Source organism: Botryllus schlosseri, chromosome 3 (genome assembly GCF_051294905.1).
Source record: "Botryllus schlosseri isolate E-star chromosome 3, Bs_hap1, whole genome shotgun sequence".
NCBI classification, from domain to species: Eukaryota; Metazoa; Chordata; class Ascidiacea; order Stolidobranchia; family Styelidae; genus Botryllus; species Botryllus schlosseri.
This window is the reverse complement of record NC_137238.1, coordinates 25379161-25440108: the sequence shown is the minus strand read 5'-3', so window position 1 is coordinate 25440108 and position 60948 is coordinate 25379161. Positions and strand designations below refer to the sequence as shown.

The 60948-nt window shown below is 39.5% G+C and overlaps 2 protein-coding genes and 1 long non-coding RNA gene across 4 annotated transcripts; all 3 read right to left on the bottom strand.

The window, feature by feature from the left end:
* Positions 1 to 1681: 1681 nt before the first annotated feature.
* On the bottom strand, positions 1682 to 28532 carry LOC145436190 (uncharacterized). Its single transcript, XM_080313537.1, has 2 exons — positions 27987 to 28532; positions 1682 to 4070 (listed from the first exon to the last, which is right to left on the bottom strand). Exons 1-2 carry the CDS (start codon positions 28024 to 28026, stop codon positions 2800 to 2802), a joined length of 1311 nt encoding a protein of 436 aa, XP_080169663.1. The 5' UTR covers positions 28027 to 28532; the 3' UTR covers positions 1682 to 2799.
* Positions 28533 to 37721: 9189 nt separating this feature from the next.
* Positions 37722 to 39403, bottom strand: LOC145436189 (uncharacterized). Its single transcript, XR_013914207.1, has 2 exons — positions 38363 to 39403; positions 37722 to 37878 (listed from the first exon to the last, which is right to left on the bottom strand). It is a non-coding gene; the product is annotated as an uncharacterized LOC145436189 (long non-coding RNA).
* A 1135-nt stretch (positions 39404 to 40538) lies between these two features.
* Positions 40539 to 49567, bottom strand: LOC145435314 (uncharacterized). Of its 2 annotated transcripts, XR_013913803.1 has the most exons (4): positions 47305 to 47334; positions 46395 to 46467; positions 46292 to 46321; positions 40539 to 41994 (listed from the first exon to the last, which is right to left on the bottom strand). XR_013913803.1 is itself a non-coding variant. In XM_080312612.1 (3 exons), the coding sequence occupies exons 1-3, from the start codon at positions 49070 to 49072 to the stop codon at positions 41768 to 41770; spliced, it is 486 nt and encodes a 161-aa protein (XP_080168738.1). In that variant the 5' UTR covers positions 49073 to 49567; the 3' UTR covers positions 40539 to 41767. The 2 variants fall into 2 exon arrangements, 1 of the variants encoding a protein (XP_080168738.1); XM_080312612.1 differs by lacking the exons at positions 46292 to 46321; positions 46395 to 46467; positions 47305 to 47334 and adding exons at positions 47947 to 47976; positions 48844 to 49567.
* Positions 49568 to 60948: the final 11381 nt, after the last annotated feature.

Genomic DNA, 60948 nt, shown 5'->3' with positions numbered 1-60948 from the left:
GACTTTGAATCTTATCCGGCAACACGGGTATTGGTTGATAAATGGATCGTCTCGGGTGACGCATGTAATTGGTTGTTGTGTTACATGTCGCAAGTTGCGACGGCCCCTTGAGAGCTAGAAAATGGCGCCTATGCCAGTAGATAGGTTTGATACTGAAGCGCCATTCACCTACGTTGCGTGCGATGTATTTGGTATATACTATGTGAAGGAGAAGCGATCTACTCTGAAGCGTTATTGTGTTGTGTTTACATGTTTGTCTTCTCGTGCTATCCATTTGAAATCGTTGAATGCTATGACCACTGATTCCTTCATCAATGCCCTACGCAGAATGTTGGCCCGTAGAGGTCCTATGAAGCAACTGAGATGTGACTGTGGCACAAATTTTGTCGGTGCTAGTAATGAGCTGAAAAAAGCTGCTTTGAAATTGAACCAAACTAAAGTGAAAAACTTCTTGTTGAATGAGCATTGCGATTTTATTGAATTCAACTTTGCCGTTCCCCATGCTAGTCACATGTCAGGAGCAGTCGAAAGACAAATCCGAACCGTGAAGGCGGCTCTTAATCCCTTGTTGCTGAAATTTGGTCATATCTTGTGTGATGAGTCTTACCGTACATTTCTTGCCGAAGTTGAGAATATTGTAAATTCAAGACCGTTGTGTGTGCAAAATTTGAATGACCCATCAGCTCCAATCCCATTGTCCCCTCAGCATATTCTCACATTGAAGTCCAAGGTTTTGTTGCCTCCACCAGGAGTATTTCAAAAATGTGATATATATTTGGTAAAAAGATGGCGCAGGGTCCAGTACCTCGCCAATGAGTTTTGGAGTAAATGGAAACGTGGGTATTTGAGCTCACTGCAAAATCGAAGTAAATGGAATGATGTCAAACGGGATTTCAAACCCGGCGATATTGTTTTAATTTCTGACCCTAATCAGCCCCGGAATTTTTGGAAACTTGGCCGAGTTGAGGTTGTCACGCCAAGTGGTGATGGGCACATTCGGAAAGCAACTGTGTTAGTTGCGACAACGGAGCTGGATGCAAAAAGTAGACGCACTGCTTCTTCCACTTATGTTGACCGCCCCATTCACAAGTTGGTGCTTTTGATATCAGACGATTCTTGATTGTCTGTTTTGCTGTGTGATACGTGTGAATCTCGTTATTTTTTGTTGTTGTTGTTATCGTTATTTGTTTTCGTCCATTTGAGACCATTTGGATCTCTCGTACTCTATGTGTTATCATTGTAGCCCGATACCCCGACGTGGAGCCACACTGTTTACGAAAATAGTTGTAAAGACATTTTGTGTTGCACAAAAATGTCCTTGAGGGGGAGTGTAAACGCCTGTCATACGCGAAAGCATAAGTAGGCCGCACGCAAACCAAAACCGTGACGGCACACACGGGCACAGGCAATCTGCGAGGCACGTGTTCTCAGAACCCGCATATTGAGGTCGGCGCGTTCGCGCTCCAGTCGTAAGATAGACAATTGGCTCCATTTCGCTTCATTTATTCTTTCTATTTCTTATTGAACCGCAGTATCATTTGAACCTGGTAAATCTACAAGTTTCTGACCACTAATTACTACTATTTGGCTGTTCTGTGCTAGTAAAGAAAGCTCCTTGGATCTGCGTGTGTGATCAGGATTGCAAGAGTATACTCAGAGCGGTCATTAGTCAGTGACATAGAAACGGATATCGTCCAACTGAAAATTTAGCAACGAGCTTGTAACAGTCCAAACCAATCTTAGTTGTAATTGTTCTCTGTGCCATTGCTAAGCATACATGTTTAGTTCACATGTCTAACATCACACTATATTGCTAGTTGATATGAGCAGATGTGTCCCCTTCCCGAATAAGTCTTTCAGGTTCTTATTCGATCCTTAACTAAATCAGCCAAATTACTGTTATAGGCAAAACAAATAGGGTTGGGATAATTGAGTATCTAGGGATTCTATCCAGAAACCGAGTATTATGCGTCTAGTCGAGACGAGAGTTCGAGTGAATCCTGTAATGACGTCATAACACTCCGGAAAGTTAAAATAATAAATCTTTTTTGCAGACGCAAGGAAAAGAGTGCCAGTTACACGTCATTGAAATTAATTTTGTATTCCTTGACCCCACTTATTACATATCGCATTGTGACTATGCAGTGGATCGTTCTGCGATTCACAGAAATGTCGTCTCAACGAGCAAGAGTAGCATTTTACAACGTATATTCTGAATGTCGGGTTACTAAGAATTGATATTTCGCTGTTCCCGCCGCTGGGAGAAAGTATCGAAACTATATACTTCGAGTCAAGAGTATCTGTATTTTTGTTACTCTAGTCTAGACCGACTTAATGACACGATTCGAATCATTACAATTATTAAATGGCCTTCTCGCATTTGACTCCTCTAATTTTTATGCCCTGTATAAACTATAAGACCGAAACAAGTATATCGATACAGTCAAGAAAGGCGGAACAGAGAAATCGCCGCATGAGGAATCGAAGTGGCCACGTAAGAGAGGATCAGTAAAGCGAATTGATGTCCACATATTGTAATGAGAAAGCTCCAGTGATCACTGAAAGTATGAGTTTCAAATATCTACAGCCACACCTATACCTATATACATAGCCTAATTATGAATAAATATAACATTGCCAATCCATACAAAACTCTACATGGGTAATTTTAGGTATAAACTCAAGATACAAATCAGTCAAGTCCAGACGGTTTCTGTACATATGATGGGAGCTCAGGAATCTCAGGAATGAATTCATGAAAAATAAATATTACGGGAGAACAATTTCGTCATCGGACTTTCAGTTTGCCATTTCTCTTGTCCCAGCGGTCATTGCAGTGCTAGTATTTTTATTGTGGATTGTTGCCGTACCTCTGTTAGCCATCCCTGTCGTATTCATACTGTTCAGGTATACAGTGGAATGAGGACCAATATGAATTGACTTATTCATCTCTTCATTATCTTGATTTTGATTAAGATTTAACGTCTGATTGTCATTATGACTTGAACTGCCCTTGCGTTTTTCGTTTCCCGTTCCGGTATGTCTGGACTGTTCAACACCCTCGCCGTCAGTGTTTGCAGAATTAGGATCGATGTTAGATGGGACATTGGATTTGGTGGGAGTATTTGAATTCGCTCCCCGATCTTCGACTGCAGTAGGCACGCTTTTTTGATCTGTGCTAGGTATGTCACGTGGCTTCCAGTAATAGAAGAAGTTACATTCACGCGTCGGCTCGTCATCTCTGTAGAGTTGAAATGCCATGCTGACTTCTGCCTTTTTTTCGTTACTTACAACTGTGACGGTGTCTACGCGACTACCTTCTGCTTCGACTACTTCTACCAATGGATGTTTAAACTCGCAAGGATAAAGTGTAAAGGTATCTTGATAGGTATTACAAGATAGTGCACTTCGTAGTGAATGCGAAGTCTTGCAGGAGAAAATGTCGCAGTTATGTTCAGTGACTACATCCATGAATCTTTTATTAGTAATTTTCCGATACTTGCTTCTAGGTTCCATGTTATCCAACATCGTGGTAACTTCGTTGTTGAATGCATCCTTTAATTTTTTGAGGCATCTCTTTCTGGCTGTCTGATCATGCAACGTCGTGGTAACTGCAAGCATGCTTCCGCATGAATAAATGCTAGGCATCAAAAGATAATCAATAGCATCTGAAATCTTTGCAGTGCCTGCAATTTTACTAAAATGATCGATTTTGAATTCGATATATCCTGACGTTCCAAGAGGGGAGCTGTGAACCAGTTCCCAGTCATTTTTATCCCTGTTGTAGCGTAACACGTCAACAATCGAACTTTCCTCGTTATCATCCGGAACGCACCATGTTGCCAATTTAACGGCGGCTGGGACTCTCAAGTCCGGTGCTTCGATGTGGAGAATAGGGGTGATCCCGACTCTGCCCTGAGGCCACGCCGCATCATCTATGTCTGCTCTTATGGATACCCGTTGCACTTGATCGAAACAGCCCGCTGGAAACGCAATGGAGCTTCCGTCAATTTCAATTGTTTTTCCTTCAGGTCCGATATCATCTGTGACTTCATCGTGAATGTTACAGTCTGAAAGTATGTTCATATGTATAAAAATTGGTCTATCGACTCTATTCCGCCAATTGGAACTGGGAGTAACTAGGAATGGGAAATGATTTACCGGAAAGTGATGTTTTCCCTATCTACGCCCTACACTATACTGCAGAAATAGGCGAAATACGCAATTTTGATTGTGTCAAAAGTCACTACGAGCTGCATGTGGTGCCAAGTGCACGTTTTAATTAAGGTAATAATTTCTTTGTAGCCTAACACATAAATCAATGCAAAATTTTACATGATGAAGTAACAACCAATTAAGGACGCATTTAAAAGAAACATGTTTAAAACATGTTACCTGGTAAAAAACATGTTTTTATAGTTTTTTCCAGCTATGGCATCACGAATATATAATTGTGACGTCACATTGGATTGACTCTGACAATCGAAAATATAGTGTTCCCGTTGACTGCAGCCAGCGGGAAGATACTGACAACGAAATTATGATAGTGCAGAGCCAAATGCTGATTGAACACTTACAAACGAAACCTTGCTTGTTCTACTGCATCATAACTGAGGCAGTACAAAAAGTACTTGGAGTCACCATTAACCGCGAAGACGCCGACATACTCAAAATTGTTGCTACTTGTTTACGCACAAGTGAAGTCGAACCAATAAGTTTAAATTAAACGACACGGGTCTAGTAATAATGCAATGGAATTGCGGATCTATCTACCGAAAGTTACCAGAACCTAAACTTTATATTTTGCGTTAGCGAGATATGATCACGATACAGGGAACACACCTTATAGAAAAATCCCAGCCAGAAATAAAGGCCCGCGAAGCAATTCTAGGTAGATTGAAAAATTCCTCTATTTCCCAGCATATTTGTAACAAATGTTGAGATTTTTTGCAGAAAATACTTCGATTTTAATAGCCCGACGCCGGACTACAACGCTGGGGTTTCGCTTCAATTACCACTAGCACCAACATGTCAGATAAATTGACATCAAATTTCAAGAAGTTAGCTATTCACAGAAGCGAAAACGCCAATGCGGAACCGCTATATGTAGTATTAATGATCATTAGTCGTGATGTACTGTAATGATTGCAGACTGTCTACCTGTTTCGCGTACTGAAAAACGTTCTCCATCTATGTTGCTGTTGTCTTAACTGTTGGTATTGCGAGTATCGTAGTCAAGGTATTAGTTCATTTAAACCGAAGTGATAAACTGCATACGAATATTGTTTCGTACCGAAAACAAACTGTAGTAAGCAAATGTTATACGATCCCGTAAAATTTATATCTTCCGTCACTTTGCCCACAATTTAGACGGAGACTTCCTACGGAATGCACACATCTTAACGGTCTAGCCCAGACCGGACAATTTATTCGGCGTCTGACGATTGCTACCTTCATATTGAGCAGAGTGTAAAACGGGTTTTTTATAATTGTTACCGATATTACCCCATGAAGATGCTATACAGCAGTAGCCAAATCCTCAATAGCACGGATTTGGTTTTAAAGATATAATAAACAGATCAAGTCAAGATGTGTTCCGTATACTTGCTGATTTTTTTTACATAATCAAGGGTGTATTCTTTACATCCATTTCATAGATATTCAGTGGAACCATTCAGCGGAAAGCTGAATATTTCGAGCCAACATTTGTAACAAAGCAAGTGAAATTTTGGAGATTTGCAAGGTGCGTGCTCGTTTATAGTAGGGTTACCATATTTACGTGACACAAGTTCCGGACGCTCTTTAGCGCCACTAGTGAATTTCAAGATGAGGTATTAGACCCTTGTCAGTTACTATGACGTCAAACCAGCGAAGCGGCGTGGTGGTCACGATCCGGTTCAGGAATAGGTGATTGTGTGTTGTAAGTTGTAACCACGGCCGCAGTCACATTTTTTCAGCCTCCTCTCGCACAAATTAACACTAATTTTGAGCCCACCGTAGGGTAATCGATGCAACTTCTGGTGGCTTACTACATCAGGGTTGCCATACGTCCGGAATTTCCCGGACATGTCCAGAATTTCACTGTTCAAACTAGCGTCCAAGAGGAATTTCTAAACTATGCCAAATGTCCGTAATTTTGAAGGCTTGACGTAGGCTCATAATTCTTTCGTAAATTAACATGAAAACATTATTTTTGGGAATATTTATGCTGATGCATGATATTTTTCTTCGCGCTGCGCGCGATTTAGTATCACATTTATTGACTTTAATGGACTATCGCCCTCGAATAAAGTGCAATAAAATATAAATAAAAAAACCATTATTTACTGGAATGAGCCTAATTGTAATCGCAATTATAGGAGAACGGTTTATTCTAAGACATCGTTAAGGCCGTTTAAATGCTTTATTCAATGATATATAGTGGCTCCAAACTTGGCAGTCGTTTGCCTATATTCTGGGGTTTGCGAATATGTTGAACGTAATCAGCTTCCAAATTAGCCCGTGAGTAATTCTGAGCAAAGGTGTTGACTTCTTTTAGTATTCAGCTTGTCAAATTTTGATCCGGGCATGGAACATTTTCAAATTGGAGATGGAGTTGGGACCATAAAAGGTTGGAACCCATTGGACGTGGGGTGTTTGTGTCGCTCCGTGGAGCGCATCGGCATAAGGCTGATAAACAATCTTAGCGGTGGGACATGAACATGACTTAATGTCTAACGATGTACAATCACGATCACTGAATTTTCGAACTCATCATCCTCCACCAGCTCTACCGCTAACACTGATCATGTGGGTGGAGAGTAGGCCTAGTAACTATATAGTAATATACGACCAAATGCATATAGAAACCAGATTCATATAGTAACCCCCTCCCCCAAAAGTTGCATCGATTACCCTATGGTGGACTCGAAATCATTGTTCATTTGGGTGGGTAGGGGCTGAAAAATGTGGTTTCGGTCCCGGTTACACAACACACAGCCACATAATCCTGAAACGTATCGTGACCACCTCTGGTCGAAGAGCATAGCTTTGCTACTGTGACGTCACAACTCATTTTGTAATCCTCTAGTGGGCGCTAAAGAGTGTATGGAATTTGTGTCACAGAAATATGGTAACCCTATACTACATGCATCTGGTCGTTAAATGATTTGATTGAATTATGTCAATAATATTGGTTCTTCCATGTAGTACTATATAATTTTTATCCTCTCTCCGCCTACATGATCAGAGTTAGTGGCTGAGCTGGTGGAGGATGATGACTTCGAAAATGCAAGAAGCATAACTGTACATCGTTAAGTCATGATCATGTCACACTGATAATATTATTTATCAGCCTAATGCCGGTGCGCGCTGCACCACTGAGCTATATAAACACCGCGCATCCGGTGGTTTCCAACATTTTATGGTCGTGACTCCATTTCCAATTTGCCGTGGCCCAGGTCCAAATTTGATAAGCTGATTACTAATTAAACGTCGGCAAATTTGCCTAGACTAACTCACGGCCAATTTTGGAAGCTGATTATGTTCAAAATCTTCGCGAACCCCAGAATAAAGGCAAATTACCACCTGGGCTAGAACCACTATATCTTAGAATAAAGCATCCTAGACCTACTCTATGAATATACCGTATCTTGTGATTGCGATTATAATCAGACTTATTTCTATAAATGACTGTTATTTTTATTTATTTTTGATCGCAATTTTTGCAAGGGTGGTAGTCCCCATATTAAAACCAACACACATGATACTAAATCGCGCAGAGCGCAAAATAAAATTTTATGTAACATAAATCTGCCCAAAAATAGTATTGTCCATTATATTGATTTACAAAAAATTATGAGCTTACTTCAAGCCTTCAAAATTCCAGACATTTTGGCATATTTTAGAAATTACTTCCGGACGCCTTTTCAACAATGAAATTCCGGACATGTCCGGGAAATTTCGGACGTATGGCAACCCTATTTAGGAGTTTATTTTTCTATGCTGCCAGCGCCACGCATAGAGCGTTCTCAAGTTGAAACGCAACGAATTTCAACCAAACGTGCTATAATTACGTAAAAAAAATTAATTATATAGAAAAAGGCTCACAGTACAGAACCTAACAAGGTTCGTTTGTGAAGATGGACCTCTTAATTTCCGAGTTTCACACACAGAACGTGAACGTGAACCTCACCGTCACATCATCCCTAATAAGTACGCGGTAAATGTATACACTCTGTAATGCGGCCTGCGAAGTGCTTCATTTTCTCATATCCGGTCCGCCAACTAGAGAAGTTACCCGCCCCTGCCTTAAACGGTAGACGCCGGCCCTTCGTTGGGTTCACGGACCACAATTTAAAAATTTATCGTTATACACTATTTTTATATTTTCATGCAGACATATTTCAATAGTTATTGGCATTCCTATATAATTTTTTTTACAAAAATCGATAATGGTACAGAAGCTGAATAATGGTATTTACTTGTCATCACTACTTGCTAACCAATTCGACCTATAACACCGGCAACGGGGTGTTTGGTAACTTTGGTCTGAAAATTGTTTCAGACTAACTTTTGAACGCTGAATTAAAAATAACTTCAGTTTTTTCACACCAAGCTGTGCTTTTGAGTTAGGCAACCAAAACTAACATAAAAGTACCACTTATAATAGTTAGTGCTTGTTGCATAAAATTTTCCAAGAACCACCTGCAAACGAAAGTTGATCATTAGTCTTCAAATAGTCATCTGTTCTGCACTGTTTTGTTGAACTGACATTGCATATGCTTTTGCGGAATAAATAAAGTGCGAGCAAAGATTTATCCTAAAAACTCTTGTCTCATTTGAATCATCAGCAATAGTCAACTAACATTTAAAAACTTTAATCTACTATGGTATCTTTCCCTATCACCTTCGGATATTGCGGGAAACTTTCTCCTTGGTAATCGAAGACTAGATCAATGTTTTCACTGTGTCCAAACCAATCTCATCACAAGATTTTCAAATAATAACAAATCATTGAGATTGACACTAAAACGGTAGTCCTTGATGAACAAACACACCCGCCATAATGTAAGTAATGACAGGCTATAGTCCGGTAGAATTTGGTCTAGAAATGGGTCAACCTAGAAATTTTTTTTATAAAGATGTACTATATACTGTTGGAAAGATAATTTCAACAGCTTTACAATGATAGGTTTTGTCACTTTTTTTACCTTGGGGAAAAAATTTATGACCAAAAACGTGCCAAGGGTTAAAAATTGAAGTTAGTGAAAAAATTAATGTAAAAATATGAGCAAAAGGCTAAAAACTATTGAATTATCAACAGAAAAGCAGAATATAGATGCAAAAGGAATAAATGAAGACAAAAATAGAATTATATACCTGTTTCGGGGAATAAGAGTGATAGAGGAATATGAGTGAGGGGGGGGGGGGGTTGGCGCAAGTGGAGTTGTCGTTGTTCGTAATAACTCCATTATGTTATAGTTTACTTACTATGGTTTGTTCCATTTACCTTGCTTGTTTTTTAAATAGTGCTCAGTCAAAAAGAAACAGCAATTTGTGTTAAGTGTAGAAAAGGCTATCGGACCGGGGATTCACTGTGTCATGTTGGAGCTTATTTCTGCGAGAGTCATAGTACTACACATCCTTTAGACTATGGTTGCATTTAAAACAAAAATCAATTGAAAAAAAAACATGTTTAAAACAAGGCCCTAATTGAAAACATTTTTTTTATTGTTTTTTGTTTTTGTTTTTAAGCCACGACGTCACGAAAATTCAATTGTGACGTCATAACGGATTGAAATTCACCGTTGAAAATATAAGATAAAAATAGCCTCTTTGACAAAATATATGTACTGCAACTGTTGAACCGACTATTTTGAGGGTTCCAACCATCCCAGAACGATATGCGTCGGCTAAATTGGGTGGTAATTGTCCTCATACATCATGTTTTTGTTAAGTCTAGACAATTATGGTACATTCGTGTGTTGAGCGCCGTCGAGATAGGACGTCTTATCGTGATCTCGTATAGTGACTCGCCTAATTAACGATTAGCCGCGCAGTTGACAGTCGCGTAGCAGTAGGCTTATATCAGCTGAAGCGTTCTGTAGCTCTGTATACAATAGTTGCATCGCATATTTGTGATATAAAACAGTCAAGTTATGTCAGGTAGTGGCGGGGCGCAGAAGCGCTCCGCAGATTCGGATCTTCCTGGGCCTTCCTCGAAGGAGGTAGCGACAGGGAATTCTGCAAGATTTGGTATTGATGAGTCGGTGATTATAAAAGGGGTAAAAAAGCGCATTCGGCAATACAATCCATTGACTATCAATAAATCGTTATACGCAGTTCTAGGTGGTAATTACAAGGATGTGAAAGTCCTTCCTTCAGGGGATATCTGTGTTAAATGTGCGAATAGTGATCAAGTTGCTAAGTTATTGTCATGCACCGATCTCGGATCGAGTACAAATCCGATAGAGGTGCGAACGGAATTATACAATACCAGACCAGTAGAAGTGAAGGGAGTTATTACAAACGTGCCACTAGAAATGTCGGATGAGGAGATATTGCATTCGTTGACAAACCAACATGTTACGTTCGCGCGTAGATTCTCCTATCGCGCTGATGGGGAAACCATACGGGGTAAATCAGTGCTTTTGTGCTTCTCGTCGACAATCCTGCCAGCCGTGGTTAAGATAGGATTCTTACGATTTAGGCCTCGCGTATACAATCAACCGCCCACCAGGTGCTATAATTGCAATCGCTTCGGTCATAAATCGAAGCATTGTCGAAGCGCGCAGCGTTGCTCTAAATGCGGAAACCGCCACACCCACGACAAGTGTGACAGTGTTGTTCTCCACTGCGTTAACTGCGGCAATTCTCACTCTGCTCGATACACTGGTTGTCCAAGGTATCAACAGGAAATTAGGATTCAGAAAATAATGGCGAACACCAAGGTAGACTATTGGACTGCGCGGAATACGCTGCAAAACGAAGTTAGTGATCCGGTAGTACCACCTCTCAGTGAATTCCCACCATTGCCGAAACCGAACGCTACTTCGTTTAGAATTGCGGACATTCCTCCAGAAGTGTCGAATAAAAACGCCCTACCAGATGAAAACCAGTATCGCCGAAGCGTATCTCAGCAACAGAGCTCAATAGTGCAGAAGACAGGGGATCATATCACTATCCCTATTTCTGGCTTCTTTAATTTCATTGCCGAAGTCATGAAAAACACCCTAACAAGCTTTATAGAAAAAAAACGAATCGACATTGAAGCAATCATAGAAAAATCAGCAGGGGAGAATCTTGGTATCTCAGTGACAAATAATCACGCATTCAATCGTAGTAACGGCAACCAAGTTAACCAACTCAATGCCATGATGACGACTCCTGAAGTCGATATCGGAGGTGCGATCGATCTGACCTTTAGTGGAGAAAATAAGATGGATAATTTGGAGTGTCTAGAGTCACATAACAGTCAACAAACGAGCGAGCCAACAATCGGAAATATGCCCAACTACTCGAATATCACGAATATGACTGAGGGTGGAGGTCCACCCCTCGGGAAAGACGTACAAGAGGTCATAAAAAAGTCGGGTAGGAACAAAGGACGTTCTTCACAATAATGCAATGGAATTGCCGCGGCATATATAGAAAGATCAATGAGCTGAAACATTTTTTGGAAGAATTAGCGGAGGAGCCGCAGATAATAGCACTACAAGAGTCACACTTGGTGTCCCGTTACAAGCCGAAAATCCGTGGATATAAGCTCATTCGAAAAGACCGAGACATATATGGGGGTGGGGTCTGCTTATTTATCAAGGAAAGGTTACAATACGAGGAAATTGAACTGACCGGATTGGACCCGATAGAAGCACAGCTTATCAAGGTTGAAGGGATGAACATCATGAACATTTACGCTCCACCAAATCGATCACTTTCCAAGGCCACTCTAGAAGCATGCATGAACTCTTTGGATTCGAAATCCATTATTGTAGGCGATTTCAATGCGCATCATCCATTATGGGGTAGCAACAGTACAAACAGATATGGACGGAACCTTTATGAAGTGATCGACAGCAATGATTTTGTGATTACCAACGTCACGGCAGGCACACGCATCAACATCGCGTCGGATTTTGGTGCCACATCTCTGTTAGACTTATGCATTGTATCAAAGGACATCGCGCTCAAAATAGAAACCACGGTCACAGACCACTTACTAGGAAGCGATCACTTTGTCATATTCAACACGATCAATATCCCAATCGCTATACCAGAATATCACTTTCGCTCATGGTCATTCCACAAAGCGGATTGGGACAGGTATAGGCGAATTGCTGAACACAAATTAATGTCAGGACTTCAAAAGGGTGATAATAATATTGAACATGCGGTCCAAGCAATCATACAAGCGGCACGAGCATGCATTCCTGTATCAAAACCACACAGTAAGAGCTGTGTTCCTTGGTGGAACGAATCCTGCTCCAGAGCAGTTCGTCGCAAACGAGCGGCGTTTCTGAAAATGAAACTATCATTTCATATTGATTCAGTGATCGCGTTCAAGAAGCAGCGTGCAGAAACAAGAAAAACAATTCTAGCTGCCAAAAAATCACACTGGGAAAATTTCTGTTTATCGCTGAATAGCAATTCGAAATTAACAAAGGTTTGGCGAACAGTACGATCAATGATGGGGACCCGTACATGGAACGTCATAAATAGCCTCAAGTCCCAAGGCATTAATTTAACAGACAACGCCGATAAAGCAAACGCGCTTGCTGGACAATTTGCGTCGGTCAGTAGCGACCAAAATCTAGATTTGCAGTTCAGGGTCAGACGACAAGAGTTGAAAAACGAATACATTGTGCCAATTATGCATGCAGAAAATACAACAGACGACGGCATTAATAAGCCTTTCACCATGAATGAGCTGGAAAGAGCATTAAATCGAGGAAAAAGTACAGCTCCAGGACCCGATGAAATTTGCTATCAGATGATAAGAAATCTTAACCAACGCAGTCGAAATTGTCTGTTGTCAATCTTCAATAGATATTGGAAAGATGGGCATTGCCCGGATCACTGGCGGCACGCAATAATCATCCCATTGCTAAAAGAGGGCAAAGCCAGGTCCGACCCAGCGTCATATCGACCCATATCGTTAACGAACACCACGTGCAAAGTAATGGAGAGAATGATAGCGAATCGCCTGAATTGGTTTCTGGAGAGCAAAGACCTGATTACTCCTGTGCAAAGTGGTTTCCGGGCTCGAAGATCGACAACAGACTGCATCATGACTCTTCATGATGAAATATACAAAGGAATTTGGAACAAACGCTCAACAATAGCAGTGTTTCTTGACTTCCAGAAAGCGTATGACTTGGTATGGCGAGAAGGTGTGATCTATAAGCTTCACAAGCTTGGAATATCTGGCAACATCCTGAAATGGATATATTCATTTATCAGCAATCGCACTTTCCAAGTACGCGTAGGACAAAGTCTATCCGATACATACACTCTAGAAAATGGCACTCCCCAGGGTAGTGTGCTAAGTCCGACTTTATTTAGCGTCATGATTAATGATCTCCCCACAGCAGTGAACAGCACAATGAATCTGTTTGCCGACGACGCATGTTTGTGGGAAACAGGACTGAACATAACCGCATCGGCGAAAAATATCCAAAAATCCTTGGATGACGTGCTCAAGTGGACAACGAAATGGGGACTCCGTGTCAATGTGCAAAAATCAGCTGTAGTCATATTCTCCAAGCGTAGGAACCTACCACAAGTAAACCTTCAGATAGGAGGTACACCACTTTCAATCAATAAAAAACATAAATATCTTGGAATCATCTTTGATTCGCGCCTATCCTACCGACTTCACAAGGATGCGGTCGTGGAGAAATGTATTCAAAGGATGAACATTCTGAGGTTATTAAGCGGGACATCATGGGGTGCGAGCAAACCCTGCCTTCTAGCTGTATATAGAGCACTCATTAGATCCGTCATTGAGTATGGCTGTGAAGCTTATTTATTTTCGCCACTCTATATCATACAAGCAATACAGAAAATTCAGAACGCAGCTCTGAGAATCTGCTGTGGGGCTATGATGAGCACGCCAGTCTACGCCTTGCAGCATTCCTGCGGTGAACCACCAATTCACATAAGACAGCTTCAAGCGTGTTATAAGTATCGCAGTATTATTATGGCAACTCCAAACCACCCCTGCATATCACTAACTCGAGAATCTTGGCACGAATTCTATTCCGAATCGCATCAGTTTATTACGTTTCATATGAAAACCAGATCCGCGTCTATCCAAAATATTATTTTACAGTCGAGGAAACCGAGTACAGTGCCGCCTTGGGTGAATGAACAGCTTGCCGTCGATCTGAAATTGACGCGTATCACCTGCGGGGCACACCATCCTGAATACATACGTCAGGAATGTGAACATTACATTGCGACGCGCTATCGTACCTATACGAAAGTATACACCGACGGTTCGAAAACAAATACGCGCGGTGGTGCAGCATTTTGGGTCGAAGAACTTCAATATTCTCATTGGGCCACGCGTAACGCCAAACAATCAATATTTTCCTCGGAATTATATGCAATTATGTTAAGTTTAAATTGGGCGAGCAACGCATGTTTGCCGTCCAAACAGTTAGCGATATTCTCCGACAGTCAAAGCGCATTGATGTCCATAAAAAATAATGGCAATTCGAATAGTTTAACGGAAACTATTATCTTACTCTGCAGAGACCTGGCAACAAAGGGAGTACAAGTGACGTTCATTTGGATTCCCGCTCACACAGGAATACGTGGCAATGAAAGGGCAGACGAACTCGCAAAATTCGCCTCTAGCACACCTGGATCCCACGACGAAAACGAAATCATTATGTCACTTGCCGAAATGAAGTCACACACCAATGGAATATGTATTGAGAAGTGGATGTCGGAATTGAACGACATCGAGCAAGACTCTTCGTACCTACGTTTACACGCACCATTCTCGTGCATTCCCCGTCCACGAAATTTGTCGCGGAGGGAATCATCCATTATATTGCGACTACAAACTGGACACTGCAAATTGAACTATCACCTCCATCGCATGAGTTGTCATGACAGTGGTCTCTGCGAAACGTGCAGCGTACCAGAAACTGTCGAACATTTCCTACTAACGTGTCCTCGATACTATCACCAGAGACAATATTTAAAAAATGTAGCTGAACAGAACAGTGTTAGCTTTAACTTGGACTGTCTGTTGACTGATCCGTGTATGGTTAATCCAGTCATAGAATTTGTTGTACTGTGTAGACGTATATGATTCAACTATTAGCTCCCCCAGGCCTGGTGCACAAGACCTTAGTAGTCGAGCACCATAAAACCCCTTATACATACATACATACATACAATTATGGTATAATTTTACAACTTGAAAAAGTACAATTTTTTTTGAAAGCTTTTGTTTAAAATATGTTTTAACAAAGTGTTTTAAAACACCGTTTGTTTTAAATGCAGTCCTACTTTGGACACTATAATTGGTCATGCTTTGAGACTGGATTGTGAAACGCTGATCGCGACTTATCAGAAAATTAGGAAAATGGCCATATTACGTACATCCACACATCATGCCGTAATTTGTTGAGAAACCATGCGAAATCCAAGAAACGTTTGTGGTGGCTTTATTGAAAATTGGTATTTCTTAACTGGAAAATAATTTTTCTCTGAGAAATGTTCTTTGACCTGTGGTGTTCAGATTGCCACGGTCAAGGTTTTCTCGCAGGCGACCTATTGGCACACTTTTTGGAGTACCGTATTGGCAAATACTTCGTATGTTTTCGTGCATCGCGGCGTGGTAATGGCCAATGCCGAAATGCCTATTTTTATTTTCTATAAATTATGCTTTTTTCGTGGGGGAAGGGTACTCAATATTCAAAAATTTGGCAACATGAAAACGTGTCCAGCGCGAAAAAAATTGAAATGAGTTGCATAAATTGTCAATAAGTGATGTAGGTCTATAAATAATTTATGTTCATTCACCAACATAATTTCGGGCCCTTTTGAGCTTGGGACCCCCGATTGGACGATTTGGGGTGCGGCAGTCACTATCCTGGTTAGAGGTCAAAGTCCGGTCGCTGTTTTCTAGTTGTGATTTTACTATTGGAAATATTTTGCGCTTCAATCCCATAATATATATATATGTATTGCATGTGGTATATTAGGGTTAAATCAAGGTTGTTATAACAGCCATCGGGGAAGGGTTCACACCATGTGCTTTGAATCAGATGTACGCAATTCGAATTCCCATCTGTGATTGGCAATACGGGAAATAATTTGTATTGGATTTTGTTTTAGTGCTTTGTGTGCCTAGTAAATCAGCTGGGAATGTCATGGAGATATCTCCCCACCTTGGATTTGGTACTGCACCCAGTAATTAATTCTAACACGAGTGTACTCCAAAGAAAGGTCCGCTCCGCAACGATGTTGGATGTATATGATTTCATAAATGTGGTAGTTTTAACAACAGCCCCGAAAGCACGGTAACTGAATATATTTTCGAATATTCTACCAATGGGTATTGTGTCATTACAAACATTTTGCGTTGGCTGACAAGATACATGTTGCGATTTCGTATATAGCCACCTCCGACTAAATGTCGAAAATATGCGACCACCCTCCCCCCACCAAATATACCCACTTAGTTATTTCTGCCACATGAAGCAGTTTTCACGTGTCTTAGAAATTACCACTTATACTGTTAATTGAGCAGAATATATAGGAAGTTACTTGAGTAGCAACGCCAATCACTTCTACAAACCCTAGTTCAGTGGTTCTCAGCCGAGGGTCGGGATCCGCGAAGCCTCTAAACTTACAAAATAGTTGATTACCTAATTTATATTTTTCAAATTAGGAAAATCACGTGGCAGTTTTGCTTCATTTCAGTGGAACTCACATCATCAGGGTGGCCGTCTGAGATGGAATATCCTGCGGTGTGGACTCATTTTAGTTGCTAGATTGCCAATAGCCCACTGATACAAATATTTGACTGTATAGAGGTGTTTTGTCGGGCATTGCGTAAAAAATAAAAGGTTGGATTAGTAAAGTAAATCACGCAGACTTCAAAATGTTCGCAAAAATCCGTTTTCTTCTGTGATATAGGCCTATATAACCATTTCCCTAATAACTGAAAGATGAGCTGCTAGATATAAATTAACAGGCTTGAAGTTATATATGTTCAATAAAAAAATTTTTTGTGAATTTTGGCGTCATCATTGTTGCGACCATACCAAAATGTGTCACCAGTAGCGTTATGCCTTATTATTGCATTTGCCACCATCTTTCTTTGTCTAAATGGATTTTCAGCACTCGTTGATATCAAATCGAAGGCGCAGAAAAGACACGACCACGTATTGCAGTTGCAGCTTTGAAATAATAAAAGTTAACCCAATTTCTACATAAATAGAATGCTGGGGGTCCGTGACGGTCCAAAAGGGGTCTGCGATTACAAAAAGTTTAAGAACCACTGCTCAAGTTCATAGTAAAATATTACGGCAAATCAGAAACCGCCAAAAATGTTAAGCTTTTTGTGAAAAGAACTGGCGTTTAATATTGCAAAACACAAACACAAAGCCTCGACACCCAATCAAAAACATCTCTTCCTCTGTTCCATGCGTATCCTTGTCGTCTGACCCAACATAAAACATAACATTTCAAAGCCCACACATATGATCCAACCGAGCTTGTGTTATTCCATTCCATGTTTCAGTATTTATCACGAAGACTAGGTGTGCAATTGTCATTTCTTGACCTCCCATCAGAATTGTCGATATAGAGGTAAGAAATAGCAATCGTCCAAACGTACCACAAACAAATTTATTTCGGGAGGTGCACACGGTATTTGTTTATGAAGCGTATCATTTTCCTCTGCTGTTTGCGTATGTATTTGAAGGCTCAGATTTCAAAGGGATTTACAATATTTAAATCGAAATATGAAATAGCGCTAAATCTCGCAATTCGCGAAGAAAATTTCAAGTATGTATGAAATCTCTCTAATATTCGGGAGTTATTTCGATCTGCATGTCGACGGCCGTATAAATTTACTCTTACGGCTCTAAATTAGTCAGTCCTGCTTCAGACTATTTGTCAACTTTACCTTGACAATTTTTGTTCTTTTCCGGTAAAACTATATGCCGAACTTGAAAATTTCTTGTAAATTACTTGAATATTGCTACTTTCACTTCTACATACATGCTAAAATTGACAAATGAAATAATAACCATAACCGGGCGCCAATTTCGGTTACCACCGTTATATGAGGTGGAACGTTCATGGGGACTGTGCATAGTACCGCCGACGTTAATTACACTAATCGAGGCACCTTGGAAATCAATTTGGTTGCTTTGAGAGCTCAGATTGAAATCTTCCTCAACTTTGATGTCTTTGTCTCTCTCAGCCGTTGTCGAGGAGCTGTCATCTAAACGATAGTCGAATAGAAGATAACTTTCAAATAATCGCTCAGCACTTTACAGTTCTGGGAAACGAACAGATCATCATTAAAACTGGGTATCATGATTCGATTACTCGAATCTGAATCGAATTTCAATTACAATGACTCGAGTCAAGTACTCAAAACTCACTGACCATACAATATGCACCGATTCCGTGATAAGCCTTATCCGGGGGGTGTTCAACCTTATGCTATTTACGGTCAAATTTCGATTGCATATGTCGAATACGACCGCATTCCAGTGGAGAGTCGTCCTGGCCCATCTGGAGGACAAATACCAGTATTTTAGGTTTCACCTCGGAGAGAGCTTGTAGTGTTCCGTGCCTTCAGGGTTTTCATGAATTATATCTTGCGCATATAAAAGTCTCTTACAGTAAAAGCTGAACACCTTCACAGAATTACTATATATGCGCTCAAATCGTATTATTGTTAGGAAAAGTGACCAGAATTCGTCTCACAGTCTCGCGGAACGCGAATTTTTTTTCAACCTTGTGAATGAATTTCATCGTTAATATTGGTAGCTTCACATATGTTACAGTCAAATATTTATCAATTCCAAGCCATATTTACTGCTGGAGCTGATGTAGAGTCGAGAGTTTTGGTTGAAAAATTATTGATGAATGCATTCCCAAAATTTGGTAATCACATTGCTGTATGTTGTTTTTCTTGACCTCGCACAAGGATTGTCAGCATAGCCAGAATATATTGGAATCGCTTAGACGTACTAGAAATACCGTCATTCATGAGACGGAATAGGTATTTCTTTGTGGAGCGCATCACTTTGTTACGCATCTCGCATTTGTAGATTGGTACATAAATTTCGAGGACACTATTACATTAAAACGAATAATCCAAGTCACCCTGAATCGAGCTAAGTGTGAAGAAAATCTTCAAGTCGAATTAAAATCTCTCAGAGATTGGGTAACCAATTCAAATTGCATATTGATCGCTGTCAACAAACGCATATATAAATGTGTGCAGTGGTTCGTATACATATATTGACGATTTTAAGGATGCATGCGGTCGTACGTCTGCTGGTTGGCCACATCGAAATGAGTATGAGCAAGGCTGCATCGTAAAGGAAATGATGAATACTAACCAGGACTCGAAGTTCTCGGTGACCATCTACAGTGGTTTATGAGCTCGACTCGCATCACTACGCCCCCGCAATTATCAACATAGCACTATTTATAAGGATCTGGCTGGCAGGAATTACCATTTGAAAATCTCTGAGCCGTCACGGCTAACTCCATCCTGTAATATTCCGAAATAAACCAATAAGTCCATCACCAACGGCTGGATGACAAGGAGCAGAATTTGTTGATGACTTCACAAAATGAATGCTATTTGCAATATACGAACAGTTGATATGAACACTTTACGATGTTGCATAGCCCTTCCGGTCCACTTGCTCTCAATCATGAGCTTGCCTATTTATTGTGATAGCTCATCATTCTATGCCATACATAGAATGAATCTTCCAAGACACGCGTGAATCGATTTTTTTCGTAAGCGCATCACTGAAATAATCAAAACCCAAGCTGAATTTAGAATTTTGATTCGAGTTATATCAATGTCGGTTAGGATTTCTGTGATGGTTAACAGTTGAAACCTATCAAACTGCGCGGGCCTTGAGATCGGGTTTGTCACACAAAAAATAAAATAAAATGTATTTTAGGAAGTATTTCCCTTAGAACAGGGGTTCTCAAACTTTTCAAGACATGCCCTCCATTATGACCATGAAAGATTTTGCGCCCCTCTTATCGTAATGTCACAAAACCTAATCGGGATGCTAGCAAACCTAACGGATGGTTTATTGCATGGAAGGTTACGGCTGTGAATGAGATATTTTGACATATGAAATTCGGACTAAATACAGAGCAACAAATAGGATTGGATGGAAATCGTGCTGAGCGCCAAAAAAATTGGCAGTCGAGCTCAGCTATGCGCCCCGTCACATGTTTTTACGTCGCCAATGGGGCGCATCCCAGTTTGAGAACCACTGCCTTAGAATTATCATGGTGAAATATACTAAGAAAAAGTTTAATTAGGTCACTGCATTAATTCAATATTTTTTAATAATTTTTTTAGATTCTTGCTGGCCGAACAGAACGGTGCTACGTTCCGTAGTTTTCCCACCCCTGCCCCATGGTGTAAGATACTACCGGTTGAATAGACCTAAAATAGAGTACTAGACTATTCGGACATCCCGAATTTGAGTTGTGCTTATTGGTAGGGTCATTGTTCTCATTTGTTCTGCAACACAATTCTTTACGGGTCGGATGAAATTGTACGGCCCTTTATTGTACAGTCCTGCTGCTCTGACATGCTACTGTAGATTTGTGACTCTGTAAAAAGGAAACGACTTGTTTTTTTATCTTTCCGGGTGTCAAGCAGGGTCTCCGCATCTGAGAGGTGATTCCGCGAAGCAGAGATGGAAGTCGGGCCGGGCTTTTCGGGTTCGGGCCGGGTTCGGGCCGGGCTCGGGCCGGGTTCGGGCCCAAAGGTATAAAAATTATCGGGATTGAATCGGGCCGAATAGTCACTACGAAAAGCATTGACTTCATATACAAATTTGATTTGCAATTTTGTTCGAAAGTGGCACAACTACATATAAGATACACCAATACCGTATCACGTATAAGTATGGCAATATCTGTGAATAAATTTTATACGAAGTACGAACCCAGATAAACTTCATTATAAGACGGCCCGAAGACTATGATTGAATAATGAAACAATGTCAGCTAAATAGTAAACAAGTGTCCCAAAAACGCCAGACATTGATCATTGTTCAGGCCACATTGTGACGAAAACATGACTTACGGATGGATGGATTACCATGCTGGAGCCTGGATTACTACCAATTTAGTTTTAATTTCGATGAGGCATGCTGAACTGAACAGCTAGAAGCAGGTGATGAGACGACGGCTTCCGTTGTGGCACAGCAGAATTGATCGATAGATGTGTTACGGCGGTGTTAATATTTATTAAAGAAAGCTTTTAGATGCGCCATAGTGATTTTGTCGTCCATGGTGAATTGCTTTAGGTCTGTACGGAAACTAACTTATATTGTATTAGGCTATGTGACAGCGGTAGTATTGTTATATAGCAGTGTTGGGATCAAGTCACTACCTTCGAGTCACGAGTCATTTCGAGTCATTGCGCATTTTGACTCAAGTCAAGTCAATCGATTTTCAAAGCTGACTCGAGTCAAGTCAAGTCACTCGATTTTTGGAGGTGACTCGAGTCAAGTCGAGTCAAGTCAAGTCAAGTCACGAGTCAAGTCACAATTCAAGTCAAGTTGCCATTTCGAAGTATGAGGCATGATTGCATCATTGCATTTTGCTAGCTGTCGGAAATACATATTGAGTGGTCCCTGATTCTGAACCGCTAAACGAATATAGAGTTGAATATACACGCAAGAAGGCGCTGTATCGCTCACATATACGTAGAACTGGTAAACTACGTTGATAGTCACCAGCCAAAATAGAGAATAGAGAATTGATTGAGAACGAATTGATAAGATGCAATACATTACCCATTTAAAATTGATAGACGAACCCGACTGTATCCAGTAACTGTTGAGGCTATTGAAATAATCAATTCTTCGTATAACGTGTGAATGCAACGCCCTTTGTATGGATGACAGTTGACTTGTATTTTGAACACACTATTTTTTCTCATCTTGGCCAATTTTATTCCTTTATTTCTTTAATTTAGTTTGGTATTGAACCATTTAATACAGTTCACATAATGCAAAAAGGATGGTGGAACTAAGTTAACAGTGGGGCTGTTTTCAGCGTATTCTCATTCAGATATATTAAGTTCTCTTGCCATATGCAAGATTGCTATCGAAAGAAAACAAAGTGAGAGCATTGAAAGCGTTGAAAAGCTCGAAATCTGAATCGTATATCAGCTTATTTGCTCGCAACAGTTGAAAATTGCTATTTGAACTTGGTTTCGGGCCGAAACGGGCTCAAAACTCGACCGTCGGGTTCGGGCCGGGTTCGGGCTGAACTTGTCGGGTTCAGGCCGGGTTCGGGTCCGGCTCACCCGGCCCGCTTCCATCTCTGCCGCGAAGTAGTATATTGCATATTTACAACCTTTGAATTGTAGTGAAATTAATTACCTGCACTAGTTGCCTCCAATATTACGATTCCTCCTTCATTGATATCCGGGTTCTCCCCATTACTTTCGGCGATCTGTACCTCAATATTTTCTTGTCCAGTATCTTGATCTACAGCAGGAACGCAAATGGCAAATATAGAATGAATGTTTTGATATTGAATATACCCTTGTATTTTTGAAGGGTAAAAGTTTCCCATTCGAAAATTGTTTATTACTTAGAAGCGAAGCGTCATAAAGAATATATCAACTAGGGATGGTGTGAACGTGAAATTTTTTCATTCACATTTCAAACACATTTTTTCCTTATCTGGTAAACCGCGGGATTACGCAATTCAAGAATACACTTTATTTTTTTAGCCTATGTCGTTTTAGCTGCGCAAAGCGTGAATTTGTTTTATAGTTATCGAAGGAACTTTGTCAATAATTATGTACTTGCATATGCTGATATTATTTATGCTATAATATGCATCGAAACTTACGTCTCGATGTGTCTTGTGGCGGGATTTATAGGCGACGCCGAAATGCCGGTGCTGAATAGTCACACACCACCAGTTTGCACGTTACACCCCTAGACTAAACCATCCTTAATATTATTTAGGTACGATTATAGCCATAAAAAATCCAAATGTCTATTGACATGAAATCGCGCGTAGCGAGAGGGAAATTTTCTAATTGAATAAGTCTGCCTAGAAAATATTCTCCTTATTGATGGTTTGCGATATAATTTTGGGTGTAAATAGCGAATAATTCCCCAATGCATCTGGTACCCCCTTGTTCTGGTGCTTCGTATCCCTGACAGGACCAAGAACATGGCGTTGAGAACCTATGTGCTAGTGCAGTGGTTCCCAACCTGTGGTACGCGTACCACTAGTGGTACGCGAAGGTCTTCCAGGTGGTACGCGAGTAGATTCTGTTTTTTTTTTCGACCGAAAAAAAAGTTATTAGTTCCGATCGGGTTGCTTTTGAATGTTTTGAAGTTTTATTGACTAGTAGTGAAAATCTCTTCAACCCGGGCTGATAATGCCTGGTTTAATATATTTTGTTATTACTAGGGCGATTTTTTTTGACAAAATTGAAGCATCAAGTCAAAAATTGGTTTCATGAATCAGCATAAATTATAGACTATATTTTGAAAATTTATTGAACTTTTCAAAAAAGTTTTCACGCTATACGCGACTTCAAGTGGCCAACTATCTTGATTTTGGGGTACTCTTTCGCCAAGAAAAAGTACGCAAGATTTATAGAAATGGGTATATAGGGGTTGGACATTACCGCGCCACGATGCACTAAGACATATAAAGTTTTAGGCCATGTAACATGCGACTCCAAGATCTGTGCCAGAACAATTAGCAGCGAGAAAACCTTGGCCGAAAAGGACTGCCCTTATTCTGACCGAAAACTTCGTTGTGTATACAAAATACATATAATTTTAATTTTCCATAGGCGCCTAAATGACTGGTGCTGAATGTTCCTGTCTTGACAATCTGAAGCTCACAAGACAAATACCATCCCTAAGAGAAAAATTATATGCCAGTGAAGTAATACTAATTTGAAATCGTGTGTGTCTTTTAGTTTATAAGCCTACGTTTGGGTGATTCTATGTTTTTTGATACAGCAGACAGGTGGTCACGAAATAAAATCATGTTACGGATTCATACCAACGGGCCTTACAGTTTCCAAAACATTTCACTCAGCTCTACCGATAAATCTGATTACGTGAGCAGAGAGGACAAGAAATTGATAGCAATATATATGCAATTCCCGATCTTATTGACCGATTTTATCATGAATTATCGGAAATTCTTGACGCTTCGCGCGTTTAGGCGAGAGCAGTGTACGCACAACTTCAGTGTTGTCGGCCAAGAACTACATCCGTTGAACGATTTATCTGCATTCTAGGCAAGCTACTTAGTAAGGACAGACACTTTCTACCCGGGAATGTAGGAAAGTATCTCTCTTTATTCTACTCTACCATATTACGTTGTGTAACTACTAGGCCGGATGTCGTTAAAATAAAGTTTTTTCATGTCAAAACTTGTCAGTTTTCAAGTCAAAAACGCATTCTCAGGCCAAACTACTTTGTAAAAACAGACAGACCCAACCAGAAATAAACATGTAGTACAATTTTAACATCATGTGCGAAGACACTTAATTTGTGTATGTGAGGTCAAAATTTGGTCAAAATTAAGTTTTTCTTAAGTCAAAATCATCCGATATTTAGGTAAAAACTCTCTCTAGTTATTGCACCCCACATATGTCAAATACGTGATTATGATGTCATACATTTTGAAAACATTTTTTACCGCTTACGGCGTGCGTAAATTATGTAAGTGGTACGCGAGCACTGCATAAAACCTCGAAGTGCTACGTGGGTGGAAAAAGGTTGGGAACCACTGTGCTAGTGATAATACTCAACTCCCAGATCAGGTATTTCCAACAATCCTCAGACGTAGGCTACCGCAAATATATCGGCAATGAAAATTTATTTGTTTTTTTGTTTTGGTGATCATATTTTCACGACTGTTCTGGTCGTTATACATGGAGCTTGAGAGTCGGTATAGGCTACGCCACCACCGATTTTGCCTCCAGCCACGATTCCTGCTTTAGCTTAAGACCAATGTTCCCTCAAATTTTTCACGAATCTGCGCGAACTCACCAACTCACTGCGCGATTTCTTAGACAACAGTGCGTAGCGACTAAAATAGGTCATCATCTCGGGCTGTTTTTGTGCGCCGATGCCGTGTCAGCACTGCGCAATTGCGATCGTGCGCAGGTTAGAGGGCACTTTAAAGCATTTTAACGAGCCCCGACTACCACTCCAGTCAGGTGTGTTTCCAAAACTCGGAATACGCGTTGATAATAAATTTATGTGACTCCGATTAAATACAAGTTCCGTATTCTTATAATTTATGTAGTGTAATTCAAATGTTTATTGAGTCAATATCATGCTACTTTCGACATTGTATAACTTACCATATGCGTACTGGTCTCCTGCAACAGCGTTCACGGTAACATGTTCAAAGTTTTGAGCTACGCGTTCACCTTCAGCCAATACTGCTTGCCCTATTAAGGTACAAAACGTTTGAAATAGAGGATTTTAAATATTTTAATCGATAGCCAATGATCACTAATACCAGCTGTGCATGAGTCCACCCGCACAACCAATAAATATAGTTTTATCGCCGGCGTAATGTCAATATACGCATTAAGAGGACGGAACTAATATGAAGTTGTCGAAACGAAGTATTGCAACACCGTCGACAAATCTAAATTTCAAAGCATTCCGAGAAACGGTATCCTGTTAGAACATTATTTAGTGTCCTCATATTATTGAATTAATTCAGTTATTTGTCAATTTCTCAATTATAATAGATGCAGGTTTAATATGTGTTCGAACGTGTTGACTTACGACATTGCTATTTTCGAGACTGGAAAGAATCGGAATGCATTAAGTTAGGAATACTCGAAATAGGATCTGGTTATTGTAGTAAAGCAGGGGTTCTCAACCCGCGGCCCGCGAGCCGCATGCGGCCCGCAGACGCTTTTTCTGTGGCCCGCGAGATCTTTCAATATGATCGCAATTACTACCGACACAGTATTGTTGCATATACGGTATCAATTTAGCTACTAAAGCTCTCTTGTCGCTCCGTCTCTGTTTCGTTTGATTTATTCTTATTCTTCAATGTTTTCTCGTTTCTTGATATATGGCCGAGTTGATTCTTATTGTTCTGAATAGGTCTTCGCACAGCTCCATCACGAGTTACACACATCACCTGATCTTAGAAAAAAGCGTTGCTAGCTAGGTCTCAGGCTAGGCAATTCATATTTTGAGGCATTGTTGAGATTGCCGACGACGTTAAAAACGCATGGTTCGAAATTGCTTGATATATCTGTTAGAAAAGGTGTTTCTCCAACAAAACGTTACTATACTGAGCGAATCTCCGCCGTTTCCGGAATTTAGCAGCAAGGACAACTCCACCTAACAAATTTAGAAGCTGCAGTTGTCTGATTCAACCGTGAAAAGAAGAGTAACAGCAATGTCAGTTAATCTTTTATCGCATGTTTTGAAACACGTTGCCCCGTAAACTACTTTAACCTAGCATTGGACAAAATCTACGGACATTGCAACGCTAGTTGTATTGGGGTATTCTATCAGAGTGGATATATTTGTAGACGTAATGCTGGCTGGGAAAACGTGGAGAGAGGGGACTAGCAAAAAAAACATCAACTTAACAAAGCTGACTTCTGTAGCTATTGGTGCAGGGCATCAGTCATGGAAGGAAAGGAGAATGATTGATTGGTTTGCTCAGAAATTACCCCGGACATGAGACTTCTTCTCATTTCACTGAGAGCCCAAAGTGACAATGGCCCCTGCAAAGAAAAAGTTACAGTAGTTCTATACTTGCTCGCTCACGCATTGAAACAGAGAGTTCAGTTCTCTGGTGCAAGGGTTTGAAGGTGCACAACTGCACATACCGACTTGGGGACGAATGCAATGCACGCTTCATGAAGGGATTTACTTGTTACGTCGGAAGATGACACAATCTCACTAGAAACAGCAACTGAAAGCTTACGAACGCTGTCCATTATGCTGAAGAATGCATACAAACTAGATGCCCATACACGACTAGTAAATATAGGCTATATTAGCCTAAATATAATGGTATAGTCCACAAATATACGGTTATAATGTTCTGCGGCCCGCAGCGCATTTTGCTGTTAAAATGCGGCCCGTTACGCAAGGAAAGTTGAGAACCCCTGTAGTAAAGGATAAAGGACAGAAATTCACCAATGATGATACTTAGCAGACACTTGAATCTTGAATAACAATCGAAATTAAAGACGATGGTTATCGCTATGAATGACGAGCGCTCATCCAGCATCAATATACATAAAAATTGTCATAAAATATAGAAAAGGTCACATAAAGATAAGTTATATGCTAATTCAATTCGTCGCAGACTGCTGTATCTCTGAATGAGTGGCTATTGTATGGCGGTCCAAAAACAATTGGTCTTTACAAGCAATGCTACTAGCCTGTGGAAATAATGACTCTGCTCTTAGTATATTAGCAATGATATAGGGGATCTATATAAAAGAAAAACATGACTAATTTATCAAATTGATGATTGATGTAGTTCAAATACGGAGGACGAGAAACAAAGATGAAGAAACCTTTAGATTCGTGATGCAATAACTTTGGTTCCGATATCATTTAAGTGATTTTAAATATTAGAAAAGTATATTTATGGCGGAGCGACTAGTATGCGGCCATTCGTGAACGAATGGCGTTTCCTATTACTGCTACTTACATGCTAAAATTGACGACTGAAATTATAATCATAACCGGACTGCCGTTTTTGCTTACCGCCGATATATGTGGTGCAAGATTCATGTGAACTGTGCATAGTACCGCCGACGTTGATTAGACCAATCGAGGCACCTTGGAAATCATTTTCGTGGCTTTGAGAGCCCAGATCGAAATCTTCCTCAACTTTGATGTCTTTTTCTCTCTCTGCCGTTATCGAGGAGCTGTCATCTAAACGAGAGTCGTATAGAAGATAACTTCGAAATAATTGCGCCGCACTTTACAGTTCTGGGAAACAGACAGATCATCATTGGGGCTGGGTACAATGATGATTCGTTTACTCGGATATGAATCGAGTATCAATTCCAATGACTCGAGTCAAGTAGTATAAGATGATGTTCGAGCACTGGAATTATACGCTCCTTGTCATTAATACGGGGTTACCATATGTCGCGGTCAAAATACCGGGCACTCTATAGCGCCCCATATCGGATTCGAAAATGACGTGTAAACACATATGACGTCACACTGGCAGTGCTTTGCATATCTATTGTACACAGGAGTAGATTTTCAAACATAGGTCATGAATTAATTGGTGAATTAACTAGAGCAGTGCTCTTCAACCTGTGTGACGGTTCGCACTTGTGTGAATGAAAAAAATTGCAGTGCGAATGATGAAGGTGGTGTGAATGAAAATCCGGATCAAGTGCGAATGAAAATCGTGATTAATAGTTAACTTTTCCGAGATGGAATAATTAAAATAAACCTAATAGAAAATTTGAGATCAGTGTAACATTTGTGGTTGCGACGCAATCGTAAAAACTTGGCACGTCGCACCACTAATCGTAACTCTCACAAGCCGTAGAAGAGAATTAAAATTGCCGCAGTATAATTATTACGTAACCGAAAGCCTGGTTTGGAAGCTGGTGTAGTGGCAGTATCGAGATCTCAACATTCTCTATAGTGGCAAACATGCAGTATACCGGCCCGCCTGAGCCTGCTACAGGCTGTAAAAATGACGTCAAATTGGCTTTCTGTTTTCTTTCGTTAAACTATAGAAATTAAACATGGAACGGCAACGACCGATTTTGCAGCTTCGTTCCGCTTCGCCGGGGCTGGAGTGGAGAATTGTTTTGCGTAAGCGACTGTAGGATTTCTGGCAATCCAAAAGCTATCTTCCCGAGCGCAGAAATTATTGAATCTGATCTTGATCGAAAGCTACTGTTGCACCGATTCCGAAAATATAAATTAAAATAATTATCAGGCACTGATCCACCTAGAATCCGTCCTCCAAGTCTGAATATCGGCATTGTTAGAACAATCGGAGAGTCGCAACGGGTCATTGTTATGGTCATTGTGTTGCGGTTACCCGATTGTTCTAAACAATGCCGATATTTCAGACTTGGAGGACAGATTCTAGGTGGATCAGTGCCTGATAATTATAAAGAAAGAAAGAAAAAATTTTGGCCGCAGTCGTTTTCTTCAGAACGCGACCGTAATGGAGCTGTAATGTATTGTAATTTACAAAGTTGTAGGAGTGTAGCACGCTCCAGCAGTCACGCCGAGATGAAACTTTTTATAGTTGTCAGCCGATGTTATGAAGGAAATAGAATACACTAGGCCCGATTTTGACATAAATCTCTTGACTGGACATCTTCCGTTGAACGCGGTATCTAAACCTCCTTGGCGTGTACGACATATTTCCTTCATAACATCGGCTGACAACTATATAAAGTTCGATCTCTGCGTTACTGCTGAAGCGTGCTGCAACTCTTGAAATCTCAATACATTACAGCTCCATTAAAGTGGCGTTCTGAAGAGAACGGCTGCGGCCAAAATTTTTCTTTCGTTTTGCCCTTCAATTTAAGACCACATCATTTTTAGAGTGCAGTGCCCCTTTAATGAATTGCGTCAATTCTGTAAGCTACATTCCGTTGTAATCAGGTGGTTGGACGCTTCCGGTCTGTTTCGTTTATTCTCTACTCTTCCATGCTTTCCTCTTCGGCTCTTTCTCATCCCAGAGTTACATTTACACACTAATTATTGATACTATACCCACAAAAATTGTTATTTTGCTCTTACATTAGTCGATATTTGTATGAAAAAAACAATTTGTGAAACGGAAACGACTTGTTTTTTTTTATCTTTTCTGATGTACAGCAGGGTCTCCGCATGTGAGAGATGATTCCGGGAAGTAGTATACTGCAAATTTACAAGCTTTGAATTGTAGTGAAATTCATTACGTGATACGTGATATACTTCCCACTACTTCCGGCGATCAGTACTGCATTATTTCCTTGTCCAGTATCTTGAACTACAGCAGGAACGCAAAAGGCAAATATGAAATGAATGTTTTGATAGTGACTCTACCCTTGTATTTCTGAAGGGTACAAGTTTCCCATTCGAAAATTGTTTATTACCTAGAAGCGCTGCGTCATGAAGAATATATCAACGTTCGCGTTAAGGATGTGAAACTCAGAAATTTGGAGGGTCGCGTTAACAAACGAACCTTGAATGCTCAACAATGTGAACCTCTTTCAAGTATTTCAATTTCCATTTGATCATAACGTCTTTGAATAAAATTTCCTTCGCGTTAGCTTCGGACCACAACGCGCGAGTCAGCATGAAAAGAAACTATAGGCACTAAATCACTGCTCACCTTGCCAATTTTAAAAATTATGTGCTCGAAAGTTTCCACGCAATTTTCCGTTTTCCGTTTATGGATTTATACAGCTTTAGTGACTCTCTGCTGCGAGATTCACCCGCTAGCACACAATAGCAAGATCATAACACACTGCATGCAGTAAGTCAGTGTATAGCGCTTCGTCAACCAATCAAATATAAATAAAATCAACGAAATTGATATAAGGAATGCATCGATGTCGTACGTGAACGATCTGGATTTGATATCCTCATTGTATCATGAAAATAAATCCGCCCGACTGGGTGCCGGATGCTGTATGACTTCTTTTGAGATAATATCCCTCGCAAGTATAGAAAGCGCCGTATCACTCTTGAAAATACGTCTGCATGATCTAGCCGAGTTCTCAGAGAAATTGGTAATAAATCGATTTCGTGGGATTATTGCAGCATTTGATTGTTCAGTTGATACATTGGGTGACTAATAAAAAGTCAGCATGTACATTTGCATTGTAGCATATGGCTTGAGTCGTTGCTAGTAATCATGTACATTAATATATACCTTAACAGAAATGTAAGTTTGGAATTACAAATATGGTTACAAACAGGTTCGCGTTCACAGGAATCAGAATTATCCTGGAGTTCGCACCATCCCTGGCATGCATATCTTAATCATCACTACGTCGGCGATTGTAGAGAATTACTGGGTGACGATATATTTTCAATGTGCAACACTATTAAGAGTTTGGTTATGTGTACATAGATTGAACAAATTTACAAACCCAGACGATGTATTTAATTTGTCATAGTAGCATGGCATAATTCAAAAAATTGCATAAATTTGTGACTGCATCGCGAAGAACTCTATAGCGATTTTCTTCCTTTTCCCAACTGAATTGCAATTTGCAAATAATGTCCAATTTTATCAATATCGTCAATAATGACAGTGATTGATGGTGTAAAACAATATTCTAGTTGATATTAGTAATTTAAAAATATCCTTGAAAGCAATGGTTGTCACAATAAAGAAGTTGGAGTCGGAGTCAAGGTCATTTTCACAAACTCCGACTCCGACTCCAACTCTAGCCACTAGTTTTTCTGACTCCGTATTCAAGGCGTGCTAAAAAGAGACTCTGACTCCATTAAGTGACAAATTGCCCAACGCCGTCTCCGACTGCATCGACTCCGACTCCACAGCCCTGGTCGGAATACGTGCTTTAACTTTTGGTCCAACGACGATTTCGAGGTTGTAGCCATTCATTATCGAATACATCGACCATAGCAGATGAAAATATCCAGTAGGAGAAGGCCACATGCTTTGACAAAAGTATTTCCAGAATGATTGGGTATCAGTGATGAGCGGAGTCGGCTTTTCGAGACTCCGAGTCCGTCCGACAACTTTGGTCTCTGAGGCAAAGTCCCCTCCGACTCCGGGGATCTCAATCCCAGACTCCGAGATAACCCGAAGAATCTTGTCCGGTCTCCGAAACATCCATATCGGTAGAGGTAGTTATTCAAAAACATTGTCGAAGAATCCCAATCGATGTTTTCGATGGCCTGTCTGATACTCAGACCAGTTTTTTTAGTATCCATGAATTGCCGAACAGTCGCAACATTACTTCTGAGAGTCAAGTTCTCTCCAACAGAATGGACAGTCAAGCTAATAGAACTGCGACCCTTTAGATCGGTCCACATATCTGTGGTGATGCCAGCCAGCCCATAAGACTTGATAGCAACTCTTAGTTCCTCTGACAGCTTCTGCTTCAAAGATGAAGCCTCCTTATCCAACTTACGTTTCACCGTAAATCTGGATGGCAAAACGTCTTCTGCACAACACCACGGCAAACCGGCACTTCTTCGGTATTCTCCACCCGGCGATCAGTGTTCCCCATGATCACCTTCTCCTTTGATTTAACTGGCTTACTTTTTTGTTGAAGAAAGAAAGGAACTTTCTTCAACTGCGATCAATTCTTCTTACACGCTTCGCTATGTCTTCAAAGATGCGACGTACCACTTGTCGACTTGTGATGCTTTAGCTGAACATTGCAATTTTGACGTCTCGCAAACCCAGTATACTGGCCGCTATTATCATGCAGCATCAGAGTGAAATCCTTCCACACGTCACTCTTTTTCTGCGTATTTGTGGGTAACCCACTTGACGTCGACGGTGCTTCAGCCATTATATTAAAACGACGAAGGAAGACCAGTCAGTTCGAACTAACTACCACTAACACCACTGAAATCGACGATCACATCACAGGTTTCAGTAAATTAAGTTCCGCATCGCCATGAAACAGTTGATGAACTGCACTGCACTAAACATACATGATGCATCACTGACGCACCGATCGACGCTCCTTGGAGTTGACTAAATGACTACTGACTAGTGAGAGTGACTTCCAATTTTGAAGCTGATACATGATAACTGGAATTTGGAGTCTGAGACAGACCAGCAGCAGAAACTTGATTGCGGTGCTGATTTTTCTTATCACATCAAAGTCATTTCTCAATCAAACCAAACATTACATGACGAAAATTCAGAAGAGTTCTGGATGACTGACTACGTCAATCAATATTGAAGAAGCGTAGTTGATGCGAGCAGAGTAAAGCATACGGTTGTATGGTTATTTAGTGTGGCTGTTCAGAAATTCGGAATATTTTGTTTTGACAGGGTAAGATCAGCTTACCTTAGTGATTTATGTATTGTTAAAATCTTTAAAGCGGGCTTAGATGCTGGTATGCCTCTGTGAGCGGATCTTACTAGCGAAAATTCGTTGCAATGTCATTAAATCATTGTAACACATTGACATAAGTTATTATTGTTTCCATCCAGAAACTTGCTTGTATGTATATTTCTCACAGATATAAAGGTAATATTGATTTAACACTTATTATCTATATCTCTCACTGCAAATTGCAAGTACGATGAAAGTTGTGAAAAGTTATCACAAAAGCGGTATCGGATATTATCTTGTTTCAACTGATACCAACGTTGGGAATACATTTTCACAAAATGGACCTATCACTATGTTGAATGTCATCAGGATAATGGGATATATTCTGTTATGATCATGAACTTGCTGGAAGAATCAGGGTAGCTAAAGGTTGTACCATAGAGAAGCCCCGCTGTATGTTGCTGATTGTAAATGTTTCGCACAATTACTGGGGTGGCATGAAAATTAGTCACCAAACAAATACCCAAGGAGGAATGTGACTATAGAAGACTGTAATGACAGCAACGTGGAAGATTCTGGAGATCTTATCTCATAATATGATGACATTCAGCTGTGGATTCAATCATTCAAAGACGGCATCTCAAGGCAGGGAGCAAATGATGCACTGCGAATGATATTGGACGCCTTTAATTTTGTGAACTACAGACACTGCTCAACGAAAATGCCTTGCTAGATCACTATCCAGTCCCCAATTGCAGTGCAGATGGCTGATTTTTATGCACTTGGCAATCATTTTTTCATGTTACCCGTCATAATACAACTTTACAAGGTGTCAGCTGTCTGTGTTTTGGTTTGTTATCAATAGTGTCTTCTGGTCAGAGCTATCGAAAGATATCGGGGGCCAAACTTACAACACTCCGGAAAACTCCGGAAAAATATCTGTAGTAAACTCCGAGCCCGCTCCGAGTATCACAAAATTGGCAAAACTCCGCTCCGGAAACACTCCGACTCCGCTCCGATGCTCATCACTGTTGGGTATTGGTGCAACTTTTGAAAATTTCTTTTTTTCACTTTAGCGCACCAATTGTTTTAAATGCAACTCTAGATTTTTGTGACTTTCCAATCGTTGTTGAAGCATTACCATAACTCTAACACCATTTCATTTTAATACTTTTACACAGATCAATACAGATCAATACAGACAATGTAAAACGTGTGTTAATGTTAAGTAGACCGGTGAATAACATATATGAGTATATATAATCGACCATGATTGGTCAATCCATTTGTCATCTACATATTTACTAATGTTAAGGCCAATATTCTATATTTAATTATTACTGCACACGTGACTAGTGATTTTGCTCACACGGAAGCCGATAATTATGCTACCATGTAACTTACAAATAAATATGACCAAAAATATGTCAATAGATCGCTTTATTACCTCTTTCGTTTGAATTTGCGGTAAGTTGCCATTTCACGAACGCCCGGGCGAAGCAGGCGAAAATTAGATTTTAACTGGATCACCTTTTTTCGGACTATGGATTTTTTTAAAGTCACCAATAGTGAGCAAAAAAGCTACAGAACACTGGAGAGGGTTTGAAGATACAAAAACCGAATCCGGTGACGACTTCAACATGTCTCATGTAGATATAAATCCAGAACCACACTTCCCGAGCCAACATGAACTTGATGATTCAGTTATAAGACGGAACTCACTAAATTAAATGCAAAACTTTTGACTTCAAGTTTGAAACCAGGCAACTTGCTTAATTCATGTGTCGATGCTCTACAGCGAGAAAAAGGCATTAAAGATTTGAAAGGTATTTTTCTGTGGCGGGTAGGCTACTCCTTGGCTATGCAGCAAAGCTGGTAACTTTTCTAAAGGAAAATAAATTGTTCATGACTTAAGCCAGTGGCAAATATTTTCAAAGGTCCATGTTTACCCGTCGGACATTCCGCCTAATAGATAAAAGATAACATAAATATGATAATTTCTGTGAAAATAATAACAGTGCAAGATTTACATGCAGCTGGTAACCCAGTCAGCATTTAAAAATGTCTTGTCGCATTGTACATTGTGCGTGACTTGTTCAGGTGAAAAATATTACTCAACGATTATTTCCGGTAATATGTATGTGGCATTAATTCTGTAAGTTTCAGCGGAAATCAAAACCTGATTTTATCCTAATATCTGAGTTGATATTATCTTTTTAGCGCTTGTACCCCTTGAGCTTTCAATAAAATTACGCGTACTCCCGGTTTATTTTCAACTTAATTTCTAATACAGGCCATTTAAATACTACTGATCATAATTTTTGCATGCACGATTCATAAACAAACACAATTTTTCCTTATCGGGTAAGGCGTGGAATTATGCAATTCAAGAATACACTTAATTTTTTTTATTATTAGCCTAGTTGTCGTTTTAGCTGCGCAAAGCATGAATTTATTTGATAGTTATTGAAGGAATTTTGTCAATAATTATGTACTTGCATATGCTGATAATATTTATGCTATAATATTCATCGAAACTTACGTCTCGATGTGTCCTGTGGTGAGATTTAAAGGCGACGCCGAAATCCCGGTGCCGAATAGTCACACACCACTAGTTTGCACGTTACACCCCTAGACTAAACCATCCTTAATTTTATTTGGGTAGGATTGTAGCCATAAAAAATCCAAATGTCTATTGACATGAAATCGCGCGTAGCGAGAGGGAAATTTTCCAGTTGAATAAGTCTGCCTAGAAAATATTCTCCTTTTTGATGGTTTGTGATATGATTTTGGATTTAATTAGCGAATAATTCCCCAATGCATTTGGTACCCCCTTGTTCTGGTGCTTGGTGTCCCTGACGGGACCACGGACCCCGCGTAAAGAACCTATGTGCTAGTGATAATACTCAACTCTCAGATAAGGTATTTCCGACAATCCTGTGACGTAGGCTACCGCAAATATACCGGCGATGGAAATTTATTTGTTTTTGTTTTGGTGATCATATTTTCACGACTGTTCTGGTCGTTTTACACGTCACCACCGATTCTGCCTCAACCTACGATTCCAGCTTTAGCTTCAGACCAGGGGTCACCAGTGTTGGGATGACTCGAGTCATGACTTGACTCGAGTCAGACTCGAGTCACCGTTTTCGTATGACTTGACTTGACTCGAGTCACTTTGTTAAAATGACTTAACTTGACTCGGTGTATCAGAAATGTGGATTGATTCGTGACTCGAAGCAAAATTCACGAGTCAATTTCAAGTCATCAAGCACTCGATGTCGATAAAAATCACTGTATCTTGCAATCGGATTGTTCGCAAAACGCTAGTGTAACCCGTGAGAGCGACCAATCATTCAATGATCGTGCGTTTTACTGAGCCTCCATTTTTCTCTGACGAATAAATTGACCGCTTACGAAGTGATCGAAGCTTACAGCTTACGCTGTCGTAAACTAGTATTGTAATGTATTTTAATAGAAAAATGTCCATTACTGTTCTCTGTACCTGAACCAAACCTCTTTCTTGAAATTAAATTCGAAGATAGTTTATATAGTCCTCGACCATTGGCGCAGGCTCGAATTGTATCATATTCATTTGTAAATGTGTAATGTATTGCATCTTATCAATTCGTTTCTCTATTCTCTATATTGGCTGGTAATTATATACTGAGGCTTTGCCGTTATACTTGCGTAGTTCAGCATTTCTACGTATATGTAAGCGATGCAGCGCCGTCGTACGGGTATATTTACCTTCATATTCGTTCATCGGTTCAAAATCAATGACCAGTTCATCTGTATTTCAGACAGCTAGCAAAATGCAATGGCGTAGGCATTCGAAAATGCAACTTGACTTGAAATGTTACTTGACTCGTGACTTGACTTGACTTGACTCGAATTGACTCGAGTCACCTCCAAAAATCGAGTGACTTGACGTGACTCGAGTCACCTTCGAAAATCTATTGACTTGACTTGACTCGAGTCAAAATGTGCAATTGAGTCGAAACGACTCGTGACTCGAAGGTAGCGACTTTATCCCAACACTGGGGGTCACCAACACGCGGCCCGCACACACAAAAAAAAATTTACCTCGATTTACCGCGAAATGTCTGGAAGCAGGGTGGCCAGCCACTTGGCAGTAATATAACATTACCGTCACTCAATGTTAATTCAACTTATAACTTATAACTTTACATGCCAGACTGTAATGTTACAGTCACCTCTGGTATATTCAATCTACATTCTCTTCTGTGTACATTTACCACCTAGACTGTAATTTTATCGCCTTACCTACCTACCTACCTACAACCCTACATGCTGTCCTTGTAAATCAGATTACATGCCAGCTTGTAAATTCACGTCTCAGCCTACATCCATACCTATCCCAAAGCAACCCGATGCCAAAATATCGCAAAAGTTTCTTCACGCCCTCAAGACGACATTAGGACAACTGTATATTCATTCATGATTCATGATGAAAAAGTATTGCTGCTGGAGGTATAATTCTTGTTTAGGAGGCATGCAAATATAGCACGAGTGGTCCCAAGAAAAGGTGAATTAATTCCAACGCCGGATAAACTTCCAATTGTTTCTTTTTCTCGTCTTCATTCCTTCTGTGTGACTGGTATCTTGCAGTTCCACTAAAAATAATTCATGCGTAAGTCGCTATACTAAGCCAAGTTGCTAACCTAGACATGACTAATAAAGACTAAGACAAATAGGCTAACAAAAATATAACAAGTTTTGAAGTACCGGTACTGGTACATTGTGAGTTGACGACTCCTCATTTAACATGATATAGCAGAGATTCATGACTTAAATGATCAATGTATTGAAAGAAAAGGTGCCTCATTTAATGCGGCATGTGAGCCAAACATATCGAGCAGTGGATGAAAACATATCTAAGCTATGACCCGATAAATGTCAATAACAAGCTAACAGTTTCAACTACTCCGCGGCAGAGTATGTGGTGTCGCAGGTCATTATACAAGTCGACTAATATCCCAAAATAGAACTGAGAATGGGGCGACTGAAATATTTAAATCATGAAACCAAAGTCATCCGGGTGGTGTGCACAGTCGTAGATATTCACGGTAACTAATACTATACAGTAGGCTACTGTACCTTTTACGATGCGCATCCCATTCATCAGTCCTGACAATCTTCAACGAAAGTCTCTACTTTCTTCAATCACAAGTCACAAGCTTCGAACCGTCAGCCTTTGCATGCCCAGAGCTCAATATTAATGGCCGACCAGTCGGCTACTCGGCTCGACACGCAGACGACTTTGAAATAAGTGATATTCATCCGCTCACATATGCCACCAATAATGTTTACTGTCCACGTTATAATGTTCAATCCAGGTTGGTTTTTCAAACAGAAACATCTATCAACACCTATAGTCCCTTTCTTTTGCATCTAATTTCGTATATATTGATATTTATTGCTCCACGTGTGGTTCCCTACTTACTTACCTAACCAGACGCTATTTGTGATGTCACAGTTGACTGTTGGTTGTTTACTACGAATCTCAGAATAACCTGCAACGCGCAACATAAGGTAACCTATTATAGGTCGCCGTGTCAGCCATTAAGAAATGGTCAACTGAGCCTGCTGCTGTGCTGATATTTCTAGTTTCAGGAATAAGATTATATATCCTAAACTGATTTTTGTAACTCATTAGCCCTATCTGTTACAACAAATCTAACCGCCGAGACCGACCGTGTAGCCATAGCCTTATAATATAATGTATATGGTGTAACTACATTGTCAGCTGCTTCTTGCACCCAACTATGCACTATACCGAAATTGGTACTAGGGTCAATCAGTTCCGTGTGACCTAATCCTGTCTCGCGAACGAGGTTGAATCAGGTCAAATCGCAACGAGAATGATATCACAGTGACATGCACTTCCACGTATCCACTGGTTGCTGGGGCTTGGAAGCTAATCAATTTTGCCAATAGCTAGTTAAAATGCCGTAACGAGTAACTGTCAGTAACCTTGCGAAGAAATTCTGGTAACTTGACTTAGCAGCTAAATTAATGTAATATTACATATCAAAATGTAAAATGACAAACTACACGCTGCTATTAGCTGCGACCGGTAATTCGTTGTAAAATTTACAGAAATTTCTTTGTAAATCTACCAGATTTTTTTGTGTGCATGCGGCCCCCGAGGTCATATTTTGCGGCCGCGACTTGATTTGAGATTTCGGAATATATCTAAGAAAACCATTTTGAAATGCTCAAATTAACTACAGTTTCCACATCCACATATTGCTGTTGTTGTTGTTGTTTCAAAAGAAGCTATTCTCATGTCCCCGACATCACCATTCATCACTGGCTTTGGCTTTAGTGATGGCAGCAGCATTCCACCGAGGGAGAATAATCAGCTGATATGAATGAACTGCAAAGACGGAGATATATGAACTGCCAAGACGGAGACGCTTAGAAAACGGCATAGCGCAATGGTTCTCAAACTGGGGGCGTGAAAGCATTTGAATGGGGGTGCGCAGTTGCGGTCAACTGAAAAAAAATTTGCGCTGCGCGGGATTTCCGTCACTTTCAGAATTTCTGTATAGTGATGAATTCTATTTTTGAATTATAGAATTCTCTCATCAACAGTCACAACCTTACATGCCATCAAACTATCCGTTGGGATTGCTAGCATTCTGGCTGCATTTTGCGATATGAAGATAAGGGTGGAGCCAAATTTTTAGTACCATAAAGGGGGGTGTCTAAAAAGTTTTAAAATCACTGACTAAAGGCTTCCCCACAAGATCAAGCTTAACGTGGAGATGGCCTTTCAGCTAGTAACGTATTGCGATAGCCCTAATATCGACTCCTTAGTCGCTGAAAAGCGTTTCCAGGTATCGAGTTCAAAGTAAAATGAATTAAATTGATGATAATGATTTTTGTTGTATTTTTATTTCTTTTAAAAATATTACTATTTTTGTGATCACTATGCCCATTGCATATGTTAGGTAGCACGGCGCCTACTGACGTAGAGTTTTGGAACGTAGAGGCCTAGTTTATGTCGATATTGAATTCATGCGGCCCGCGGCCGCTACGAAACTTGAAAAGTGGCCCGCGACCTGTTTTGAGTTGGCGACCCCTGCAGACCAATGTTTCCTCAAATTTTTCACGAATCTGCGCAAACTCACCAACTCACTGCGCGGTTTCTTAGACAACAGTGCGTAACGACTAAAAAAGGTCGGGCTGTTTTTGTGCGCGGATACCGCCTGAGCACTGCGCAATTGCAATCGTGCGCCGGTTAGAGTGCACTTCAAAGCATTTTAACGAGCCCCGACTACCAGTCCAGTCAGATGTGTTTCGAAAACTCGGAATACGCGTTGATAATAAATTTCTGTGACTCCGATTAAACACAACTTTGGTATTCTTATAATTTATGTACTGTGATTAAAATTTTTGATGCGGCAATATCATGCTACTTTCGACATTGTATACCTTACCATTTGCGTACTGGTCTTCTGCAACAACGTTCACTGTAGCATTTTCAATGTTTTGCGCCACGCGTTCACCTGCATCCACTACTGATTGCCCTATTAAGGTACAAAACGTTTAAAACACAGGATTTTAAATATTTTATAGCCAATGATCAGCAATTCCAGCTGTACATGAGTCCACCTGCACAACAAATAAATATAGTTATATCGCCGACGTAATGTCAATATACGCATTAAGAGGACGGAACTAACATGAAGTTGTTGAAACGAAGTATCGCAACACCGTCGAAAAAATCTAAATTTCAAAGCATTCCGATAAACGGTATCCTGTGAGAACATTATTTAGTGTCATCATATTCTTGAAATAGTTAAGTTATTTGTCAATTTCTCTATTATAATAGATGCAGGTATAATATGAGTTCGAACGTGGTGACTCACGACATTGCTATTTCCGAGACTAGAGAGAATCGGAATGCAATAACTTAGGAATACGCGAAATAGGATCAGGTTATTGTAGTAAAGGATAAAGGACAGAAATTCACTATACTTAGCAGACACTTGAATCTTGAATAACAATATATATTAAAGACGATGGTTATCATGATGAATGACGAACGCTTATCCAGCATCAATATACATAAAATTGTCATATAATATAGAAAATATCACATAAAGATAACTTATAATCTAATTCAATTCGTCGCTGACTGCTGTATCTCTAAATGAATGGCTATTGTATGGCGGTTCAAAAACAATTGGTCTTTCCCAGCAATGTTACTAGCTTGTGAAAATAATGACTCTGCTCTTAGTACATTAGCAATGATATAGTGGGGATATATATAAGAGTACGGCATGAACTAACTTATCAAATTGACGATTGATGTAATTCAAATACGGAGGATGAGCAGCAAAGATGAAGAAATCCTTGGATTCGTGATGTAATAACTTGGGTTCAGATATCATTTAATTAATTTTAAATATTTGAAAAGAATATTAATGGCGGGGTGACTAGTATGCGGCCATTCGTAAACGAATGGTCTATCCTATTACTCCTACTTACATGCTAAAATTGACGACTGAAATTATAATCATAACCGGGCCGTCGTTTTCGCTTACCACCAATATATGTGGTGCAACGTTCATGTGGACTGTGCTGCATAGTACCGAAGACGTTGATTAGACCAGTCGAGGCACCATGGAAATCATTTTCGTGGCTTTGAGATCCCAGATCGAAATCTTCCCCCACTTTTATGTCTCTTTCTCTCTCAATCCCTGTCGAGGAACTGTCATCTAAACGAAAGTCGAATAGAAGATAACTTCGACATAATCGTCCCGCACTATACAGTTCTGGGAAACGTACAGATCATCATTAGGGCTGGGTACAATCATTCGATTACTCGAATCTGAATTCAGTATTAATTCTAATGACTCAAGTCAAGTAGTATAAGATGATTTTCGAGTACTGGAATCATACGCTCCTTGCCATTAATACGGCGGTTACCATATTTCGTGGTCAAAATACCGGGCACTAAATAGCGCCCCATATAGGGTTAGAAAATGATGTATAAACACATGCGACGTCCCACTGGCAGTGCCTCGCAGATCTATTGTACACAGGAGTAGATTTTTAAACATAGGAGCATTGATCTTCAACCTGTTTCGTTGTGGTACACCCTTCTAACGTTTACTCAAAACTAACTGACCATATATTATACACCGATTTACCCCTGACCATACAATAAACACCGATTCCGTAATAAGCCTCATTTGGGAGGGGTGTGTTCAACCTTTCGCTATTTACGGTCGCATTACGATAGCATATGTAGCATACGACCACATTCCAGTGGAGAGTCGTCATGGCCCATCTGGAGGACAAATACTCGTAATTAACGTTACACCTCGGAGAGAGCTTGTAGAGTTCTGTGCCTGCAGCGCATTAAAAATTACAAAAGAATTTCAGATGAATATCGCACATAAATGGGGGTGACATTTTCCGTTTTGGCAATAGTGCACCAAGTTTATCATGTTTCATTTCTGCCCTGATTGATGTTCATAAAAATAAAATTCACTTGCGATCTTTCAACTTAAATTGATTACGAAAATCAAAGGGCTCCTGGGCTCCTCATCGCTAACCTCACTGTCATAGCAGTGTCTCAAAAAGCCCAATATAGTGGTTAGCCGCGCCATGGGGAGGCGAGTGGCGCAGTTGTTTAAGCGCCAGCGTCACGACACCAATGGTAGTGGTTCGCATCTCGGTTCTTACGAACTTATATGTGTCGGAGGCTTATCTGGGCTCCTCATCTCTAACCTCACTGTCTTAGCATCCGTGGACCCGGAGCTCTAAATCAAATTCCTACGGCGCTGAAGTCGGTGCTGAAGCTAGTTGTTATAAAAGTAGCTCCGGCCCCGATGTAATTCATAAGATGCTGTGTTACTACTATTGGCAGAATTTACAAACTTTGCCGGTCGTCGTTCAAAAAATTAGGAATTGTTTCCTAGTTGGCGCCACCTATATCACTAAACATGTTTAAATTGGTCAATGTTCATTGTTCATACGTAACGCGCTGAACCTGGGTATGCGATGTATGCCGTGCATGCTCCGTTACTACGGTATTGTTTGGCGTGGTTATTCATCATACCCGCAATTTCGTCATCAACGAAACATTGATGATGAATTGTGCGCTTCGAGCAATTTTGATCACTATGTATGACACGTAATGGAACCAGAGTTGGATCAATTGTAATTTGTAATTGAGCTGAATGTAATTAATTACATTTTTTCATGTAATTGTAATTGTAATTTAAGAATTGCCATTTTGTGTAATTGTAATTGTAATTGTTATTTGATCAAAATTTTGCTCAATTACAATCACAATTACATTTTCATGGAAACCTGACAATCCCAACATAAAATAGTCAAATAATCAATCATTTATTCGTCGCACCATTCAAAATACGGTACGAACCAGAATAGCTTGAGATTGTTGCTAATTACGTCGCTACGGTTGTCGAAGAACATCTCTTTACTGAATCAGTTACCTGTTTGAAAGTAATTGTAATTGTAATTTAATTGTAATTAATTCATGTTTACCAGTAATTGTAATTGTAATTGTAATGTAATTAAAACAAGCAAGGAAGTAATTGTAATTGTAATTGTAATTGAATTAAATATTGTAATTGATCCAACTCTGAATGGAACTGGTGCTTATGAGAGCCAAGCACATTGACTAATCACTTATGAGATCAAGCGCCACTAGACGGTAAACGTGACCTTGCAGCATTTGCATATGTCAATTTGAAGGCGCGTACGAAGGGATACGCCATCTACTCTCTGAACAGGACGAGCGAATTCCACTCTTTGAGGATAACTGACTGAATCACTGGATAGTTTACGGAGCCGGAGCTGAATCTGGAGAAGCGGTATCAACGAGATCAGGGGCGAGAGCCGGAGCTAATTGATGATGGAAGAGCTCGCCGGAGCTGGACCTGTTTATAATTTACGCCAGCTCCAAAGACCTGCTCGCGCGTATCACTGTTGAGCCCGTACATTGAATAGTCAACAAATGCAAAACCCGAACTTAGAATAGATCAGCAATAGCATCTTATTTTTTAACTTGCATTCACCCTTTTGGAATGGGTAGTAAAGGAGACATTTATGGGAGATGGTGTGGTAGACCGGATGTGCACCATTGTTTAAATTGAAAATCAGACAAATGCATGCTGTTTTTCATAAATACGGAACTAACACCGTTCGACATATTTTTCAAACATTCGGGCGAGACGTTTCTGTCATACTTGCCTGTTCCACTTATATTGAGTAATGATTCAATCAGACGCCAGTTCTTTTCGGGTCAGTTAATTAGAGTAGAATTCCTTGCACTATATTGATCTGATAAGCGTGAATTTTCCACCGTCGTTTAAATATATTTACAATAGCCTGATTTTAATAATTTCCCTAGATAAAACAGTCATATGTAATGACTAATGACTGGGAGTGTTTGTATATTTTTGCAATGTATCGGTATTAGCCTTATTGAAATCTGGAGATCCTCAGACGGGAAGATGTGTTCAAGTTCAATACAACCCAAAATTCATTATTTATGTTAATTAACCACCAGATAACAGTGAAAAATTCCACCCCCCCCCTCATCGCGATATAAAAATATATTGAAAAGAACAGCCAGCTTGTTTGCAATTTCAACGCATGGATGGATGTCATTGAAGGTTATGATTTTCGATAAACTTCTCAAATATGAAATTCACACTCTACTCAGGGCAATATAGTTGTGAGATGAAGGAAAAAATCAGTTTATTAATTTGTCAAAAACAATCATGTGCAATTGTAGTAACAATTGGTAACATACGCCTATTTAGCCAATTTCAGATCTAATGCCATATTTTTCTCGACTTCAACATGGCTTAAATGTAATGAGTATAAGCTAAATCAGTGGTTCCCAACGAGGGCGATATCGCCCCACAGGGAGCGATTTGGAGGTCTAAGGGGGCGAAAATGGACAAAGGGGGCGAGAGGAAGCGAAAATAGCGATAGGGGACAATGACGCGTTAAACCGGCTATATAGGAGTCTGGTCGGATAAGTGACTTTTTTAATTCAAACCACGGAAATTAGCTGAAAAAGTGTAAAATTCGACATCGAGGCGAAAAGTTGACTTTTTTTTTTCAGTCAACCCGCCGATGATTACAGATTGTATACCGATTTTTCGGTTCACAAAATCTGGGGTATGATGATCGGCGTTGAGGATAAAAAGGAAGCGATGAGTTAAAAAAGGTTGGGAACCACTGAGCTAAATCAAAAATCAATGGGGCGTGCCGCATGTCATTCAATCTTGTTACTTTTTCACGGGACAAACGTTTTTTTTTAGGGATCACAGGTATTTGTCAAGAGAATAATTTAATCGAGTACTTTTGGACTTCCATAAAATCGTTTATTAAGAGTGGCAATGTACAAAATGTCTCCTGGTTGATTTTACGCGGAGTTTGGGATTGTAAGCCATTTCGATTTATATCCATGTTTCTTAAATTCAAAAGGCTTATTATGCCTTGCCTATGAATCGATCTTATCAGAAAATAACATATTTCTCCGAATCTGTAAGCGTTTAAACGCAATCTGAACAGATGCTGGAATAAAAGACCATCAACTAATAACTACATGTTTTCACCCAGCTACTCTCCAAACGCCTCTTCTGATTGTTGCAAAGTACGGTATCAGTCAAAATCTAGAATCGACATGCTTCACTTAGATAATCAGAGCACTTGGGAGATATCACATTGCGTCAATACCGGGTTGCGACCATAGATATGTTTTGTGTCAATTATAAACAGTCGGATACCCCGGGTCCATACCAGATCTAAGTCGGCCGTTCGACGCAATGAAAATTGTTATAAAATTTCCATTGTTGCCGTTATTAATATTATAATTGCTGATTACTCCTAGTTTCTTGAATAATTGATTCTGATACGCCTACTTGTATGGAGACTACACATATTCGAATGTTAATAGTGATATTGCTCGCAAGGCATTCGATATCTTTATTCAAAAGTATTTTTTTGAATGAAAATATTATTTACCCGACTTGACGTCGAGTAGGGTCGTATCATCTGAAAGGTAATTTTGGAAGGGGTTTACTGCAGATAGGCTATGCTAACACGGAAGTGTTGAGAATCTCGTTACCTTCATTGGTTCCCTTTATCTTTTCAATCGGATCTTCTTTGTCATGCCTGTAGTTCAAACAGTTTTCGGCAATCTTTCTTGCAACCTTTGCTTGATGAGCAACTTCATCTAGAGCTTTAATGTAAATGGCATGCTGTACATTTGCGTGAAAGCATCTAAAGAGGGGCGAGAAGCTGCGGTCAACTTGGAAATTGTTTTTCGTGATACTCGTGATTAATCTCCCATTTATTGTTATTGCTATGTGTATAGTCCGAATTAATTATTATTAAATTCTCTGGAAAGAAAGACCATCAACTAATAACTTACATCTTTTCACCAAGCTACTCTTAATCCAGACACATCTTCTGATTGTTGAAAAGTACGGTATCAGTCAAAATCTAGACTCGACATGCTTCACTTTTACATTCAAAGCACTTGGTAGGTATCATATTGCGTCAATACCGGGTTGCGACAATCGATATGTTTTGTGTCAATTAGACAGTCAGATACACCGGGTTCATATCAGTTTTAATTCGGCCGTTCGACGCAATGAAAATCGTTATAAAATTTCCATTATTGCCGTTATTATTATAATAATTGCTGAATATTCCTAGTTTCTTGAATAATTGATTCTGACACGCATACTTGTATGGAGTCTACACGTATATGAATGTTAATAGTGATATTGCTCGCAAGGCATTCGATATCATTATTCAAAAGTATTTTTTGGAATGAAAGTAATATTTACCTGTCTTCAGGTCAAGTAGGGTCGTATCATCTGAAAGGTAATTTTGGAAGGGGATTACTGCAGAAATGCTAACACGGAAGTGTTGAGAATCTTGTTACCTTCATGGGTTCCCTTTATCTTTTCAATCGGATCTTCTTTGTCATTCCTGTATTTCCAGCAGTTATTGGCAATCTTTCTTGCAACCTTTGCTTGATGATTAACTTCAGCTAGAGCTTTAATGAAAATGACATGATGTACGTGTGCATGAAAGCGTCTAAAGTGGGGCGCCAAGCTGCGATCAACTTGGAAATTGTTTTTCGCGTTACTCGTGATTTAGCTCCCATTCATTTTTATAGCTTTGTGTATAGTCTGAATTTAATATTATTTAATTCTCTGGAAATAAAGACCATCAACTAATAAGTTACATGTTTTCACCCAGCTACTTTTAATCCAGACACATCTTCTGATCGTTGCAAAGTACGGTAACAGTCAAAATCTAGACTCGACATGCTTCACTTTGATATTCAAAGCACTTGGAAGATATCACATTGGGTCAATACCGGGTTGCGACAATCGATATGTTTTGTGTCAATTAAACAGTCGGATACCCCGGGTCCATACCAGTTTTTATCCAGCCGTTCGACGCAGTGAATATCGTTATAAAATTTCCATTATTGCCGTTATTCTTATTATAATTCCTGATTAATCCTAGTTTCTTGAATAATTGATACTGATACACCTACTTATATGGAGACTACACATATACGAATGATAATAGTGATATTGCTCACAACGCATTCGATATCATTATTCAAAAGTATTTTGTGGAATGAAAACAATATTTACCTGTCTTGAGGTCGAGTAGGGTCGTATCATCTGAAAGGTAATTTTGGAAGGGGATTACTGCAGAAATGTTAACATGGAAGTGTTGAAAATCTCGTTACCTTCATGGGCTCCCTTTATCTTTTCAATCGGATCTTCTTTGTCATTCCTGTATTTCCAACAGTTATCAGCAATCTTTATTGCAACCTTTGGTTGATGAGAAACTTCAGCTTGAGCTTTAATGAAAATGACATGAGTGGCGCAAAGCTGCGGTCAACTTGGAAATTGTTTTTCACGTTACTCGTGATATAGCTCCCATTCATTGTTATTGCTTTGTGTATAGTCCGCATTTAATATTATTTAATTCTCTGGAAAGAAAGACCACCAACTAATAACTTATAAGTCTTCACCCAGCTACTCTTAATCCAGACACATCTTCTGATTGTTGCAAAGTACGGTATCAGTCAAAATCTAGAATCGACATGCTTCACTTAGATAATCAGAGCACTTGGGAGATATCACATTGCGTCAATACCGGGTTGCGACCATAGATATGTTTTGTGTCAATTATAAACAGTCGGATACCCCGGGTCCATACCAGATCTAAGTCGGCTGTTCGACGCAATGAAAATCGTTATAAAATTTCCATTATTGCCGTTATTAATATTATAATTGCTGATTACTCCTACTTTCTTGAACAATTGATTCTGATACGCCTACTTGTATGGAGACTACACATACATGAATGTTAATAGTGATATTGCTCGCAAGGCATTCGATATCTGTATTCAAAAGTATTTTTTGAAAAGCAAATATTATTTACCTGACTTGAGGTCGAGTAGGGTCGTATCATCTGAACGGTAATTTTGGAAGGGGTTTACTGCAGATATGCTAACACGGAAGTGTTGAGAATCTCGTTACCTTCATTGGTTCCCTTTATCTTTTCAATCGGATCTTTTTCGTCATGCCTGTAGTTCAAACAGTTATCGGCGATCTTTTTTGCAACCTTTGCTTGATGAGCAACTTCATCTAGAGCTTTAATGTAAATGACAGGCTGTACGTTTGCGTGAAAGCATCTAAAGAGGGGCGAGAAGCTGCAATCAACTTGGAAATTGTTTTTCGTGTTACTCGTGATTAATCTCCCATTCATTGTTATTGCTTTGTGTATAGTCCGAATTAAATATTATTAAATTCTCTGGAAAGAAAGACCATCAACTAATAACTTACATCTTTTCACCCAGCTACTCTTAATCCAGACACATCTTCTGATTGTTGCAAAGTACGGTGTCAGTCGAAATCTAGACTCGACATGCTTCACTTTGATATTCAAAGCACTTGGAAGATATCACATTGGGTCAATACCGGGTTGCGACAATCGATATGTTTTGTGTCAATTAAACAGTCGGATACCCCGGGTCCATACCAGTTTTTATCCGGCCGTTCGACGCAGTGAATATCGTTATAAAATTTCCATTATTGCCGTTATTAATATTATAATTGCTGATTACTCCTACTTTCTTGAATAATTGATTCTGATACGCCTACTTGTATGGAGACTACACATATATGAATGTTAATAGTGATATTGCTCGCAAGGCATTCGATATCTTTATTCAAAAGTATTTTGTGGAATGAAAACAATATTTACCTGTCTTGAGGTCGAGTAGGGTCGTATCATCTGAAAGGTAATTTTTGAAAGGGGTTCACTGCAGATATGCTAACACGGAAGTGTTGATAATCTCGTTACCTTCATTGGTTCCCTTTATCTTTTCAATCGGATCTTCTTCGCAATGCCTGTAGTTCCAACAGTTGTCGGCAATCTTTCTTGCAACCTTTGCTTGATGAGTAACTTCAGCTAGAGCTTGAATGAAAATGACATGGAGTACGTGTGCGTGAATGCATCTAAAGAGGGGCGCCAAGCTGCGGTCAACTTGGAAATTGATTTTCGCATTAGACCTACCCTTGATTTACCTCCCATTTATTGTTATTGCTTTGTGTATAGTCCGAATTTAATATTAATAAATTCTCTTATTTAGAGTCATAAACTTCCATGTCGCTAAACTATCAGTTGAGATTGCTGGCACTATTGTTGCATTTTATGATATGAAGATAAGCTGGTCGCAAAATTTTTCCACCATCATTAAGGGGGGCGTGTCTGAAAAAGTTTGAGAATCATTGGCTGAAAAGTTGTGTGTCTTGGTTGGTCGTGGCATGGTAATGGTCACGCAGAAATATCTATGTCCATAAATTATGCGTGTTTATCATTTACGAGTAGTGTTACCTATTTTACGATCAAAAGACATAATCACATTGCCTTCACAGTTTAGAAAATCTATAAAAAATACTTTATAACTCGATATATTTAAGTATTAATTTAGCGCCCCTTCGAGATCGCCCTTAATTGGTTGATTAGGAATACGGCAATTATGACCCAAGTATTGACACAGAGTTTTTTCGATTGTATCAACGCGTGGTAAAAACGAGGACGTGAGACTATACTATAGCATAGCGATGAATGCATTGAATTTCTTGGAGACAATATATTTATTGTGCAAGCTTATGTCGATAATTGTCAAGTGCAACCAATCTGCCCACAAATTCCTTATTATATGACACTTATCATTTGCGTACCCTCTGCGAGCTGCTGAGGTTGTTGCGGTGTGAACGCAATGGTTCCTACCACAATACAATATAATTTTCAAACAGTGTGATGTTGCGAACCGGTAAATGATAGATATGAGAATGCTGAAACATCCTTCATTAGTCATATCTAGCCTTAACATTTTACCGACCTGCAATATTCGATGGCTTTCGAAAACTATTAAGTCTCCTACTTCTTTCATTATGTTCACTTACACAATACCCTCTTCTTGTCGTCCTAATTTCCGAACTACTTTCACAGAACATGTCAGACGTGGAAAGGATATTGGTACCACTTGGCCGACTTGTACATATAATAATATTCAATTAAACAATATCGTCCCATGGTATTCATGTCGCTTTTCGTTTCCTATATACTTCATTCCCTTCCCTTTCATGCTTCTCTCTTGTCTATCTCTTCTTCAATAACCTTTGCAGACTGATTCGGATCAGATCAGTAAAAATGTACTCGGACTATACCAGGGGTTCTCAAAGGGTGGGCCATGGCCCACTGGTGGGCCACAGAGCATTTTGAGGTGGGCCACAAAGCTATTTAGAAAATTTCGGAATTAATGTTAGTTTAGTTATATTTCTTATGTTATTCGCTAAAAATATAGCCTATTCGTATTATCTAATTATACGTAGGCTACATAGCTACAAAGCTTTTTATCCGACCCTGATTAGACGTAATGGCACGTATGAAGTCAGCATGTACAAATCGAAAACGTTAGGGAGAAACGGTGGCTTTTTCTACTGGCTATGACAACCTACGGCTAACAGCAACTAAAATAATTTCCAGCGTATAATAACTGGAAGATAATGCTGAAGTAACCAAGTATTCCGGCAGCGTCATATGCCGTATGCCGTTGAAAAAGGTATGCAATGAACTCGCAATGAAGTGAAATTGATGTGCAGATTTACTGTACTTCGGCAGGCCGTATTATTGTAAGCTAAAAATAGCCGTAATTGCAAATTATTAGCAACTTCTGGCGGAGGTATTCTGCACCACCTCAACGAATCTTAATGGATTGAGGATTTATCGGAGTGCAATAATCTTTGAAGTCGGTTTGAAATGTCCGGCCTGGAAATCATTGTACATAATGAAAGAGTCACAGGAATGGATTGTATCATTGGATTGAATATTCTGACATCGTAACTTCAGTTGTTTTTGTACAAGACATACAAAGTACATCATGCATATAGAAAAATCTTTCTTCAGTTCTCTGTAGTACCCCATCTACCAATGAATTGTTCGATGCTGGCCCAGAATGATTATAATATTCCCCACAATAGTAACACTAAGTCCCAATCACACAGTGCAGGGATTTGATCATTGTGTTTCGCGACGCGAATGGAGCAGCGGACAAAAATAATATACTTAGGAGTTTTAGCTTATGATCTACCAGGTTCGTAACTACCGCACTCACACTCCCAATTGGGGAACTCGAAGGGGCCCAAGATTATGTCGTTGGTCGTTTGTTGGAGGATATTTATTCAACTTCAATTTTTTTTCGCGCTTAGCGCGATTCCATATCCCTGGAGATCGAGATTTAAGTATCATCACTTGAAGAAAAACGCGCATATTTTAGAGAAATAGGCATATCGGCGCTGTCCATGACCCCACGCATTAAACAGGATTATGACTCTAAGATATCAGGTGGGCCACAGCACATTTTTAAACCGGAAATTGAGCCACGGCCAAGAAAGGGCTGAGAACCCCTGGACTATACACATGAATGATGGTTTTACTCGCAAGGCAGTCGATATCGACATTCATAAACATTTGTGGAACTGAAACAATTTGTTATTCACCTGTTTCAATGTCGAGTAGAGCGGTTGCATCTGAAAGGTAATATTGGAAAGTAGTCTACGGTAGATTTGTACCACTCAAGTGCAGTGTATCGCATTACCTTTGTCGGTTGCTTTCGTTATTCCAATCACATTTTCGATAAAATGCGTGCTCTTGAGACAGTGTCCGGCACTCTGTCTTGCAGCTTTTGCTTGATGACTAACTTGAGCTAAAGCTTGAATGGAAAAGACACAATTAGAATGTATGTTCTGATCAGGACCCAAACAGGACTTCTTCACTCCACCCAGAAAACATTGGTATCGGACCCCACATTTATAGTGATCAGCAAAACTTTTGTTGGGGTCGCCTCTAGGAGTCACGGTGCAACCACGAAGTATTTCCAACAGTCAAGTACCACCCCAATAAGACCGACTTCAATCACCTACCTGTTGTTCTTTTACAACAGTTATGAAAATATGGAGTGGGCCGCAATACTTGAGGAAAAAAGGTTGACAACGCAGTAGGCATACACCCGGGATGGCCGATCTGTGGCCGTATAAGGTAATTTCTGCGGCCGCCGACACGTAACTTAACTATTATGTGTTGGGCTCGTCAACATACGAATAGAATTTACGAATTCACTGCCGATTTTAATGACTGACATTTTCCTTGCCTTATGCGCGATTACATCCGACATCATTTTCGATTTTATAGTAGTAGCGCCTATTGCAATCTGAGCTCTGCAGTACAGATGCGAAATGTGGCAAGATAGCGTAGAGGTACGTTGCTACGTTCCACAGTTGCAGCACGAAGGGTGCCTTTATTTTGTGCTAGGAAACTTATGCGACTTATGGAAACTTATCCACAAGTTCACTAAAGTGGGGAGATAGCGCGGTGGTATAATCCGCGGCTGCAACATCAATGGGTGTGGGTTCGAGTCAAACCGAGGTCGACTTCCGAATTCCGATACGTAAGTGTTGGAGGTTTACCTAGACCAGGGTTGTAACCAAGTCATAAGGCTCCGAGTCACAAGTCAATCTCAATTTTTTGTTTCGACTCGAGTCAAGTCTAGTCATTTTGAATTGACCACCGAGTCAAGTCCGAGTCCAAGTCACCGAGCAGAGGGCCGAGTCCGAGTCATGGTATTATGACTCGAGTCCGAGTCCAAGTCATTGTGTTGATTGCTCAGTTTCCAGTTAAAGTCTCTTTAAGCCCACTTTTTATAATTCTGTTTGGTGATATCGAATGGTTCGCATTTATAATTTACTAATTTTCCTCACTTTTAGTAGTTTATGGTCGCATTTTCAAATACCAGTACCGATAGACGAAATCCCAATAGTGTGGTAACTTTACTATTCTTCGAAACTACAGTGAAGTGTAGGTCTTGGTTGTCTGATTCTCGAGTCATATGACTTGGTTCGAGTCATGCGCAATGACTCGAGTCAAGTCGACCCATCAGAAAATCGTGACTCGAGTCTGACTCGAGTCGAGTCATGACTCGAGTCGTTACAACCCAGACCTAGGCTCCTCCTCGCCACCTCTTCCGCGTCAGTGGTGTATTGCAAAAGCCTAGAGGTAGGCCGTGCTATAGGTCGGCAGTTACGGAAAATAAGAATATAGGCCTGGTGTAAATGACCATAGCAGTCGACAAACACCAATGAATACCCCAGAACAAACATACTAACAAACCAGTTCACTAAAATTGATGGAACAATTATAGAAACCTAATCTTAGCCGTAAACTTGATCTGAAAGGGCCTCTTTACCCTTCTAACATTTGTGCATCTTATTGCCGATAACAAAGTATGCTTGTATTTGAATTATATTTTCACATGGTGGAGATCTTATTTTAACCATCAGGACAAATCATTGAAGTCAAATAAACGGGGCGCATATTGAATCCATATACATTACTATTCAACGGTCATACGAATCAATATTCGTAGTTGCATTAGATTTTGTAGGGAATTTGCACAATTATAAATTTCCTGAAATTGAATCGCCTCTGCATTTGACAACCGCTCATGTTCAATACATTTTGCTGCAATTTGCATTAAAATAATCGGGTTTGGAATTATAATTTTGGTCATAGAAACATCATAGGTTGACACACTAGTTCACGACTATAGAAGAATTTATATGGTATATGTTTCTATGCTTAGTTTGCGTTGGATAAAGCGGTGTTTCTTATCAGCTTTAGCTCTCGTATTCCGTGTTTTTTCATGAAATCATCTCGTATACCCCCTATACAGGATCAAAACAGCACTTTATCAGATCGAACGCAAACGTTGGTTTTGAGACCGCATATGGTTTGAACACAACTACAACCCATTTATCCTATCGATAGTTCTAACACACATTTTATCACACCACAGGAGTTTCCAACCTTTTCAGGGTAGCCTGTATTCATGTATGTGGTATTCGTGGTGTTATTCGACAATCATTGATTCGAGTAAACCATTATTCAAGACCATTCAATATTCAACTAACGGTATAGCACAGCTTATAATATCTGAATACTGATATAGCTCATTGGACGTTGCAAAATCAGTCTGCTCTGCATTTAACCAAGGTGATTTGACACGCTATTGTTGACAGAACGGTAAAATGTTCATTGTTCACTCACGGCGTTAACGTTTGTATCTATAGGCGATGTTCAAAAATTACATTTTTCAAATTTCACTGGTTTGATGCTTGATAAAACTGTTAGGTTGACTAAAAAAATACGCTCCACACCAAATTTGGTTCATTTCTAACCTGCATCCGTATTGCTATAAGAGAAGAAAGATTTGTATTTATTATAAAAAAATTAAAATATGAAATTTTGAAATTTTTCTGTTTACCCGATGAAATTGACTCGCGAGCCATATATTGTTCTTTTGATTATATGATAAATTTAATGAATTTTCAATCTGCCACTTAAGTCGCATCTTTATTCATAGATTTTGATGCAGACTTTTTGTACATTTTCATAACGGCCCGAGTCATTATTCCTATGATTCCAGCGACAAGTATGTGAGGTCAAGACAGTACCGTATCCATGAATAGATTTTGGTTGCTCAGAACCACCCTTTTTCAAATTCCTAAAATTTGTGTCCAGTATTGCCCGCCGAATCGCCCATTAACAGTTCCAGTATGATCTTTGTTTTCTAACAGAGGAAAATACGGTAGCTTCAAGTTATTTAGGGGTCTAATTCGATATAATCTAATCCGTAGAGTACGATACGAAGTTTGTATACTTGCAAAACAAAGTTCCTGTCGCGGCGGCAAGACACATGCGAATTTGCCGTACCAATTATCGCACGCTTTCAAATCTTGAATATCACGATGTGTCGATTGATGAAAAAGGCAATGCAGTTTTGAAATCCACATTGCCTACATGATCATCGGCAAGAACTGAATTTCCTTGGAATTGACATTGCCCATTACAAATTCAAATTAGTTTCGAAGAATATCATTTACCTCTCACGGATATGCTAATAAAAATATGTATCCTACAAATGGGTCCCATATATGGCTAAGGTAAGTTATTGTATGCTGAAATGTCTGGAAACCAGCTGAATTAGTGCGGGTGTGGACGTAATAACATCAAATAACAAATCCTATGTAGTTGATTTCGACTATTTCATCATACAGTGTATTAACGGCCTATGGTCATCATCGTCAGCTCTGTGTGAGATATAACCAGCCCTGCATGTTATAACGGCCGGACCGAAAGAAATATCGCGGATTCAAATCGTTCTGTTACAGTGGTTCTCAACCTGGGGGGCGTGAAAGCATCTTCAGAGTTGCGCGAAGAAGCGGTCAACTGAAAGAAAATTTAGCGCTGTGCCCGATTTACCTCCAATTCACGCGTGTTTCTTTATGTATAGACCGAATTCCATATTTTTTAATTCTTTCATCAACAATTATAACCTTAACGCGAAACAATAACTTCATATTGTTAATTTATTCGCTAAAAGCTTTTCGACTAACTCTCATCAGTAGCGAACGTTAGTGATAGGGTGAATCAAATTCGAAATGTAAGAACTATTTTGTCTGTATGACGTAATAATAACAAAAACAAACTACTTCCTTCCATGCCATCAAACAATATGTTGATTTTGCTAGCATCCCGGGTGGATTTTGTGATATGACGATAAGGGGTGTATACGTCGATTATTTCTATTGCAAGTCGTTCGAATGTTAGATGTTTTTTCTAAAATATTTAAAAAAAATTTGACATATTATACAACTTTGTTAAAACACAGTTTTCATTGAAGTGGCATTTGCTTACGTCGTAGCCACCTTTCAAAATTTTTTGAAAATCAATGGCCCCCAGTTATTTCAACCTATTGAAAAATGAATAAAAATATTACAAATACAAAAAGGTCTGTATGGTAGCCGGTTTATGATGATATATATTAGAAGAGATTCTTGGAGGTACAGAACTTCAATATACAATGATCAGTATATTCATATTGAAATGAACCCGAATATTTTCGGCTGACACTCGTCAGGGGTAATTGTCAGCAACTAGTAGAGAATTGGAAAGAACATTGTATATCAACAATCGTATCACAAAATATTTTTTCAATATGAATATACTGTTCGATGATATATATACAACACGCAGTATCCGGTTCGTGGTGCAAAACTTGAAGATTGCTTTCAATACAAAATCCATTGTAGTAAAACATTTAATAAAATATAAATTTCTTCGGAAGCGTTTTTCAAGAGTTATCGGCACACTGACAGGATTTAAACATATTCAATGGCAAAACCAATAAAGCAGAGTATATGACGTTTAAATTTGGTTAGTTTTTTAAAAAGAATGTAAACCCAGGATCATTACTAGCATCGTGTTGGTATACCAGTATTTTTAGTGAATTTTAGTTATATTGCTTTGGTTGGCGATTTGGACTTGGTGATAATATATTTTTTTCGAATTTGTTCATGGCCCGCAGTTTAGGAACCCCTGGTGTAAAACAGGCTTTTTAAATGCTTTGAACAACGTTTTATAAAAAATCTCTTGTTTTAAATGTACCCCTATACTGCTCAGCTTGAAAATCACTGCTATGGGAAGGGTCAGATGTCTGACGATTTTGAGATGGCCTATCCACGAGTGCACGCAGCCATTTGATGCCTCTTCTGGCTATTTTGCAGCTATGTTCAGTTTGTTTTATGGTTTTAACTTTCAGGAATGCAGCTGCGTAAACCGTGATAATAATTCCATTTACTATAAGTTGGGTAAAATCATGGCACTCAAATTATTAGGAAAGATCCCATTTTCAGCCAAGATTCCTCTAGCCGAAAATGCATACAGATGCAATGGATAAGTCTTAGAAACTAGAATACGTTTTCATGGTATATGACATGTGAATCAGACTGAAATCCAATACTTTTTGAAAGTCGGTGAATTCTGAACAACCCTGCCATACCATATTGATGGGACTTTAGAATCTTGTCCCAAGCCCTTCATGTATAGGTATATGATGTGATTGAGATTTCGGGACCGGTTGCAGCTTTTTGACTACTGCACCGACTAAACATTTATTGAGCTTTACGACCGCCTTCTTTTGTAAGATGAGATCGCCGGCGAAGTTGTTTAGAAAGCGCTATGCCTTGTTGACAGTGCGAGAAGTGATTGTATCGTGATGATCGTGTAAATTCAGCAAAAAAAAACAGGAAACAGTCAAATGTCCCCCGTCGAAAATACAGACTTTTATTCCATTCTAGAGAACGAATGTGATTTATTTACATTGACTACATGAAGCCAGGCTGTATTATACAGCTAACAAACCGTACAGGACCATAAAGCGCCTTATCCGACTGAAACCTTTTTAATGTACATCAGAATCGAATTACCGTTTTGGGATAATGAAAATAGTCCTTCCGACATACCGTAGTCTTCATTGGTGTCCAGCCGTATCGTTGTAATCTCCGTTCCGTCAATCATTGAGGCATAACAATCAAATTCCATGAATCGTTCTGTAATCCTGTCTGGCGATGGATCGATAGGAAAAATAATTTCGTAATCTCTGGCGGATTCGAGCGAAACCAGATTTACTTCTCGTTTCTTGTTAATGATGGTGTAAGAATGATGACGCCTTGATGGCTCGCAGCAGATAACTAATCTTTCTTTCTTCTTTACAGGTAAATGTATTGGTGCGATACATTTGTGTTCGTAACCCATATCAATAAACGTTTGATATTTACTCTCGCTGTCTTTACCAATCCACAAATAACAATGAATACAATAAGTCTTGCGGTGATAAAATATTTGCTTTTTTATGATCAACATGTCTTCCTGTTCAGGGTCACCTGAAAACAAAATTGAATAATTCGATGAACCGATGGCAGACGATATATAAATAATATTATGATATTGGTTGCTTTCACAACTTATTTAACGCCCACTTGCAAAGTAATAATCATCACTCGTCTACGCAAAATATCAGGTTTTGGTTTTGACAACTGATTTCAGTCAATTTCGGTACGCTAAATCCGAAAATTACCTCAGATTGTCTCTATCACATCATTTGAGATATGAAATATCCCAAATTGCTGGAAAAAAAAAATTTGCAGCGCTCTTTTGTCAAAACAATGAATTCTGGTGCAATAAACACTTTTTCACCTTTAGTAATCAACCTTTAATTAGTAAACAAACATTCTATATTATATTTAAACAAATTTGCGTTGTCTTTAATAGAATTTCATGCCTTGGAATATAAAATAGGTATGCATAAGAGCAACCATATTAACAACGCACCAGCATCTCCGAATAGCACTATTTGTATTCATGTATTCTTTGATAGCAAATATAGTGAAGATGTTGTATCGATGAAACACTGGGACCGAAATAGTTGAAAAATTATCGGTGGTAATGATTACACTACGTGACTTTGTCTACAATGGCATGCTGGCAGATTCTGTCCTCATATGCAAAAAACTTGGACCTGCGTGAGTTATGGGGTCTGTGACAGATTGTTTACGTTTTAGGGGGTGTATATAAGTTTGGATCGACGTATACACTTTTTCATATCACCTTCCAGACTAACAAACCCACAATAATCTTTGATGGGAAGTCTAGGGCCTGTGTCAGGGAATATAATGGCACATATTTTTTTTAATCAATACCATCCTCTATTGGACTATTTTCATTCGATTATGATATTTATAAGGTGGGGTATCTATGGTACCATAGCAAAATCTAGCAAAATAGTTGGACCAACTAATTAGCCTACTTAACAACCGAATGACGCCTACCTACATACATAGATGCTGTAAATCATAGTTACCCGTGGTGTTTTATCGCTATTATGAGGTATTTGAAAGTCAAAATATCGATGTGCGGGGGAGATAGCGTACTGGTTCGAATCCCGTCGAAGGTTTATCTGGGCTCCTCTTCCCCCGCCGTTGCCGTTCTTACGGCGACGAAAAAGCACAGAAAAATACCCGACAAAAAAAGCACTCACAAGGAATGGAACGAAATAGTAGAAGAGGCTGTGGCTTCTTCAAAAAGATCAGCATCGAAAAAGAACAGTGACATCGGGCAATCTAGGCCGAGATGGATGTTAGATAAAAGGATCGCTACTGATGCGCGTCGTTCGACACCCTCCTATCTGTTCATGACATCTCATTGTGTCCTATCACATTGTACATTGTCTTTGACTTGTTCAGATGAAAAATATAACTCAACAATAATTTCGGGTAATATGTATGTGGCACTATTTTGTAAGTTTCAGCGGGAATCAAAACGTGATTTCATCCCAACATCTGAGTTGATAATATCTGCATTATTCTTGAAAGGTGGCGACAAAACATTGTTCATTGGCTTGTTGCAGCTTCGATTATAGTACAGAACAAAACTAGTAGAAACACTAGTGCAGCGTATCATAACCTTTTTAGCGCTCGAACCCCATGAGCTTTTAATAAAATTACGCGTACCACCGGTCAATTTTCAATTTAATTGCGAATACGGTCCATTACAAAACTACTGATTATAATTTTAACATGCACACAAACAAACGCAATTTCTCCTTATCGGGTAAAGCGCGGAATTACTCAATTCAAGAGCTCACTCAATTTTTTTATATTAGCTTAGTGGTCGTTTTAGCTGCGCAAAGAAGTGAAGGAATTTTGTCAATAATTATGTACTTGCATATGCTGATATTCTTAAGCTATAATATGCATCGAAACTTACGTCTCGATGTGTCCTATGGCGGTCGGGAATTATACGCGTCGCCGAAATGCTGGTGCCGAATAGTCACACAGAATGAGTTTTATCGTCACACCCCTAGACTTAAAGGTCAACTATATCGACGAAAACAACTTTGGCTACTTCTATAGAGTTTATTCTGCTGATTCCAATAATGTGCATCTCACCTTCTAAAATTAAGTATTTTCTGAGATATCGTAGTTAAAACAGCCAACTGCTGAGAAAACGTTGTAAAATCATCAACTATGACGAGTGACGTAGCTAGCATGATGTTTTGCCGAAGTGAAAGCCAGAGGTAAGTGGCTCAACACATATCGGATGATTTATTATGCGTTTAATTACTTCTTTAGGTTCGACTTGGCTATTAAATCGCCATTTCATGTTACTTTAGCTTTATT

Coding starts and splice junctions, on each gene's coding strand:
- LOC145435314 (XM_080312612.1), bottom strand. CDS start 49,072: ATGAATGGGAGATTAATCACGAGTAACACGAAAAACAATTTCCAAGTT. Junction 47,977..48,843: donor GATAAAGGGAACCAATGAAG/GTAACGAGATTC, acceptor ATTACCTTTCAG/ATGATACGACCCTACTCGAC. Junction 41,995..47,946: donor CCTACTCGACCTCAAGACAG/GTAAATATTGTT, acceptor ACTTTCGTTTAG/ATGACAGTTCCTCGACAGGG.
- LOC145436190 (XM_080313537.1), bottom strand. CDS start 28,026: ATGCACAGTTCACATGAATCTTGCACCACATATATCGGCG. Junction 4,071..27,986: donor TTGCACCACATATATCGGCG/GTAAGCAAAAAC, acceptor ACATACTTTCAG/ACTGTAACATTCACGATGAA.